This window comes from Anticarsia gemmatalis, chromosome 15 (genome assembly GCF_050436995.1).
Source record: "Anticarsia gemmatalis isolate Benzon Research Colony breed Stoneville strain chromosome 15, ilAntGemm2 primary, whole genome shotgun sequence".
Lineage (NCBI taxonomy): Eukaryota > Metazoa > Arthropoda > Insecta > Lepidoptera > Erebidae > Anticarsia > Anticarsia gemmatalis.
The window spans coordinates 3,086,626-3,158,714 of NC_134759.1; the positions used below are offsets into that span (position 1 = coordinate 3,086,626).

Genomic DNA, 72,089 nt, shown 5'->3' on the forward strand with positions numbered 1-72,089 from the left:
CACCTGCATTGCGACTCTTTTAAACCATTTTTGTGTGCATGTGTTTGTGCTATACGTCGAGTGAGAATATAAAAAAAGAAGATTTCACTGTTAGTGACGTTATCCCTATTAAGCTCTGTTTATAAATTCATACATCCTAAATCATATTATAAGTTTGATTGCTTATCTGACGCCTTAACGACTAAACCATTCAGTGATAATTATGAAATATATGAAGACATCGAAACAGACATATTTATCTTTTTCAGACACAACTCTTAAACGACTAAAAGAGCTATAAAACTTAGTAAATAAGCGGAGCCGTGCGATTACTAGTATCTAATAAACAAAACCTTTCTAAGATAAATAAATAATCAACTTAACAGCCTCACGTCTAGACTACTTCAATAACAGCTCAATATTTACACGTCTCCGAATAATCCTAAATTATTATAATCGACGTCTCATCGACAAAATCCCGCGTCATTTCCAATACCTGTGCCATCTGTCAGGAGCAAGATTGATGAAGTGCCCACGCAAACATGTCCCGCGCTCATACAATTAACGTTAAAGGTATTAGCAATGAAACGCACAGTCTACACAGTGATGTAATTCGTTGACTTACACTCTCAGTGGATTATTTTTTCTGATTTCCAATCAACAATCGCAAGCAATTACGATGCTTTACATCTTGATTTTATGGAGTGAAATTAATACGGCAGTGATAGGCAAGTGGTATAAGTTGGCACCTCCTAGCTAAGTGGTGAACTCAAAACCAATTACATTTGTAGGCTGTCCAGCCTGAGAAAGTAGGCAAATTAAAGAAGCTGGCCTATCGATGGGTGCCAGCCACTTTTTAAGTAAAGGTTAAGAAAGAAAGTACAAGAATAATTATATTATTAGCCATAGAGAACACAATAGAAAAACATACATTAAATCACATGGCATCTTAAAAGACCTAAAAGCCTGATAGTATATGTTTCAATATAGAATTTGTTCATCGTTACCACACTATGCTTCTGTTAACTGTGACATAGTGAGTTTACGTAACAAATGTACGAAGAAATTGAGCGATAGTCGGTTCCAAGTGATTTATGGAAACAATTTTTGTGGCTGATTGTACATTTTTGTGTAATTGCCGTCGTGATTCATGTGATATTGGGTATATGTAAAAAGCATTTTGCTTTTTAGCTGTCTCGGTGTTTGTAGTTTGTTTCTAAATGGCTGGTGACAAAAACTTGGTTTTAGAACAAAGAGTGAGCTTTTTCTGTTTAGCATTTTATAAGTAGTAGGTATATTTTTTTAATTTATTGCTAACGATAATAATAATATGTACCTAGTGTCAAAGTTGTTCGAGCCGCCCAAAGCCCCATGGCTTAAAGACTGTAATATAACCTTAATTAAAAAAAAAACCGTGTCTGACATTTCACATGCTTCCTCAGAGCACTACATTTACTTTTTTACTGCGTTTCATATTCCTGTGCACTTTTTGTGCTTTGCCTAGACCTTTTTTTGAATAGTTTATATCATACATTCACTAAAAAAACTCCAATAATATTTTTTTTTAACCCATCAACTTTAGCAACCATAAGTATCATAACCAGCCAGATTAACCAAAATGTAATTACAAATTGATATCAAAATAATAATACGAAAATTCATTTTTAATATTGAGTTTAGGGTTATACTAAGCTACCGGTTCTGCTATATAAATATAGAAATGATTGATTACAAAAATATTCACAGATATTTCAACCTCGCTATGATCCGTAGGGAATACTCTCTGAAATACTTTTTTTTGATGATATAAATTTGTTTCACTGTTATTTTTACTGAGCCTACGTAAATCTGAAATGGATTCGGTTCGTAGTTTTATTTTGGTGGTTTTGAAATTAGCTTCAATTTCTATAAATTGTACTCATCTATACTATGTACTATGTTTGTTTGTTTGAACGCGCTAATCTCCGGAACTACGGGTCCGATTTGAAAAATTCTTTCAGTGTTTGATAGTCTATTTATCGAGAAAGGCTATAGGCTATATATCATCTCGCTACAATTAATAGGAGCAGAGTAGCAATAAAAAATGTAAAAAAAACGGGTAAAATTTTGACTCATTCTCTCTTATGTGACGCAAGCGAAGTTGCGCGGGTCAGCTAGTTCAGTATAAAATGTAATTAGGCAGTTAAAATGTCTTTTCGCTTCCCTCAATATTTTACTTGGGTCTACTGATCTTAAATCAACGTATGACTGGTTAGGAGAGATATAAGGTAAGTAGATACTTTGGGAACACATTAACTGTTAATCAAGTAACTTGCATAAACTCTTATTGATACCGATCGTAGAGCTCTTCCATTAGCAATAACAAAAAAACTGATTTCATTTTACATAGCCTGAGAAAATAATTTTTGTCTCTAACTTCGCAGAGCACCAGACTATTGATATGATCACTAACAACAGTTTTAATTAAATCATTCAACAACACAATCTCACCACTACAATTTAAATCACCCTTACACTACTAGCAGATATTAATCACCCTACATCATTTGTACCTATGTATGTGTTATGTACGTGTAATAAACAAGTAATATTTCACTCGTAACCCATGGGAGCGTCTCGCGAATCGACGTGTGTCATACTGATTTACGTAATCGTTGTATTTGATACTGTTTTTTTTGTGCCTGTTTTACTGTCAAAGGGTTAATGACCTTTGTAATAAACAATGAATATTATATTATTTGTATTTATTGATTGTCACTTTAAACAAGGTACAATTTGGGAAAGGTCAAAAGATGTAATGAAAATTATTGTTGTTAAAATGTCAATTATCTTTTCCTATACGTGACACAAAGGATCAACAATGGTCGAAGTGATAGCCGGCTATTAGCTGGCACCCCCACCCCTAATATAAGATAAGATAGCCTCTAAATAAAATAATACTACTGTTTTTACATACATACATTCTTCTTTCTATAGGGGTAGGCAGAGACCATAGACTACTTTTTTTAAATTCTTTTTAAGCAATATTTTAACATAAACACAGAAGGTTCGAGCATTTGTAATATTTAAATACCACAAGTTTACTAATGGGTTTGTTTATTCACAACAAAAAAATAGTCGAAAAAAGAAGACTGTAATACATATATTTTGTCGAAACCCTACAATTTGCTTTGACGTAACATCAAATTACAAGCAATTGGATCTGTGTACAAAATGTCACGTTCAAGGTAGCCTTCGTGCATTATTTAACTCGTGACATTTGAAGCCGATGTTTTCTGATACGTTTAACAAACGGCGTTTAAATGCTAACTACCACAAAATAGTACAGAAAGAATGCCTGCTGTTTTGTAATTTTGGGACCGATAACTGCAAGGAACTAGGCAGGATTTACGAGTAAATCATACGTCTTATTACGTATTTACTCTTCCAGGAAACAAATACGGAATTTTTCTAATCGGAGTGACCTTATGGTAGATCTTATCATTATCGTTGTCAGTAACCTGTCGCCTATTTTATAAGCCTGTAAAAATATATGTATCTCTCTGCAGTCTACATCCCAATTGTAAGTGCGAAAATTTGTGAGCATGGGTGTATTGTTGTTGTGTACATTGTTACTCTTTCGCAAAATATTGATAAAATTTCGTACGCAAATAGTTTATAGCCTGGATAACACATAAGACACTTATTATCCTGTTAAATCTTCAGACGCGGCATAAGTATACAAATCGCATGTGTGTGTAAATACGTGCGTGTTTGCAGATGTGTGCGTGCCGTGACTCATCACTTTCATGTACCAACTTTACTCCGTGCAATTACCTCTAAATTGATTCATGTACGGTAAATATTTCCATAGGTCATGTCTATTATAGGTCAGGTATGTCTGCTACACTCATCCATTATTTATAGACAGTACTTCGATCAGTTGTTCGTCTATGAATGAATTACAGCTACTCTTGGTAGATTGATTGACCTACATAGATACCTGCGTTGATAGCTATAATGTTTATAATTGGGAAACAAATATTAGTATCGGATAAAACTCAATAAGTTCAATATTTCTTAGTTTCTAGTAAAAATTGTTTCGAGTTAAAATGTTTCATCGCAATCATTCCTACGATAAAGTACCCTATTCCGAGAGATGACTACCGTGGCATAGATTGTCATCATACCATTACTACTGAGCTGGAATTAGTAGGTTCGATCCCACACGGAGCAAATTTTTGTTTCACACGTTGTTTTCCACAAGTTGTTTTATATCTGGTGTTACTTTATTTGTTTAAGTCTCTGTGACACAAAATCAGCGCAGAATTTGTGTGTAAAAAAAAAGAGAATAGCGGCGACGTAACTGACATCCTTTTGAGAAAATATTAGCTGCGAAAATAAAATAATTTCATATTCAATATATCATAAATATAACAAAACTTTATTTGCCAAGATCTAAACAGACTACAATAACACAACGATGTACCATTTGCATAGAATTACAACGTAGAAACCTGAAACAAAACCGTGCAAGTGAATATTTTATCAAATAAACTGCGTTCGCCTTTCTGCATCGCCACTGTCTCTGTAACGGTAAAAAATTAAAATATGTATGCAATGTGTCCTGTTTTATTTGTTATTATGTTGTAAATGTGTCTTTTGCACATGTTGGACTGAAAATTGTGTGTTTGCTTGTTGTAGAATAGAATATTTTGCAGCAGAATAATGCCAATTGTAGAGAAAGGACTTGAGTAGATAAGCTTAGTTTTGTATACTTGTAATATTGTATTATACTTACATATACCTTTTACTAAGTATGTTATGTTGTTCTGTAGATTATCTTCTGAACATCGTTTTTCTTTCATTCTGATACTGTCTGTGTCTGTGTATTGAAAATAGTATAAATTGCGCTCAGACAAATCAATTACTTTACTCTTTATTCCTGGCTAACCGTCTCATATGCTGGTGGGGTCTCTCTCGCCACATCGCTATATCCTTAACATTGTCTTAGTCAACCTCATGACAAATGACAATAGGAACTGACAATCTTCTTGCTATCATTATATCGTCGTGGTGATCCATCATCATTGGCCTGTGTCCATCTATTGCAGATGATTAAGGTGGCGTCAGATAGAGGAATATTAGTAATGAGGGAACATCTTCGTTCGTGACTTAAAAGACCTATGCGGGAGTGACAACGGCGACCGCATTTTTGGCAGATGAAGAGCCCGAGGTCGAACTTAATGCATGGAAAAAGACACTAGCTGACGGCGTCGGACTCATGACAGCGCCTGGCTTAACAAGTTAGCACACAAACGGACACTACGACATTTACGTGCCTCCAACCCACCATCGTCGTACAACGGAGTCTGTCTATCCCGCTATACTTTTCCACTTCGCTCTTTCCAGGACGTGATCGAGCTCGCAGCGTTTCATATCACAGTTTACAACAAACCATCTAGAATAACATGTAAAAACAAAAATAACCGCACACGTTTCCTTAACGTGGTCACGTTCAAAAATTGTAAAGTATTTGAATATTTCTGCACGAAATATTGCGTCTCGTTTTAGTCGCACCGTTTGTCGTTTTATGTGTTTTAATGACGGTGCTTTGTCGTTCTGTGTGACTAAGACTTTATTTTCTTTAAGATTTTTCAGTTGTAACAGTACTGCTTTATGTTTTGGAAGTTTTGAATGGAAATCTTACAAAAGAGTGAGTGTTGCTTTAATGTTTCGTTATTTGTTAAGAAATGTTGAAGCTTTGTTGTAATGAAATAATTTACTGATTTTTGTGCTGTTAGATATTGCTGTCTTGCTTTAGACCTGGAAATTTTGATGTTTAGGAAAGAGATAAGTCCCAATTATGTTATTTCGGCTGTAGTTTCATACTTACTCGTAGTTTATTGTAATGTCGAGTTTGTTGACATAAAGTCCCTGAAGTTTTCTAGTGTCCAATGAGTTACTTATTTGATGTAACGGTTCTTACAACGTAAAGACATGTTCTGATAATACCAGCTCCTTGTGGACTAGAAACTTAAAAACTTAACGATCCTTTTGTAACGCAATTCAAGTTCTACTGCGGAAAAGATAGAAGTAACTCTACATTATATAGAGCTACTAGCAGACCCGACAGACGTTGTCCTGTATACACGTTACTAATAAATTAAAAATGTATTAAAAAAACATTGTCCAGCGGACAAAATTGTGAATCTAAACCATTCTCAGATCCCCGCGAACACACACAAAAAATTTCATCAAAATCACACTTACAAAAGAATTATATGTATATAAAGAATTATTTATGAACTACAGAATTAACCTCACTTTGGCAAGTCATAGTTTCATTGTCAAACAACAAAATAAGGTACAGTGGGTATATTTATACTTTATTAGAAATGTAATAATAATAAAAACAAACACCAATTTTAATACTTTTTATTTGTTGTAAACAGTCTTATAATCGAGCGACGACTTTACACATTATTTAGTAAACAATATTTCAATTTGGCTGGTTTTTTCTAAGCGAATACACGATCTAATCTCACAATAAATTTATCGTTGCCTTTATATTACATTACATCTTATTATTAATATTTACATGAATTGAAACAATGTAATTGAATTACGATTCGGGTTTACTTAAAGCGCTCGTTTTGGGTGTGGTGTAAGTATTTACGTAGAAATGTAGTATGAATAATAATTATTGATTTGGTGTATTTATAAGTAATAGTATTTATAAGTAGTAATATGTTAATTGTAATATGGTCTGAAAAACAAACTAGTACAAAATTAATTAACTCTAAAGAAGTAGCAACTCCTATGAGAAAAAAATAGCTAACGAAAATTATCTTCAAAATATTGTCAAAAAAGTAAAAATAGTCGTTATTGACTTCATTATCAGGTTTTACTCCTGTAGACAGTATCGTGATGGTACCCAAATCATTAAGAAAAATATTTATTTACTAGTATAAATGTATTACAATTTAAAAATAAAACTAATCACAAAAATTCTTGATTAGAGAGATTGAATTTTCACCAAACCTCATTTAAATCAACTCAAAAAAGTCTGCTATTTTAAAAACTTTCAGTATATTTATTAACAAAAAATGTCTAGATTTTTGTACTTTATTAGTCTAGACGTAAATACCACACAATTATAAGTCAGTTTATTACTTCAGACAGTGATTAGTCAAAGCAACGTCTCATTAGTACTGAAATTTTGATTTCATTTGACACTTCAAAGACAAGGTTAGTCTTTAATATGCTTTAATAGAGGTCATGTCGTAATTGTAAAATTACTGCTTTTATGTACAGTTTCATTTTAGTTCAGAATTTGAAAAAAATATTTTTAAGTTATTTTTTTATACTTAAGAATTTAGGTTTACATATTTGGTAGGGAAAAATACGTCGTGGGTTTAGTAATTTTTGAGAAATTGATCGGAAAAACAAACGTATGTTATAAAATCCCACAATATTTCAGTTAGGCTGCGTTCACACGGAGTCGTGTCTTACTCTGTCGGATCTGATTTTTTGCATCCTAAAACCGAATGTGTGTGTGAACTCTTCCATAGAAATACAATTGCCACTGAGCCCGATTCTGCAAAAAATCAGACCCGACGGTGTGAACGCAACCTTAGGTGAAGTAAGGCCTTAGATCCACCACGACGGCCAAGTGTGTTCAGGACATACAAAAAAAATAAGGTTTTTCAAATCTTGTCTTCCACCACACCACAAAACTTTACCTAACAATATGTACAATTACAATGACTACGTAAACAGGTATACATAAGTAACGCAACATAACAGCATACATAACAACTCCCTCTCGTGGTGACTCGAAGAACTACCCTTGGCTGCTTCCGTAAGACCTGGGAAAGAAAGTACATCATGAGCTTAAACGACAAAGGATTTTTTTTTACATAAATAAATTAATTTAACCCATTAATGTCCCACTGCTGGGCAAGGGTCTCTTCCCGTAATGAGGGAGGAGTTAAGCCTTAAGTCCACCACGCTGGCCACGTGCGGGATGGGGACTTTTTTTTACATAATATACGTAATTATACGCATTATAAGACAACGGGAGTAAGGCAGTGACCAACTGATGACCATGGAAGGGGTAAAAATTAAGAAGTGATCCGCCAGTTTAAAAATATAATGTCATCATCAACTATAAACCAAAAAAATTCAAAAAACAATCCGTATTTATTTTTGACTTCCGGTATAGAAGTCTCAATGACTGTGACAAATTTCTGGCGATTGTTATAACATCCAGGTCACTCAGAGCATTAGACCAGAAATAGGAGGTCCTATTTTTTATACTCTAATATATAATAGTATATAGTATAATATAGTATTGCATAATAAGATCTGCAATGGATGACACTTTGGTAGAAGACATAATTAATCTGCACCGTTATGGCTGTAATTTTAGTATAACACAAAAAAACGTGGCATAAAGAAGAAAAGCAAAGACAGTCCAATAAAGATCAAAGGAAGACACTGTTCGGCTTTGGCCATTGCAATTCAGTCTCATCTTCTATGCCTAAATTGCCAGTACATACGTCTTAATTAGTTGACCGAGACATGACGTTGCTAACGTAAACTAATTCTGGTCGGTAAATTATAATTGGTCTATTACTATAGATTGCCCTCTGCTATGTTTGATGCAATCCAATAATTGTTGGAATAAGGAGAATACGCAATGAAGGTGTCTGAAACGCAGGGGCAGAAACGACAAACATAAAAGACACCGTAACGTAGCGCGATTCTGTACAGTCGGTACCGTCGAGTATCGAAAGTTTGACATTTAGAATATACTGCCAAAATAGTTTCTACGATGCCCGCCAGAGGCGCTGATCAGATTTTCATACAACATTTCTCGATGACAGGTCGGTAGTCGAAAGTAGAAGAGAATCAAGCTACCGGTGACATTCTCCAAAAAATCAGGAATGTAAGTGGGTATGTATGATAAGATGTATTTCATACATGCATATTATCCCGCCTGTTATATCCGAAACTAGGCAGAGGTGTATGAAATTCACCCACGTTTCGCGATATTGGCATTTTACCAAACACCAGACTAGGTACAATTGAGTATAATCTAATGTAAATAAAAAAAGACAAAAGCACTTTGCTCGAATTTCTCGGGGAATTGAACCCTTTCACACTGATCAGCAGATTGATAATACAACCAATTGTGCTAAAGAGGCAGTAAGATGCATTAATGTGAATGAATCAAAATTAGTTTGCAGGGATCGTGTTCTTTGCGTACGTCAACGTCAATGGGAACGAAACTTGATTGCATCTAAGTCTTCATACATATAACCAAGTTACAGTATATGTTATGATATCAACAATCGGTGATTTAGTGTCGATACTGCATTGCGCTTAAACCTAGCGTGATAGCAGCGCCGCATCGCAAAGCTACTATTGCATTCAAAAAGTGAATACGAAATTTTAGATCTATAAAAAAGTGTTTGTATGTAGAATTCCTCTTCCTGTATCTCAATTGACAACTAGTGTACGTCAAATTGAAAGCCACTTTGTAATACATTGCCGCTTTGACGTAATGTGTTAATCACTATAATCTAAGGGAGAAAACAATGTAAAGCATAGTGGCTTTCAAATAGTTTTTAACTAAGATACGCGAATACCTTAAAAGAGGTTCACATTTAACTCAATATAAATACTGGTAATTGTGTTTGTAGAAAGGTAAAAAATATTTCAATGATTTCTTACCTCCAGCAACGCTCATCTGATTGCCAAAATCTTCTGAGTAAGAGTTGAGTTTTATTTCTGAAACAAAATAAAAAATCTTTATGTTGTTCCCAGGATACTTTTTTTCAGATTATTTTACTAATAACACTAAAACTACACACGAAAAACTACGATCAAGAAGGACTTTCCAAAAAAAAATAGCTGCTTATTAAATGAAGCGCCTTTCTTTCGTATAGGAATTTTGCAGCACAAATTGTTTTTAATACTCACCATAAAGTCTGAGTGTACCCTCACTCTTGCCGAGAGAGTTGGTACTGACGCAGTTGTAGGTGCCAATGTCGCTTCTTGAGAACTGCCTGATGGTGAGCCACATCGTGACCTGGTAGGATATCTTCTCTTCCGTTATTGTGTATTTTGGGCTGAAACAATAGTAACAGTTAAAATAATGTACACAAAATCAGAATCTATAACCCGCACTTGGCCAATTAAAGGTAGATTCAAGGTTCCTCACACTCTTGCCAAGCGGGAAGTTAGTTGCCTCGAGTTTGAACCGTATTATTTTTTGTGACAAAGATGTTTTCTTTACCTGAATGGTAGAATGAAGGCGACAAAACAAGCCTCAATTATCAATGCAAGTATAGATCAAAAGATACCTATAATATAATAGTTAAAGAAAAATATAAATACTGTTTTTTTTTATATTTATAATACCTACATATATTGCAGGTAATATTATCATATGCACTAACAAACTAAATAAGCTGCTGCAACAATCTACAAAAAAAGAAACATTTTATACTACTACATTTCCATGTATAAAAATGTTTTTCAACATTTTTTGTGAGGGCGAGTAAAATTTTAGTTTTACCCAGGGACCGGGGCGATATAAATTTCTAATAAAACGTAGTTGTATCTTTGTATTCGGAGATACAATTAATATTTTGTGAATTCTACAAACGTGAATTGGGTTTTAGTTGCCGAAAGGTGTTATTTAACCGTGCGATATATTCGACTACTATTTTTTGTTATTTTTTTGGAATTATCAGTGTTCTTCTAGTTTCCGGTCACGACTTGATTTCGATTTGAGGTTGATCAAGTATTGCATTTGACTTAAAACTTAGGTTTCAAACGATTTCAGTAAAGTTTTAAAAGGATCTCCTCTCGATACGAGGACGTATTTAAATAATAATATGGATAAAAGACATGATGGACTTCTCTCTATAATTTTTGTATCCAAATGGTTGATCGTTTTAGCAATAACATTTCTCCATACCTCAAACAATTCCCATCAATACCAATGTTTTGCTTTATAAATATTTGTATGATATAATTTGAAATACGGCCAGGTCGATACGTGGAACATAAAATACGAAAGGAGCGGGTTCCGTAAACATCCCGCGGGTGTATTTATATAAGAAAACAAGAAGAAATGAACAAATATCTCTCTCTGATGTAAAAGGAATGATAAACTTAATTTTTATGTTGATTTGTGAATGGGAAGTGTGTTTGTATGATGTACAAATGTTTGTTTTTGTGTTCGTATAGCTTCTTTTTCTTTATTATTGTTTTGTTTTCGTTCATTTATTTCTTTAGACAAATAATAACAATGAGCATCCATTATTTTGGCAATATTTTTGCTGATAAAAGGACACGGGACAAAAAGGTACTGACTGAAAAAAAAAGCCTCCGCAGTGAGAAAACAGCAAAAGAGCCATCTGCCTCTTGGCGTTATTTTTCTCAGACTTCGATAACTTGAAAAGGTACTAATGCTTATGTTCTTAAATATAAAATTATATTTTACCTATTACTGTCTCACTAAAAGAGTTTTTTTTTCAGAATGAGGAAGGAAGGAGGCTTCGAATTCTCGCTCATCAAATGTGGGAAGAGGACTAAACCTTTTTTTAAATAAGCGATAATTTTGATAAATATTAAGTATCTTAATTAACATAGTCAATTAGTCACTTTATTGTACTGCGGATATCTATATTCTTCACTAAAAATAAACTAATTTAACAAAATCCCTTATCAAATTAGTAACAAAAAAATGCGTCACTTTCCACTTCGTTGTTTTTCGTTAATTTAAGTAATTATTCACACTTAGTTAACTGTATTTATAAATAGTATCTCTTTTTTAGCCATAGACTTGTTTACAAAAAAGAAAATAGTTTTGCTTCGTGAATACAAAGTAGTAGTAGTAGAAGTAGTTTCCTGCGTGATTTACTATGATAGAGAATCTAGCCGTTAGTGTTAACTTAGTCACGTTAACGAACAATTACTATAAGTTAAATAATGATATCATGTAGATAAGATTGCAATCAGAAACCAAAGTTTATGCTATACTTTTTGTTCAACACATAGAAAAAGTATTACACTTGCATAACGAAGAGCAAAGTATATTTTTATTTTATCAAGTAACAAACTGGTGCCAGGGCTGGCCATCGCAGGCGCGAGAAATGGCGGAATAACCTGGAGGCATTTGAGAAGGACTGGTCTGATCTTGTCGCCGATAGGGGGATTTGGAAGGAAAGGAAAGGGACTCTTGCCCAGCGGTGGGAAACTCAATCAAGCTAAGGAACAAAAATACACTTAAACTACCTAATGTACCTAAAATTATGGTTAGTATTTTTGTTCTTACCCATCAAGTAACATTTCTCCTCTGTTCTTGATCCAATAGTTGATGGTATTCGGATGTGCTTCCACGTAGCATTTTAACTTGACGTCAGTGCCGAGCGGCGCGCCCAGCAACTGGTTTGGCACTTTCACTGTAGGTGCAACTGTTGACAAAAGATAATAAGTTAAAATACCTTTATACGAACAACACTTTATACGATTCCCGCAGCCAAAGGTGGTTAAGATTATTGAAAAGTTAATCAAATCTTACATCGTAGATCACGCTCGTATGTTTGTACCTCTAAATAAATCAATGACATTTATTTTAATGTCTGGTTATGAAACAGACTGTGGATAAGATATTTATTGCTATATTCTTCAGGGATGCAAGTTACGACAAGTACTATACAAGTATCAAAATACCTGCACGTTTAACCCATGCAAGATGTCCTGTGCCTGACCAATCCAATACTTTGAGTGATCAACACAATTATACAAAGACTGATTCTAATACAAATAAAAAAGTATCACAAAAATAATATTTCGTTGCTCGAACCTTATCAAAAGAAAACGTACGTAAACAAAATATAGCGAATATTTTCATAACACATCAAGAAAACACAAAACACGCCACAATAGACTTTATTGCTACTTGGAACCCACTCATCCCGAAAGAATAAAACAGACATCAAATATTTTTATCAGCACTCATCTATATGAACTTAACAACCAACAAATGTGTTTCATTTTCTTCTTATTCATGGCAACACCCACGTTTTGTCAATCTGCACTTTTTATGAACGGACAACGAGAAATTTATTGCGGTGACATCTGGCAACATCAAGACGTTTCGTTCTCAAAGCTTTCGTAGTCAATATTCTAGCCGTTTATTTGGGAATATTGTCTCGGTTATTGTTAATAGTTTTCCTCGTAAATTGTGATGGTAATTCTCATACATAATGTAGGATGTTTCTGTATATTTCTATTTCCGGATTGTTGTGTTTGGTATAGCTGAGGGGCGATTTCCTCAACTAACTTCAATACCGAGTAGTACAATGCCACTACCGGGTTCCATCGGAACTATTTTTTCAAGTAGAATTTAAATATATTGTTATTGATACCCGATAGTTTTAAAAAATATGCCACAAGAAATCATGCTTGATGAAATCATGATACATGTTTAAATAAGCGAACAATAAAACAAATTTATTATAATCATCTCCCAAGTTATTTAAAGTACCAAGGATTGTTTAATTAATAAAGCAAGGTTATCAAAACGATTTTATTTTTAGCTCTGATACCATATCCGCCGGAGCTAATTTAAGAACATTTATATTAAAATTAACTTTAGTATGTAATCAATAATTGGGAGAAGGCCTAATTTCTTAAATTCTTTTATATGAACAGTTTAATTTTGAAAACACTCACTTTACTTGCAATGGCTTTTCATTCTGTTAAATGTTTTTGATATATCCATAAATCATTTCTTTTTCCCATCGAGGCAGGCAAAGACCAATAACCACCACTAAGTACAATCACTACAACCTGTTTTAGTTGTTCATTCAATTCTATACATCTTGTCATATTGCCGGTTACGATTAAAATACGAGTTAAAACGTCATTCATCTTCCGCATTTCAGGATTTCAAAGAAAGATACGAACTAATTCTCAACTTTAAGACTTTATATAAGATAAAAGATGTCCAAATGAAGTCATGCGACAGTTTAACGCGATCAGAAAAAAGACCCACCGCCTTGAACGTCTGTAAGTAAAAGATAATTCCTTTAAATTCCTACCACTCTTCTATATTGCTCGTTAAAATTCATAGAATATGATTAAATCTTTAGTTTTTATAGTTCTTGAGAATTTTTACACTGACGCTTGGCAAGTAATGAGTGTTAAGTTTAATCGGTAAAGTTCTTTTGAGTAGTTTTTTTAAGCCTTGGTGGTGATAAGCTTGAAGTTTGTCGTAAAAATTTTGGTGAGTTAATATTTGGAAGTGATGAAAATGTAACGAAATTGAAAACAGTGACATTGGCTATAACAGCTAGAGTAAAACTAAAGCGTCAATATTTTTATTTATCCAGAAACGTGGCCATTTAAGATTTTTTCCTTCAAAAGACAAATCCCCACTAAGAATTGCTTTTGTGTCACGGTGACTTTTACAAACATAAAAACAACGGACAAAAAGTACAAATACAAACTACCTTATAAGTATAATAAAGTGATACGCAAAAAAAAAGAAAATCAACTACTAATTGTGTTGTATTAATTTGTGCCTACACGTCATTCTCTCAATTTTAACCGCCAACGCAAGTTCAAAGCACATTAAGATTCTCAGAGCTAGTCAGCACAACAGAAAATCAAGTCACACAACTCTTGTATTTTATTTAGGACTCGATCGTGACTGTGAAGCGTCTGCCTCGAGCCAAAACGTTTCACTCATGTAGCATAAACACCCAACAGCTCTAGAAAAAGCGCACACAAAAATCTCAAATAGAAAAATAAATCTTGCATCCAGCGATTGCGAAGTCACGTAACTTTGGTTACTCCTACATAAAGATGAACTTGTATCATTTTGGATACCATCCAAATTCGTGACGGTAGCCGCCCTGAACGGATTATATTATTCAAAGTGACAAACAAACGGATGGGGTGAATTTTATATTGTGTTTTTTCGCAGCGTTGATAGCCGAGATTTAGAATAACAGTAAATTTTGTACGAGCTCCGGTCAGAACGTCGGTAAAGTTTGCCGGGCTGACTGGCTGATGAGATCCCAGATAAAGATGGTAGAAAACTTTGTTGCATCCGAGCATGAGAGAAAATTAATTAATTAAAATGTTTTAGATACACGCTGAACGTAGAACATTATCTAGAAAATGAAGAAAATACTTCACGTTCAATTAACGGAAGTTAGATTAAAACCTAATTAGGATAGGACCTTCTACAAAATAACGACCAAGAGACTAGATAAAAGAATAAATCAACCAAATCAAAATAAGACGATTAAAATTGTAACGATTATATTATTCCATGATTTGATAAACTTGTACAAGAAATCTTTAAAATATCTATGAATGTAGCAAAAAACATTGAATATGATAATAATAATATTGTAATAGTACTTACAGTTAACATTAAGTATGATTCTCTTGCTGACGGCGGGCGGCACGTCGTTGGCGGCGATGCACAGGAACGCGCCCATCTGTCGCCGATCCACGCGCCACAGCGGCAGAGAACTGCCCGTGTAACTCTCCACTACACACAAGAAAACAAAAGTATTTAGCATCAACAATACTGTACCTCGATTCTCTACCACTATCGACTACCGACAACCGGCTAGCTATCGACATTTGACATTTAGAATGTACTGCCAAAATGTTTCCTACGACACCCGTCAGAGGCGCTGATCAGATTTTCATACAAAATTTCTCGATGACAGTTCGTTTGTCGGTAGTCGATAGTAGTAGAGAATCGAGGCACTGAGTGACAAATAAAAGAAAACAAAGAACTGTAACGCAATTCTCTACAATCGGTACTATCGAAAGCTCGACGTTGAAATTGCACTGCCAAAATAGTTCCCACGACGAACGTTAGAGGCGCTGATCAGATTTTCGTACAGTTTCTCGATAGCTAGGCGGTTGTAGCTAGTGCGATAGTGGTAGAGAATTGAGCAACTGGACTTGGCTTTTACTAAGCGACAGCTACCAATTATGAAGCAAAGTAATTCATCACCCACATAATAAAAAAGACAACAAAGCAACAAATAAAATCACATTTGATCAAATATGATTTGAAGGTTGATCATTGATCAAACATCCATTATCTACTAACGCTTCTATCACCATTAAATCCACACCAACAAATTGGTACATCCATTTTAATCACTCCAAGGTTATTCCTGATCAATATTACACCAATTATCAACGCCTATGTTATTTATATTAATTACTAATGTAGACACGCGATCGTACATTAATGGTAGAAGTCGTGTCTAGAATGTTTACTTTTGTTTAGTATGCTTGTTTTAGAGTTAAACTGACATGAGTTTCACAGCACGTAGTCTGTTATAATTCCTAACAAGGGACCGGACTAAAAATGGTGTATTTAGACAGATATTACATTCATAAAACAGTATCTTTATCACGGAATTACACATATTTGAAAGAACAAACTGTAGAGAATCGCAATACTGGTGCAAATTCGTTATAATACACATTTAATGCATTGCACAGCATACAATACAGAAACTGTAGAGTGCTATAATTATTATTAGTATCATTATACCAGTTATACCAAACTAGCTGACCCGCGCAACTTCGCTTCGTCACATAAGAATGTATCTAAATTTTCCCCGTTTTTGTAACATTTTTCGTTGCTACTCCGCTCCTATTGGTCGTAGCGTGATGAAATATTGCCTATAGCCTTTCTCGATAACTGGACTATCTAACACTGAAAGAAATTTTCAAATCAGACCAGTAGTTCCTGAGATTAGCGCGTTCAAACAAACAAACAAACAAACTCTTCAGCTTTATAATATTAGTATAGATGTTATGCCGATTTTTCCTGATTTTCGGGATGGAAAGATTTACAGTTGTTTTTAAATGTTAACAGGGTAAAAATAAGGTTGTGTTTTCGAATAAGCATTACTGAAAGTATAATCAATTTCACACTCCCACACACAACAGCGAAGAAAGTGGAATTTAAGCATCAAAAGCCGTAATTAAGGTTCAATAAACAACGTCTCAAGCCATTTCCAGCATTAATTAGTAAGCTAACCATCAAAGAACTCTTTTACCTAGTTTAGGCGCAGCTTGTAAGGCTAAGGAAATGGGTTAATACGTCTAAAGGCGGCTGGCGTGACCGAACTACATAATTTACGTAAATATACCGTTTCGTATCAAATGCTTATATAGTGGCTACAGTTTAAGGCAACATTCATTATAACCAATGAGTGATGGGCTGTCGTAGAGAAATAGGAATTTTATTTGGTGTGGTAATAGTAAATTGTTGGTTTTATATCGAACTTTTTTTGCCCGCGGCTTCTCTTACGTTTTTATTTTTCGAATCTGTTTTAATTTAATATAATAAAAAATAGTAGTATGCTGTCAAGTCCAAATTAATGCATAAAGATATATAAAGAAGGAATACCAGAATGTTCTTTTTTACTTTACCTACAGGAGGGCTTATAAAGAAAAGTTTTTATACTTTACGTATTAGTTCCACGCAATAGTGTTAGAAACTAACGCTAAACACAATTACTACGACTAAAGATATTATTGAGAACATCTTGGTAAATAGTAACAAACACTATACGCAGACTACAGCGGCATTTACAATACTAACTGCCAAAGTAAAATAACAATCAATATTCCTTCTAAAATATTGAAACTCCATCGACTTTCGACAGACATAAGTCTTCATGACAAACGGAATCTGGAGCGGCTTTATACGTTTCCTGAGATACAAAGAGACTGTTGAAATAACCGGCCAACTTCCCTGCAGCGACTTTGATAAATACACGATTCACCTTCGGAAGAATAAGAGCGTAAGTTGGAATGCAAATAAACGATCTTAAGTCTTTTTTCTATTTAACCGGTGTGTGAGTATGTTTGTCTTCTGATAAATAAGTCAAAATATAGTCGAACTCGTTTAGCGTGTTTTTTTTATTATAACCTATTTTTTTTAACCCATTATTGTCCCACTGTCGGGCAAGGGTAATGAGAAAGAGGTTAGGCATTTAGTCCACCACGCTGGCAAAGTGCGGGTTCGGAACATGTTACCTATATTTTATCAAAAAATCCTTATTCTACATCATATTGCCTAAAAATCATTTTAGCCGTGGAGGTATCACATACAGACAAACTCGTACTTATTCCGTGTAGGTACTGTAAGCTTAAATAATTACGGCAATGTTTCCAAGAACCAATAAACAATGTAAGAGAAAATGATTTATTACTTACTTATTTATTTTGACGTTCATATGCACATAAATGTGTTTGTCATAAGACTAGTTACCATAGCACAAACTCTACTTAGCATGGAATCAGATGATTGAGAGTGAGTCGTCATAAACTTATTTGTTTATTTTTTTCAGCCATTTACTAGTAATTCGTTTGAACGTTTCAATCCACAAATAAATCGCAAGCCAGAAATAATAAACTATTAGAGATTTTGATCACGGGTCTTGCAAATTGCGTAGTGTAAGTACCCATCCCTTGTTGAATAAAATATGAATAGCGCATAAATAAACCTTTATGTGTGTTTTATTTTGTATAGCTAAAAATAACTGGGCAGTACCTTTCGTGTCAACAAATTACTTGGACAAACACCTACGGATGTTATTTGACAAGACATAATGTTTTGCCAAAGAGTAACACGTGTCGACCGTTTTATTATAGACTCACTCCTTTATTCATAAACACATTATAAATCAACTTTAGTTAGAATACTGGTGAAATGAGTTTACTCTCAATAAATACGGGGAAAAAAACTAATAATATATGGTTACTGTTTTAAGTTTGTAAGTAATAGGTAGTAAAAAGATAAGTAACTATGTTCTCTTTGTCTGTCAGGATGTTTTTGTTAAAATACTGAACCGGAGAAAGCTTGGATGTTAAAGAATGTACAAGCAATGGATATAACATTCCACAAAGTATACATAAATCATACAAAATTTCAGACTGGGAATCAAACTCTGCTTGGTAGATTCACACCAATCTATCTATATTTATTAAAAACTCTTCCGTTTCTGAGCAAGTGACTCACAGATATACAATGCACAGCCGAAACTACTGAGCGTAGACACTCGAAATTTAGTATGAAGATTCCTCCCCAAAGGAGGTTTTTTTATAGTAGGGGAAAAACTAAAGACCACAGAAAGTCGCGAACATCTACTACTATAAGTATAAAGTACCAAAATATCATATTATTCTGTTTCTAAAATATAACAAGTCATATAATACATTTATTACGTATATATACGAACATATTAGTGCTTATAAACATGTCTGGTTAACCCACCTCGCTCATTTCCTGTCTGAAATTAAGGGCAAGGGCGACACAGACCTATGTTACGAACCTATGTGAATTTATTTGAAGAATATTATAAGCGTAGTGCTATAAATCGGCTCTATAGTATTGAGTTGACTTTTGATAATCTATTTCATTATTTATTTAAGCAAATTTATAAAGATACCTCTTATACATTACAATTTATATAGTTATTTATGTATAGTTTTGATTTAATTTAATAAAAGCAGAAAGCAAAAGAATTAGAATAGATTTTTAAATTCTAATCCTCGATATTCTACAAAAAAGAAAATTACAAGGTCTGCTACCAATTCTTGTATAAAATTTAAATCTAGATTAAACATTGATTAAACTGCCTGCCGAAATACTATTCACACGAAAACTACTACGAAATTAATTCACTAAAGACGTAACTTAAAAGAGAATTTTCTTATAAATTGGAATCAGCTGAAACTTTCATTTTCGCAAAAGCTAGCGAAAGAAATACACGCGAAATCTGAAATCTTTCTTCAGTTGACTAAACACAATCCGAAAAAGAAACTTAGATACAGTTCAAAAGAGAAACATCACCACAAAAAGTACTTAACTAACAAAAAAATAGGGTAAATGGTGATTTTACCGTATCTAGTATTTTAGGGAATCAACGGAGCGGGTAATAAGACCGCGCCTGCTCCCAATTTGTTGGCAACACCTGTGCCTGGTTATCCCACACATGTATAATCTTAAGATTAAACTTAAGATAAGTGTAAACAAAGGTTGTCTCGTGTGCAAATGTTTCCTGCGCTGAATTTGATTCGAAGTGTCCTGTGTTGTTTGGGTTTAAAACGTAGGAAAGAATTTTTGAGTGTGAATTTTCCTAAAGCTAGTTTTTTTGTAAATTTAATCAAGTAACTTTCCGCCTTATTTTTGAAATTTGAGCTATAAATAAATTAAATTGTAAATTAAAGTCCTTCGCAGATGATTATGCTGTTTATTTATAGTTGTATTTCGATCGAAATCAACAGAAAAATACCATAGTAATCATTTTTTCTTGTAAGAACACACCAACAACAAAAAACTAAACCTTTCAACCACATTCTAGTTTCCCCAGCCCTCTATTTCAAAGCTTTTGCATACCGAAAAAACATCTTAAGCCGAAACCAACGTTTGGTACGTAAACAGAAAACATCGACCGCTCTCGGACAGCTTGCAAAACCACTACCAAAACCGAACGGGATTTTTTCGTCCCAACAAACGCGATTTCGACAGTTTTCGGGCCGTGACGTAGACATCTGAAAGCCGTCGATCACGTGTAAACGCAGCAAAAAGACTCACGACATATGTCACGATGGCCAATCTCAGCATTCGATCAACGGCGATGGTTTCGTTTCAAAACATTCGGTGCAGATATGGGCTTGAATTTTTGGAATATATTTATTTGGAATAGAAGCAGACTACGTATCAGGCTTACTGGCAACTTGATCAACTGTGACTTGTTGACTGCTAACCAGTGTTGGGTCAATCAACTAATTTTTTCAATCAATTGATTAGTCATGACTAATTTAGTCATGAATTATTTAGTCATGATTGAATTAATCATGAGTAAAAATAATAATCATAATCATGATTAAATAAATTAGTCATCAATCATTTAATGATTAAATGACTGATGACTAATTTATTGTATTTTTGTATGATGATTAAACTAAAAAAAATAATTCAGGTGACATAATTTTAGTTTAATTGAACACATCTATAAAACTATAACTGATCACCACATTAAGTTGACTGAAAGAAGATAATTCCATTATTTATAAAAAATGATTTTCAAAACGCGTAGTTTTAAAAAGCAATTTAAATTATTTTAAACTAAATTAGCCCGAACTTATTTTTGCAAATGTGTACCTGTGTAAATTAAAAAAAAAAATAACTGATTCTGTTGTAAAACTAGCTTTAATTAAAAACCTGTGATTAACAAATCAACAGTCATGGAACGTAGACTTGAAAAGCTTAGTTTTATTTAACTATTATTTTTAGTCATTAAAATTTTAGTCATGATTGAATAACTAACACTAACACTAATTAATCATCAATCACGACTCATGATTGAATTTTTTTAGTCATTATTCATTAGTCATGACTAAATAATTTAATCTTAATCATCAATCATCAATCAAACTAAATTTTGCCCAACACTGCTGCTAACAATACCAATACAAGAAAAAAAAGTAGGTAGGCATTTTAAACAAATTATTATTTATTGCGGATGAATGTATGAGTGAGTATGATAACAGAATAAATCAAATATAAACAAAATAAATCATAATATTCGCAAATTATTACAAGATTAAAGTACACATTATTACTAATCCATCGATCCGTATTGACCCACAAATAATTAATAATCAAAATTATAAATAATATATTCCTAATATTATAGATAAAATAATCACAGAGCAACATTAAATCATATCGGCGGAAACAATTTAATTTTGAACACCGATTAATGCAGTCCATATTAATTAATTTACACATTATTATAATGACAGCTCAGTGCAGACCAATAGGCTAAACAAATTGGTGCCGCGTAAGGTACGGCTTCCAATCATTTGTTATAATTATTTTGTAGTAATGATCAGCTTTCGAATGTACATATGCATATTTAGTTATAGCCATTTACGTAAAGTTATTTAAAGAGATAATATTTGTGTATTCGTCAGTTTTATTCCTTATTCTGTGCACTTGTAAGTCTTGCCAGAATTTTCTACGCATTTTTCTTCGCGCATTTTTTCTTAGACATTAAGCTAGGTTGTAGCTCTAATTTACATTGCCGTTGTTATCTAACAATATATGTATATCAAAGTCTCATAACATTGTCCCATATGAGTAGTGATTTGGGTATATGAAGTGCAAAAGTTATTAATTGAATAATATCTACAACGTATTTTTATAAATTATTGAAATTGTGCAATAACTTCACGAAATATAAAAAGGAAAAATCTAGTTTTTTAACTCGCCATCCATCCATTTGAATAAACCGCTTCTATAACCATGTTGAATAATTTATTGCTTATCATCTTACCTTTGTCAAATTCTCTAGACTGTGGCTTCTTCAGCAGCACAGGTTCATGGTCTTCTCTTCTCCACGTGATCTTGGGAGGTGGATGACCTGTGGCTTTACACGTCAGGGTGGCGTTCTCCAACTCCTGCACTGACACATCGCCTGACGTTTCGTCACTTATGATGTCTGGAGGTACTGGGGACAAAGACAAAATTACATTATTTTTAGTCTAACAATATATTATGTGCTTGGCGATAATGTTGAGAATCCATTTTAATAGAATGCCAACCAGTCGTTAAGGTTTCTCGTTCGGGACATACAAATTGTTTAACTTCTTATATAAGTAGAATTATTTACGCTTTTGGCAGAGGTTTCCACAATCAAAATTTGAATTGATTGTGTGAATGTTTTAAGAAACTTCAGTGGTAAAAAGTAAAAAAAAAAACACGTTCAATAAGTAGCAAGACAACGCATTTGTTCGTAGCTCAAATTAACTTTCTGGCTACAGTCTCAACTCCACCTTGCCAAGATTCTTGTTCGGCAGTGTATTAAAGAAAAGATACACGTAAATAGATTAAATAGAAGTCTTTCTGAAAAAGTTATGTTTAAAAGTGTTTACCACTACCACGTTAGAACATAAACAACTCAATAAACATAACATAGTATTTACATATGAAATTTTAGAAAAGAAAACACCATCTGAATTTCAGATGAAAACTAAACGAATCACCGCAAGGGACTGCCAATTTTAAACGCGCCAACTTTTTGTACACCTTAAAGGGGGGAGGCGAGAGTGGGGGCTAGAAAAAAGGTATATTTCCACAATATTGTTATGATTTATCGTGGCCCGCACGGTTTAAAAACTTTTTGGGTACTTTAACCGTTTGACGCGGACATTTGCATTCGGGCAGACTTAAATTTTGTTAAGTTATGCCTTATTCATGGTTTGAATCTTTGTTGCCGTTTGTTTTCATAATGAATGTGGGTCCAACTCGTTTAGCGATGTTGTCTCTATTGTTTCTTTGTTGCCGGGTGCCAAGTTTGTAAGGTCAATAAGATATTATAATATTCTTTCTTGAGATTTTGTTGTAGCTATCATATGATTAAATTGAACAGGGTTTTGCACGAATTTAGACAATTGCAGCTTAAAAACATATTACAAATAATACGGGACATGTTCTGGATTTCGTTCTTTTGTGCTTATTGAACATATCAGAGAAAAGCAAAGTCCCCAACCCGCACTTGTTTAATCTCTCCCGTACTCTGAGAGTAGACACCTGCAGCATCAATGAGTTCAAAATGACATCATCTAACATTATTGTTTCGTCTCATTGCACCTCACAGATCAACTACTAATGACTAATATTTTATGTAAATTACTCTTAATCCCCTTAAACTCGACTTCAATTCCGCTTTACCGCGTCAAACTAACCGAACTTTTAACAACCCGTAAAAAACATTTGCACCTAAAACTAGAACGAACATATTATTATCTCGGAAATACGTTGCCAAAATTTAATATTAAAATTAAGACCGCTTTAAAACTGCGAACGAAATGAAAGGCTTTTAAAATCTAGATTTTATTTATAAAACGTTAATTGGAACCTGACATTTTTAAAGAGAACCACACTGTCAAGAAATGGTCACGCTAACATAAATAGGTCAGATTGATTAATGAAATACTCTACCTCTTTAATAAAAATATGAATTTTGTGAAAGCTAATTAATGAAGGCAATGAATTTTTCATGTTATCTCTGAAGCAATCAGAATTGATTTACTTATCAAAGAGTCTTCCTGGTGAATTAATTTGACTGGAAATAAATTTTGTTTTGAGCTACAGTGAAATTTTGAATAAGTTATTCAGACGAAAATAGCCACGACTTAAAATAAATAGATTGCCATTATAGATTATTTAACCACAGTCATATAAACAAGTTACCTAAGCCGAAAATAATAGTGACTCAGTAGTCCGATTCTCTATTACTATCGAATTCATCGAGAAATTTTGTATGAGAATCTGATCAGCGCCTCTAACGGGCGTCGTAGTAATTATTTTGACACTACATTCTTAATGTCAAAATTTTGATATTCAATGGTACCGACTGTATAGTAGCTCGATTCTCTACTGCCAGCAACCGGCTGGTCATCGAGAAATTTTGTATGAAAATCTGCTCAGCGCCTTTAGCGGGTGTCGTAGGAACTATTTTGGCAGTACACCTTAAATATCACTTTGGGAGTAGAATTGATCATAATCCTTTCTTAACGGATGCCTACGTTATAGATGTTATAACGTAGGCATCCGTTAAGAAAGGACCTGCATGCCAAATTTCAGCCCGATCCGGCCAGTGGCCGTGCGTTGATAGATCACTATATCAGTCAGTCACCTTTGAATTGTATATATTTAGTTGGATGTCCAGTTCAATGCCCTATATATTATTAATATCCTATTAAATATTGTAAAATCAAACGGGCACTTGATGTGGTGACAGTATTGTGAACATATTCCACATTGTTACCGCAATTGTCGGATTAAAAACCATTAGTTGTGGCTTCATAATAATTATGTTTGATCCCCATAAATGTATTTATTTTACTGAATGGAATAAAGAGGCGATATAAATAGTTTGAAGTTAAAAAGCTTGCATTTTTTACTACCTGCTGTTGTTAGCGAAATGTCAATCATTTTAAATTGCACTAAATTAGACAAAGAATAGAATTATAAACTGTTTCAAAATAGTATTGCTTCTTTTCAAATAATTATATCCCATAAATGTGCTGATAGATTTTACAACGAGCTAAGCCGAATTGCAAAATATAGTTTTGTAAAACGCTCTATTTAATAACATATTAAGAAGCTTTCATTATCTAAATACGTATTTAGACGCTATGTCGTAATTTATATTCCACTCTATTTCATATAATTTTCGACACCAAAAACCACAACGTCTTTACCTCAAACACTGACCTACATAATCAAAAACATTTTTGTAAGAAGATCCAAGCCCACATACGTTCCAAACCGCCCACTTAAGTAATTCTCATTTATTTCAGCAGAAATAAGAAAATTAAATTCAAGAAACAATCAGACCGCAAAATTTTCCCCAACGCAATATGAAGAGGGGACGTGTTAAAACAACCGCGGCGAATGAGTACGACGAATTTTTCTACAAAAATATTTGCTGGCGACGAAAATATTTATTCGTTAGTGCTCGTCATAATTTAGAGGTTTTGTGGTTTTATTGCTTGAAAGAGAGGATTTTTGGGTAGAATAACTCTCTTAACATAGAACTGCCATTTGATTAGGTACCTGGCTTTATACAGGAACATTACCGCGTGTGAAATAATACATATGACCACGCGTTTGGCGGACATCGTTTTGTACGGTCTTTTTGCGCAATTCTAAAAACAGTATTTAAAGTGTGTATAAGAGAGAAATAGTGGTTAATTACTGTTCCTACAGAGTATTTTATATTACAAAACATACTTTCCAACACATGATTTCGTAACGAAGAAATTTACAATACAAAAAAAATTGTTTATCACAAACAAGTCTTCGATTTATATAAAAGCCCAGCCAAGGCAAGGTTAGCTCTTGACTAGTCTCTATAAAAAGACACAAGAAAAAAGGCCTACAAACTACTAAGCGTTTTAAGTCTACAATAAAACGGATTTCCAAATTAGTTTTAGAAACACGCCAAAAGTTATATTTTACTTCTAAATTGTCGCTTAAAATACTTTCGAAAACTACAGCCTATCGCGTGTCGCAGGCAAAATTAAATATCTACGACAAACCCTTGGGTAGTTGAAACTTTTCAAATGTCTTTTATTTATTAGCTAGCATTATACCGTTTGGGCTCAGCAATTAATTTCGCTTATTACCTTAGAATTAATTAAAATAATCAATAACATAAAAAAAAATAACAGGAGCCAATTACTCATTTCTTCAACTTTCCTTAAAAAAAAATAAGTCAATACTCTACGATATTGTGACATATGCACTACAAATCTTAGAGTAAACATATTTACTGTGTAAATTATTATTATAATACTGTATTTTTAACTGGGCTGATAACTTTTGACACATATCTTTAATCAAGCATAAAATATTGTTACGTTTAGTGACGTTTTCCGATCACAATATCTATTTATTAAGCAAAAATAATTGTAAATTATTATTATAATACTATCTTCCTATTATATAAATTGGCGATTAGGGCTGCTCGTTCTAGTACAAAAAAGCTCTAGTTTACAGTAAATTTTAAGTATAAAATAAATATCTACGACAAATCCTTAGGTAGTTGAAACTTTTCAAATGTCTCTTATTTATTAGCTAGCGTTATACCGTTTGGGCTCAGCAATTAATTTCGCTCATTACCTTTGAATTAATTAAAATAATTGATAACAAAAAAAATAACAGTAGTTAATGACTCATTTCTTCAACTTTCATAAATATTATTTCAGTCAATACTCTACTATATTGTGACATATGCATTACAAAATTTTGAGTAAACACATTTACTATGTAAATAATTATTATAGTACTATATTTCTAACTGGGCAGATAACCTGTGACACATTTTTATAATCAAGCATAAAATATTGTTACGTGTAGTGACGTTTTCTTATCATAATATTTATTTATTAAGCAAGAATAATTATAAATTATTGTTATAATTCTATCGTTCTAATGTATAAATTGGCGATTAAGTCTGCCCATTCTAGTACAAAAAAGTTCTAGCTTACAGTAATTTTAAAGTATAAATTAAATATCTACGACAAACCCTTAGGTAGTTGAAACTTTTCAAATGTCTTTTATTTATTAGCTAGCATTATACCGTTTGGGCTCAGCAATTAATTTCGCTCATTACCTTAGAATTAATTAGTTGAAACGTAAAGAGCTTTAATTGAGTGAATAAATAAAATGCGTGTAATTATGTTTTAGGTAATGTAGTAATATGAATTGATAAATATTGTACTTAATTATAATGGCAATTGTGTTAATATTTGTTTAAAGTAATCGTTCAGTGCTGAGAGAATTTGGATTTTGTTTCAACGTGGTTTTATGACAAAATTCTAGCTCAATATTTAACGTGTTCAATTATACAAGAAAAGTAAAGTGCGATTGGTTTATGAATATTATGATAAATATTTATAGACCACTAAATGGCTGAGTTTCAAACTTTCATGTATTTGTACTATACTGTGTTTGTTCACAGATTTTCTCTATAAAACATTTACACCTGAAAATCAGTAGTCTGAAAAACTAACAAATTTATTTCATCATACAAATTACATACACACAATTACGCAATCAATGAACTATAGCTATAAAAAGCTACGAACGTAGAATCAATGGATATTAATTTCCCCGTTGATTAGTCCTCTAGGGAACAAAAATAATAAAACTATAAAACTTCACATACGCTTACAATTCCGGTACTGTTTGAACAGGCCACACTTCGAGCCGCCAATCAAAAACCACCAGGATCGATCACCGAGCGATCAATGATCCGTGCTCCGATGTTTTATTTTTTTATCACCAACCACTAGTGTAGCCAATTGAGCTTAGTTTTATAGGATATTCCTAAGCTTTGAAAGTCTAGTTTATAGCTAGGGACTTCGGGCCATGAAATAAAAAAAAAATGTCTTTTTTATAAAACGCTCTTTCGCGGCCTATTGGCAATTAAGACCCCAAACCGGTGATCGAATAATTTCTGAGACATAGGAAACAGCAACTAGTTTGTTACGTATAGCAGCACTTTGTGATTGATAAAAAAAACAGGCTACCTATTTGGTAACACGGTTGACAATTACTTTCTAATATTGAGTATTAATTGCTTGGCTAGAGATATAGTTCCAGGTATTACCAGAAGTCTCTAAGCCACGAAATTCCCTCTACTTTCACTTCTCCACATAATAATACTTCATAAAGCCTAAAATAACATAATATAGTTGGTAAACACTAGTCTCTACGTAGCGTTTCAAGGAAATTCAGACGGCGGTTTCAGTCGAGTCGCATACGCTCGGCTTTAAAAATAATATATCTAACGTTCACGTTTTCGTACCGTGTGAAGCTTCAATTTCTAGGATGTCTTTTATGTATTATTTTTATAAAAATGTAGAACACTCGGTTGGATAAAGTTAAGATACAATTTTGGTTGGTACATGTTTTGAATAGCAAGCTTGATACACAAAAACAGCGAGTAATGTTCTCAAAAATGTACTGTAAGAGCTGCTGATATAATATAAATATGGAACTTTATGTCTACGAACTTGTAAGATTTTTTTTAGGTCTGGTTTTTCTCGGTAGACAGATTATCTATTATATATTACAAGCTGTCCACATCTTTTTAGTCATAATTCCGTAAAAAAATTGTAGACTTAAAATCCCTTTAAACTACTATCCAACCAAAGCTTGAATTACGAACAAACTACGGTTAAAAAACCTTTATATCGAAACACAAAAATATCTAAACCCAAAACTGTAACAAAATCCTTTTTCAAACACACGACGTCGGACATATCCCATCATCGTGTTATCGTGGCCACACTACATTCACACGAAAAATTTTTGCATCCCTGAGTGCAAAAACGCGTCGATCAATCATTACGGATTTAACCGTACCTATGGAATTAAACCTTTATTGACAACAGACGGCCCAGGACAGTCTTTTAGAGCGAATTTATTTAAAAGTTTCGTCTATTTTGAGGTCAGAATAAATATGTAATGCGTCGGGTTAAGCGATACCTGACGGGATTCGGTGTCTATTAATAAATTTTGTAATAAATGTGATTGGATTTTTCTGACGGGTTTATTTTGTAATGGCAATACAGATCAATCGAGATTGGTTTTGAGTTGATCTGTGGTTTAAATTAAACTGATTTTAAAATAAAGTTGTATGTTTATGTTTGTTTCAATAAGTGATGTCATATAAAGATCAATTAACAAAACAAGACAGCTTTTCATCTGATGGCAAATCTAAGAAACGAGGGTAAAATATTCTCAGAAATCTAAAAAACTCAAACGTAAAAATAACATAAAACAAACGTCGACCATAACTCAAACAAAATCAGCACAGAACTAAGGATATTACAAATAAAAAAGGGCCCCAAAAGAAACTAATCGAACAAACCGAAGTGCCTTCAATATGGTACAAGTTGGAAATTGGAAAGCGACGTTTCCTTTTGAGTCATGCAAAGCGGAGGCGCGAATAAAAGTAAATTGCTAAACTTAAAGTATACTGCGGTCAGGGCGTAGTGTTGTACCGAGACCTCTCCGACTATTCGAGTTCACTCGAGTTTTATGACCGACTAACTCGACTGTTTGTTGTTTGATAGAATTTTGCGGTGTCTAAGTTGTGATTGGGTAGGGATTTTGGCGGTTTTCAATGTAGTTCGGATGGTATAACTTTGTTTATACATATACAATAAGGACGTGTTAAATTGAATTTTGGTCGGCGTAAAATTGATATTCTTATATGCTTTGTAACGCTTTTGAATAAAAACGAAATACCTAATACTCATATTTTATAAGCGAAACTATTAAAATGTCGTAAAAATTATCTAGTTAAAGTATTTTTGTTAGCCTTTTGTGTCGTCTGCTTTGCAAAGGCCTCCTCTCTTTCGTTCAAAATCTGTCTGTCCTGTGCCATACCTCGACAAGATGGAGCCAAAATCTATTTTTTTAGTCGAATATAAAAGTCAACACCGTTATTATCATTAGTTTAGATGCCATTATAAATTAACAACGAAACATTTGACCTAAATTTCAGTCTTGAACAAAAACGTAACAACTACAACAAAATATTGTACCATTACAAAAAGAACAAAGAACACTTAAGATAAATAAGTTTATTAAGCTAACAACTCGGCAACTCGAGTGTTACAAATAGTCCCATCACTAGCACGTCAGGAAACTTTCTGTACGGACAGTTTTCTTTTGTGGGTACGTGTTAACACGGTGACTAGAATATTTTCTTTTTTGACGTATTTTATTAATAAAATTATAATACATTTCCCGGATGTCCTTTGGAAGTAGGACGCGGTTTGTGTTTAATAAAAGAATTTGTTAAGGAAATGGTGTTTTGTGGTATTCAAATCTTGTTGGGATTCCGGAATAGATGTATTTTAAATAATTATTTGTCATTACTTCAGAAATTAATATCTAGATTTGAGGCTCAGAATGGCGACTTTTTTTTATAAACTTTTCTTGACTTTTCTTTCTGTTTTTAAACTACAAAAGTTGGAATTCTTTGGTCTCTGTGAAAAAGGCATGATTTTTTGTATGTTTGTCGATATTTTTAATAGATTAATCATATCATTTATTACGTTGATACATGTTGTTTCTTTTTTTATTAAACCTCATAAACAAGAACCACTTTTTATAGGGAAAGTTACCTTTTAACTTTTCAAACAAAAAAAAAAATCTAAATTCATATTATGTATGCATGTCGTTAATTAATTCACATGCACTTATCTACTATTAGTTAATACTTTTTACTCAGTAACTGCCTCAATGCAAATGCAATTAAACTACAAAGTTTAATACAGCCTTTCCAATATAAGTTGAATGTTCGTATAAATATTTTACATGTTCCCACTCCTAGTCCCTTGAGTACACTTTGTCACAGCTGAAATTACAAATGCATAGTGTTGCAAGTAACGAGAAAAATGTATGAACATACAGAATTAAATGCAGTCTGTTTAAAAAATATGAGTTAATGTCAGTGTTGTGCTTTGTCCAGCAACTGGTCATTTTGGGTTGCTCGATTATTATTTGATATATTATGTGTATGCAGATAACGACTGTGCCGAAATGTCTAGAAAACCAATAAAAAAATCCAGTTGATTCCAGTATAATTATAAAATAGTAAGTAAGTTGCTGAAAAAATATGTAAAAAATAGCATCTAAAAATGCTTTATTATAAAAGTATTCTTGCCAAAATAAAATGTGTAACTTTTGCAGTAGTTTGCCATACAATCCTTCCCTTACTACTATTCTACTACGCCCTACATGATTTAAAATGCTGATTCGCTATATTGCTTACATTTATTTGCTTTAAAATGAGACAGTTAAAAAGACATAAGAACTTAATCACTTGATACAAGTATTGATAAAAGCACTTGACAAGTAAACAGACAATAACCTGAGCTTACAAACCGTATCTCGATTCAACGAAGTTTCCGTCTATCAAACACAGTCCATTCGATTCTCATCGTACTCCGGTTCAAAGCAAAAGCAATCTTAAAGTTTTCACACTATTATGTTTCTATATATCTGAGTTACGTCTGTCCCCCACTTCAAGTGCACAGATGGAGTTCTACACAAACTTTATTTATACCAGTCTTGCTAGGAAATGTTTAATGTTGAATTTTTATTCCCCTCCCTTTGAGACGCGTCGTGTGCCGCTTTACTTAAGAATTTTTCATTTTAAAATGCAATATGTGTGCCAGTGTTTGATGTGCCATTTACTTTTATAAATATATAGGAATTTAAACTTCAATCTTAGTTTACTTGTTAAATGAAAGGTTAGAAGGTAATATTTTAGAATCTTGTGCAGTTTTAAGCAGTGTTCAAGTAAGTTACGTTGGTAGAGAATATTTTACAGGCGAGCACCGCTCTGGTATTCGACAAAATTGTTGAATTATTTAGGTCTAACCTTGTGGTTGAAAAAGCTACTAGTTTAAAATGTTTAGCAACAGTCATTGTTCTCTTGTAGAGAGATCTGTATCGCAATTCTATACAGTCGGTTCTATGGAGTATCGAGAGTTTGTCATGTTAGAATGTTTTGCAAAAATAGTTCCTACGGCGCCCACCAGAGGAGCCGATCCGATTTTTTTTACATTTGTCGACAACTAGCCGGTATTAGAGTGGTAAGAAATTGTCTCTTTGGTCTCAAGACCAGTGATATTAGGTCTTAATCCACTAGCCAAACGCGTCTTATCATTTTTGTATTATATCAAGCAATTTTCAAAAGAAATATATCTTAAGTCCTAAAACTAATGGAATAGTTTCAGCTAAGTAGGTGTTCGCAAACACTTCAACAAAACCTCAGTCGGTTTTGTTGTAAATTTGTTCCGATCCCCGATCAGCTTGCGACATTTAAGTTTAAAGATTGCGTTCTAAACTTAGTTTAATAAGTTTTAAACTAACTCAAACCCATTGCCTTGGATTCGCTGTTTCTAGAAAATACTGTTTCAAGTTTATATTTTTATTGTTTTCGGAAGACTTCGCTATGACATCTAAAAGCAAAGGCTCTTTAGAAAGTTAGATCAAAACTGCTAACATTCATTTTTATTTAAGTTTATGCCACTTCATTGTCATAAATATTATAAATAACTAGCTGACCCGCGCAACTTAGCTTGCGTCACAATAGAGAATGGGTCAAAATTTTCCCCATTTTGTAACATTTTTTACTGATACTCTGCTCCCATTGGTCGTAGCGTAATGATATATAGCCTATAGCCTTCCTCGATAAATGGGCTAATCTAGCACTGAAAGAATTTTTCAAATCGGACCAGTGGTTCCTGAGATTAGCGCGTTCAAACAAACAAACAAACAATCAAACAAACAAACACTTCAGCTTTATAATATTAGTATAGATTAGTATAGATAACAACGCACGCTATGTAGATGATCGCGACATAGTCGTAGCTTCGATTCGTACAGGTTAAAAATTACATGTTCATCTGCTTGGTATGTTTATAAAATTTTAGAGTTTTATAAACAGTTAAGCAGTTCAAAAGGTAGAAACCGAATTTTAAGCAGAATATGGCTAGATATGTTTGTCCTTATAGTTTTTGCCGTATAACCGCCAATGCAGTTGCCTCTAGTCTTTGTCTACCTCTTACCCGCTCACTTGCTTTTGGCAACGATTGTTTCCAAAAGTGAACATCCCTTGATTGCTTCTGGCAACAATAGTTTCCAATAACCTTGTTTTACTAAACGACTCTAAACTTTATGTTGTAGTGCAAAAAGTCCTTGTGAAACGTTTTTAAACCATAGACTAATATATTATCCAACCTGCAAATACAAATTGCCAACATTATAAATCTAATTCATAATCCATAATACGAAGTGAAGTTGGACATCGCCATTTTGCCAGCGCATTGTGCGCTAGGTTTCTGTAGGTTTTAGGTGTTAAAAATATTTTATTCCACATATAATATATTCGTATGTCATTAAATGAGTCAAGTAATTAACTAATTTTATAAATAAAATAAAACACTATGCCCTTGTGGATCTAAGTTCTTAGTAAAACGCATTAATTTCCATACAAGTAGGTAATATTTTGGGTTATCAAAGTTTCAACTTTTCAAGGTACATTGCAAAATACGAAAACAAGATCTATTAAAAAAACAGACACTATGTTTAAGCTAGTTTCATTGGCTATTCAGAACAGTCAAAATCTTGGAAATGCACCTCTTGTGTGGGTTATAAATATTTTTTTTATTACGGCGCGTCGAACGCTCTGGTGCAGTCAAAAATCACTGGCAAGCGACCCGCTTTTTCGTTTTGCGCCGGGCAACCGAGCGGTTACGGAAAAATAGAAAGAAATTGCCTATCAAAATTTTTGATCTGCAATAATTTTACCAGTGGTTAAAAGAATTCGTCTTTTCTCTAAAAAAACGTACATCGCTTCTTATCTCTCGCTATTGACATAAAACGCGGGCAAAGTTGTTTCATTTTACAAAGAAAAACTTCTCCTGTGTCTCAAAGATTACAGTAAAAACGTTTTCACTGCTCGTTTTATTAAATTGTAAGAAACAGTTTCCTAACGAGGCATGCGATAGTGTGAAAAAGTGTAACGTTCGTTCCTTTGTTGGTACAACACTAGGTTTGTAGCGAGTTCTCTATCTTTTGTGCTTTGTCCAGTAACTTGTGTGGAGAGAGTATATGAGCGCTTAGATTTATAGTTTTTTCATATTTGAACCGCTTTTTAACACTTGAACTAAGGAATCTTGTTTTTAAAGGAGAGTTTTTTAACCCATAAAATGGTATCGTAAAACACTATAATAACTACTAACATATGAAGAAGTTGCAATTGTCTAGATTGGGATTATAATTGTATAACTTTTCTCTTTATGGTTCGCGATTTTAAAAGATCTTCTATTAACCTACATATGTTGTAGGTATGGTTTTTGTATTTGAATTAACTTCCCTATTTCAGAAAGATACCCGTGGCAAAATATCAGTCCGAAGTAGATTTTTACTTATTTACTTTATTTGGAAACTACTAAGTTATCTGTAATCAATTTGATCACGATAACACAAAACCAATCAAAACACTTAAAACACCAATCACTAAACCAAACAGTCAAAACTATTCGATAACAAAACATCCACAAACCAATTTCCACGCACACGACCGTAAAATCGAAGGCTAAACTTAATCAAACAATAATCCACGGAGCGATTACCATACGTTACCAGGCTTGTCGACCCAAGTGACACCGAGGACCAATAAAGCTCGAAAAAGTGCGAAATTGAAAAAGAAAGAGAGAAGAAATCCGGTCATGCAAATACCGAACGAACACAAAATTGCTAAACTCTTCGTACACTTTGAAATTCCTTCATAAATTAGCCAGAGTTGGGAATGAAATACGATTTCAATAAGCTCGTTGAGAAAGACAAGGTTTTTTTGAATTGTGGATCGGTAACTGGGTGAAACAGGGTTTGTGGGAAGTTTTCTCGTGTGTTTTGTTCTGTAGCACGATTGTGGGACGTAAACGTTGTTGAAACAGTATTATATAAAGTAAAAAGTTTGAAAAATTGGTGTCAGCGTATTGCTAGCACTCTAAATGGGGCTATGCTAACAAAACTTTGTATTTTTGAATATTTTCGGTAGGATTTTCGAATCACTGTTGTAGTTATTCAATGAATAAAGTGACAAATGTAGGAAAACGTGTCATTCTCTAAATTATCTTGTAGTTAGATACATATCAGGAGGTATGATAATATTTTATAGTCACTGGTATCTTTAAATAGGAAATACCGACATATTAAAACCTAGTTTTTAATTATAACACTTAATTTTTCCGCGTTTTGTTTGGGTTCCTTCATTTAGAATTTTAATTTGCAGCGCTGTAGGCGTGATATTAAATATAACTTGTATTTATTAAGATCATGTCAAAGTAATATAAAGATACTTATTTATAGCATATTCTAATTAAGGAAAGTAATTTTGTACTTTTTACGACAGACGATTCCGATACAGACTGAATGTAATCTCCTAACAAAGACGACTTTTAATATTATTACTTTCATAATATTTGACAGTATTTATGGTGTGGGTGGTTAGTATATGCAAATGCTGATCTTGAGGTTCCGGGTTCTGTTCTCGGGTTGAGGTAAGTTAGTAAGAGGAAAGTTTGACATTTAAATGTACTGCCAAAATAGTTCCTACGACGCCCGACACAGGCGCTGATCAGATTTTCATACAAAATTTTTCGATAGCCAGCCGGTTGTCGAGAGAGGTATGGATAGTGTTATCAAAATTGCCAATCTGAAACCTAGAAACCACAGATATAAATTGCCTAGAAGTCCGATTACCGGCATTCCTTATTCATACAAGCCTCTCATTCCCAACATGTCACCGTGCCCATTTTATTTCTATTCCAGTTTCTGGGGCATGTAAGTCAGTAATCGATCGCGTCGAAGGGCGGACCACACGGGTGGAATCCGATTTTCGCACTCTATTATAATTTTAATATATCTCTTGACCCCAGCTTTGAAAAAGGTCGGATGTAATATTTTTGGTTTTCGATTTTTTTGTTGTGGTGAAAGGCAAATTGGTGTTTTGAAATAGTAGTTCATATGTATCGGTTACAGTACATTATTTATTAAAGCGAAATAAGTAACGGTAGAAAAAAGAATATGAAAGAAATTAAGATCAAAGGTTTCTTAGGAAACAACCATTAGATATGATCTACTAATTTTGCTGTGATGTTAAATTCGTTACATTTAACCAGTACCTTATTCACAACAAATGATAAGAAAGTTACACATAATAAATTGAGTTTAAGTAAAGTATTAATATTTAAAAGTTTAAGGACATAGAGTTAACCTTATTTAACACAAGAGCTCATATTTCAAAATATAACTCAATTAACCTTTAAATCACCTTAAAAATACCTAAGCAGACAAAACGCTCCGTATATGCACACGCGATCCGAGAAGCCACACCTATCACTTAAACTAAGTGACCCATATCTTGAAGAAGTTTCGTCTAATCTATTCCAAGTCGGATTAACTTGGCTTAGTCACGACGGTGGACAGCATACCCTCGTGTACGGTGGATAAGCCCCCCTATCTGTCACTTAGAATAGATAAAAATACGTTTAAGTAGCTGCCCTTGCCCTAATTGCTTGATCTATGGCGAGGAATTCTAATTTCGGAGACGGTTACGCTTTTGATTAAAGTCTGGAACACACGGAATGGTTGCGGGTCCGGACTATTCCATCACGAGTGAGGTGACTTCAGAAGCAATCACTAAATTTTTTTTTACCCATTACTGTCCCACTGCTGGGGAAGGGTCTCCTCCCAAACGAGGGAAGGGTTAGGCCTTGAGTCCACCACACTGGCCAAATGCGGGTAGGGGACTTTGCAAATTTTAGGCATGCAAGGTTTACTACTAATTGCCTGAAGCAAAATTAAAGCGCATCACACACAGTGGTGGCCCTTTGCGGGTCGGGTGCATAAATATTCAGTACTATTAAAATGATGGACACGTATCTGTGTTTGGATACCAACTATGTGTGTATAACGGTGCAACACGTGCACACGACCTTAGGTGCAAATCCCGCGCGTCACTAGACCTCGTCCTCTACACAACTGTTTCAAATTACACATGCTTTAACCCGTTTTGACCCACACCTGACTCGCAAGCGCACTGTGTGTACTACGCTTAAGTTTCACTTCAAGCAAAATAGAAATAGATTTAGTGATTGCTTTCAAGTGTTTTTCTTTGCTAGATTTCGTTTCAACTGTTCGAAAATAGTATAAGTGTAGGTGGAAAAGCTGATTCATATAATTACGTACTGTTTGTTCGACGTGATTAGTTTTCTTTGTAAGGAAAATGAGTTTTGTAATCAACGCATTGATTTATTTGATGTTTCTATTTTTGTTTTGAGCTGAGTCATTTTATAGACTGTGTATCTGTTAATGTGATGTATAAAGTAATGTACTAGTATTATAATAAAAATGGAATGTTCAGCTCCCAAAAAAACATAGACCCCTTTAAAAAAATGCAGAACCAAAGACCTAGAGTTCTGTGCTCTCTTAACCTTATCGTGGAACAGTTCCTGGGGAGCTGCAAACTCACAAAAGTAGCATTTATTGAACTTCCTTTAAACTTCTTCGTCTTTGCAGAAGTACATACAGAGTAGTCGGAAGGTATAATATTTTACCTTATAGTATATCAGATAAGTCTATACCGTTCCACTGCTGGCAAAGGCTTACAGTGGAAAATAAATAAGCAAAAAACAACTCACCATAAACATCAATACAACCAATCTGCCACTTCATATTGGGCTGCGTGTTGATCTGACACATGTAACAGCCGCGGTCTTCAGCTCGCAGGGGCCTGATCCTCAACTGCCAAGTCCTTGGCGCGTCCAGGTGCACTGAGTATCGAGCACCGAGGACCGCTCGCTCGTGCATTGTGAGGACTGTCTGGTCTTCTGCTCTTAGCCAACCGAGCTGTGGAAGAAAGACTATAGTTAGATTGGGTGTCACAGTTTGTTAAGTTATTGAGGACGTATTTTTTTTTTTGTATCGTTTGCCTGTAATATGAGAAAAAGCCTTGCTTTTTGTTTACATGTAAACGGCGGGTTAATATGTTCTTGTAGTAAAATAATTATTGCACTAAATCAAATTAACTCAACTCGCGAATCCTTGTAAACTGCAATCGCACACTCTGTCTGTTTTTAATATTGTATTAAGGAGATACTGTAAAAAGATTTAAGCATTTTTACTCCGTCGATTTTTTGATGGACAAATAGTACTGCTAAAACAAGCAATGTAGCAGTCACGCACTGTTTTATAATACTCTCGCTAAAATAAATGTTCTCAAAAAACACATCGTATTTTTTACTGCTTGTGTGAAATAACAGATTTTTACGGCAGCTAGTGACTGCGTTGAGGGATTTTTAGAGAATCCTCTTAGAAAAGGTGAAGTTCGCTATTGTTTGCGAAACCTTTTAAACAACGCCCCTTATCATTCCCTCCCAGGTGGCAGATTAGTTCTAGTTTTTACTCCATCGTAGCTAATTTTAATCGTTAAATATTATGCTGGAAAATATTCACCAAATATATTTTACACGAATATTTTAAGGTTTCATCTCGTCACCGCAAAATAGTTGGATTTTCAAGCGAATATCAGGAATTCGCTGACAAAATTATGAATATTTTATTTAATTTTCCATTAAATCTGACTTTAAAATTTCAGGAAAGTAGGTTGTGGTTTTTAAAAGTTACTCTAGGAAAATTGTGCTATTATATTAAAATATACGAGTAACTTAACATTCATAAAAAAATATAATATAATGTTTTTGTTTTATTCTATTTGAACTAGGAGTAAGGAAAGGATTTACCGGTGTTAGAGGGTTTCTCGTGATCAAGTAATTTCCGACATAAAAAGTAGTTTATGTTAATCAGGGATAATGAACCTATTAACTTGAGAATTGTACGAAGCTGTACTTTAAGCAAAGGCGGTAACATAAATTACAAGGGAACTACTATCATGATCATCTTTATAAAAGCCAAAATACAAAGGTTGAAGGCCTTTTTAAAAACATAAATTCTTTGGAATTATTGCCAGCCAAATTTCATCTAAATTCGACGGTCAGACAGACTTGTATGCGTGTTTATATATGAGAATATAAACTGTGAATAAATGAAAAGAACACAATAGTTTTAATAGAGATTTAAAAAACGAATATGAATAAATCAATTAGTAGTATTTTTATATCAGGTTTTTTATCCACCCGTCCTTTAAGAACCTGTGCCATAATCTGAAAAGTTACCTGCTAAAGTAATATTTTTGAGCTTCAACGACGTTACCTTTGTACGCCTGTAGATAAATTAACGAAAACCATGATGATTATTTTATTTATTAAGTAATATTCTGGCGACTATTAGTTTAATTGATGCTCAATTTTACCATACAAACAATACATAATAATATAGCAAAATTGTGCGTAAAATTATGATATTAATATATCAACTGTTCCTTATAAAGCTTATAAAAAACCGGAATCAAAATGTCGGATTGTATGACGGTCCTTTCTAGGTCAGACGCACTGGCAAGTCTGCGACCCTTCCAATCCTTTACGTTTAGCCCTTATCTTTCATTGTGATACATTTCTTCGCTGTCAAAATCCTTCTGAAGGACTTATCGGAAATATATCTTCACGGCTTGATTTGTTCTACGAGAATATTGGAGATATATTTTTGGTCCAATTTATTTTTTGGAGAAATATGATGCAATATGCAATCGTAGACATTGTTATAGAACTATATTATCTTTGTAATTTATTCTTTGTTTCTGTAGCTAAAAACTGCGTTAGTATTTTTTCAAAACAAAGTACATTATTCCCAAAATTACTTTTGGACACAAAAACACAAGATTTTATTTCCAACTGCACAATACTGTTAGAACAAAGCACGTTAAACAATCCGAACAAACACATTCATCATCAAAGCATTAGATTTTATTACGAAACAAGATAAAATCACGCCACAGACAAAAGGAACACAGCGGCAAAAGAAACAAAGACTAGAGGTGGCATTCATTCGACGTGTGTACTGGTATTAAAATTCACATCGCGGAAGGCGCACTACTATTTTCGTGCATTGTTATTCTTGGCATAGAGCAAAGGTATCTAACAACTCTTAATGAAGGATAATCGGTAAATTTTTGCGGCTCTAATTGCTACAGACAAAGGCAGAATGATTTTGTTTCCAATGCCCGTTTTCCGTAAAAGGGCGCGGTGATTATCGTGTTGTTTTTTTTTTCGTTTGGCGGAATCGTTGCGTTTAAAGTTGTGTCGGATTTACAACAGGCTTGTTATAAACGCAATTGTTTTCGGTGAGAAGGTGTGATTCAATTATTTCATCATTACCTAAACATTATCCTATAACCAGTTTACCGTTTATGATTTATAACTTACCTTACCCGCATACAAGGTTTGTTCTCAAAATGATAGCCTTGACTCCACTCAGCCCTGCGTAGGTTAGTTCTTGAATTAATTTACCATGAATGGAAATCTTTAAAAAAATACGTTGCATTCAACGTTAACACCAGTATACAATCAATGAAAACACGAGATTTATTTTCATTGGAAATTAAGAGTATGTTATTGTGTTGTGTGTTAACCCTAGTTCGTAAAACTATCTTTAAGTAACACTACATAACATTATTTTGCAAGCAAATGCATTTTATTTTATATTCTAACAGACGCCCTAATTGTAACATAAAGTTCAGAATAATTTATGGCTTTCTTTCACTAACTTTTGTTAAAATAAGCGTAAAAAACACAGCCATTATCGCTATTCTTTTTGTAGGGGCTTCAAAAAATATATTTGCCTGTTAACACTGTGAATTATGAATTGCTACTTTAATTTTATAATACCACCTCCGAGGTCCTTTGAAGTAATTAAAAGAAGTGTCTCATTTTAGTAATAGTTTGTTCGAAGGCGTTATAATTTACGTTTATGGAACTGAAAATTGGAAGTCTTTATGTTTACTATTGTAAATGACACTAAAAATCTCAAGGTATGATAAAAATTAGGATATTTTTCTCCTTTAACAATGTGTGTACTATACCTATGTGAACACAATACTAATTTAAAAATTGTCCCCTTAACAATCAAAAGCTTAAAATATAAGGTGGCCACGCCACTACCATTGCATTGGGAGGTCGTGGGTTCGATTCCCACGCGGAACAAGAATTTGTTCCATTCACAAATTGTTGTTTCGGGTCTGGTACCTACTTTGTGACCGTTGTTTTTCTGTTTGTATATAAGACCTCGCGAGACAAGAGCAATACTTAGTGAAGGAATTGTCTTGAAAAATATTATACCTATGTACAAAAGTAGGTAATAACAATCACTGTATTTTTATTCATAGACACATATGAAACTGCTGACCAACTGGTCCAGTATATTTATATTAGGGAAAGTAGGCCTTCACCGTGTAACTTAGAAGTTGGGCAAGGCTTAGAAGTTAAAGTAAGCTTAAGTATTGCTCGGTTAGTACGTGGCGCTATACTTGGGAGAATGTTCGTGTCGATACACTTGAGTCCGTGTGGTATGTTAGAAATACTCTGATGAGACTTCTTCTAATACTTATAAGAATAGTTTTAGACATATTTTCATAGATACCATTAGCCTTGCTGGTCGTTGCGTTATCATTAATGTCGAGTGTCCATTTTGATAACAACGCAAACATGAATTTTTAAGATAACTATAATGTTGCATATTTGTTACATATATTTTACAAGTCCCTAAAAATTTGACCTGCGATTGGCCCTTAAGTAATGTGACAATATCTACATAATATAAACAAATTGTCATCCAAAGTTAAGTTTCAATAAATTGTAGGCATTAATAGCAGAATATTGGCCACCGAGTTAAGTACAACTTATAAAGGCTACTTTATTTTCCAAATCTAGGCTCAAAGCGGTGTAAGGTTTGCTTTTTAGCCAGTAAAATAAAAACTTAAGCTACCATGAAATAAATAAATACTTGCATAATAATAAACTTCACGGTTCCAACGGTAAAGAAAACATCGTGATGCATCCTTGCATGCCCGAGACTTCTTTAGAATAGTTCTTAAGGTAAGCAGAGTCCCCAACCCGCCCTTGGCCAGCGCGGTAGAATCATGGCCCAACTCCTCCCCCTCATTACAGGAGGAGACCCTTGCCCAGCAGTGGGACGATAATGGTAGTAAAGATACAAAAAATATACAGGGTGTAAATGACAGCTAACCGAAAACTTTACTGGTAAGTTTGTGACACTGTATGCGCGAAATTTACTCCAACGATATTTCTCGGAAATGATTGGTTCCCGAGTTAGTCATTTTTGAGCGTTCAATGTATAGTGAACAACGCGATGTATCTCCGCGCATGCCTACGAGATTTCTGGCGGCGGCGGCGCGCTGATCGACGACATGTCGCGACGCGTCGTAGGTACATACGCGTACCACCACGTCTATGCGCTCACTAGTATGCAACGCTATCATTAGATAACAATCTTATGTATCGTTTATGGTATCGTAAGTAGGCCCGTATGTTACAATAGCTCATAGTAAAATTGTAAGTAGGTAGGTACCTACTTGGCTTACGTGAAATCAAACAATAATAGCAAAACGTAACCAATAATAACGAAGTGCTAAAACAAATTGTTATCAATGTCTATCAACACGCAAATACCTGGTGTATGGCGAGAGTTTGAGTACCTTTGGATCCGGACGTACAGGTGCAGAGCACGCCGTGCACTTCCACGTGCTTCACCATACATAACACATCAACATTTCTTCCTATTTACGAACACAACTGCACTTTGAAAACAATAACAACAAAAATAATAACAATAAAAACACTAACAACTCAAAACCGGAACAATAACAAGTAATAATAAACAGCAGTTCACACACGACACGACAAATAGGACATAACGAACGACACCGGTGAAGAGCTTCCGTCTTCCGCGAGCGAATTGCTCGAACTATCGACCAAAGAGAGCCGCCGGCGCGGGCGCCGCGAGCGACGAGTTAGGATCCCAGCGAGAGATTAGATTCAATAAAATATTGATGTGGCATTACTATTTTTACTTGTCACAGTTGTTACTCGTTGCATTGTAGTTTTATTCAAATACCAAATAACATTACAAACATTATTGATGTAAGTTTAAAAAACTTTGATATTTATAACATAAAATCAGCTTAAAGTAAATAAAATAAACACGAAACGTTTATTTAATTAAACCATAAAAAATGTAGGTACATAACAATGATAACAATCAATATCCATTAATATTCTTATCAGAGAAACTAACTTATCATAATTCATAATCCCCGGAGAATTACTTAGCATCCATTTTGTCGCATCCCATCTATGTAACATCCACGCGCGGTCGCGGCGTCACGCGTCACTACGGCCATCTACTTTTCGAGTCGCACCGCGCTTGTATGAAGTATGAATGAGCGTGTAAATATCGAATAGAAATTTGCAAGAACAAATGGAACAAAGCGACAATACATGTTAAATTGTTTATTAGAGATTTTTATAGCGCTAAAGAATATCAATAGGATTTTTTGTTGTTCTGTATGTATTTGTACGTGTAATAATAAGATATCACACATTTTAAATCTTATGAATTTACCTTTTATCGGAGAGCGGGATAATTATGTAATTTTCATTTTTAACATAGAACAAATACTAAGTAACGCTGCATACTAGTGAGTGTGAGGTTGACAGCTGTGTGCGTAATCGTGTCTGTGTGGCGCGCGTAGGTACGCGGCGTGACGTCGACCGTCGCGGCCGGCCGCCGCCGGCGCGGTGTCGTTGGCCGAACAGCTGATAGCGAATTTATACGTTGTTTTAATCCATTGCTGTTTTTTGTGAAAAACAGTAATATGACGGTTTTTTTTTCATATTCATGTTGCATTGTGTAGTATTAACGAAATAATACCAGAAAAAATAAAAAAAAACGCATAAAAAATCGGAAAAATCAAGAAAAAACCGATAAAAATTTTCAACGCCATAAGCACCAGAATCGTGTCTAAAGTCATTTTTTTTCGTTTTCGGTAGGCTGTCGTTTACACCCTGTATATAAACTTACTTTATGTTTCCCAAGATTAGTGACAGCACAACCGAGTACCGCTTCTCTGCCTAGAAAAAACGTGTGGTTGCCGATCGGCCGCTCAAACTCGGGCTCCTCGGAGAATTTCTTTGTCGTCATTTGAGAGTCTGAAACAATAAAGCAATATACTTTTAGCGAAGTTTTACTCACACTACTTACAGTTCTAGTAATATATCAATGTTTTGTACGCTATTGTAGCTGTCGTATTGTGCGTGTGTGAGTGAAGCTCTGGTGACTTTTAGGTTAGAAAAAATACGTTTGAAAATCAACACAAAAATAGAGAAAATGTTACTTATATTATTAAATAAACATCCTTAATGATACGAAACAATGATTTAAAAAATATACGACAAGATGAACAGAATGAAATAAGAGAAGTTCTTAGAGATCGTATCAGATGGCGTTCTTTACGTGCTCGTCAGGTGTGATTTTAGGAACAATACAAAAAAATAATTTACGGACTTACCGGTGAATAATTAGTACTTAACGTAATGAAATGTCTTTATAGTTACAACGCCACCATCGGTTTTCTTTCACGTAGAAATGAATTAGAATAAGAATTGTTCGCTCTCTTATTACGCAACTATTTTCATACTTTTGTGTCATAAATCTAAAGGTTTCTCTACATTTGAAAGTCTGAGTTTAAGAAAATGTTTTCAAGGAATTAGGTTTTTGTAAGGTTGCTTGTAAAAGTATGTATTCGCAGTGTTTTTAGTGCATAAAGATTACTACGTTCCCTTTCAGGGTTGATATTTAGAAGAAAGTATAGAGTCTATGTTTAATTGCGGGTCATCATAAATTCCCATACTAAGTTTTATTAAAATTCGTATCGTGATTTGGCTGTCAAAGAGGAGCTCGTGGCTTAGTTAACAACAGCCGCGCAGATCGATCTCTGAGGTTAAGCCATGCTTGCCGAGGTTGATTTGTGGATGGGTGACCATCTTATACACATCGAGTTCCTCCGTGTTTCGGAAGGCACGTTAAATTGTGGGTCCCGGCTGGCATTTTCGAAGATCTTTAACAGTCGTTAACAGTAGTCAGAAGCTTGAAAGTCTGACAACCAGTCTTACCGAGGGGTATCGTGTTATCCCAGGTAACTGGGTTGCGGAGGTCAGATAGGCAGTAGGCAGTCGCTCCACGTAAAACACTGGTATTCAGCTGCATCCGGTGAGACTGGAAGCCGACTCCAACATAGCTCGGAAGAAAGGCTAAGCTGATATATATATTTGGCTGTCAAAGCGTTACAGACAGTCGGAATTTCGTATAAATTAATACAACAAATTAAAAAGCAAAGATACCCCGCCGTGTCTGTCGGTCTATTTGCAAAAAACCTCAAAATTTGCAATACTGGTGTTCATACGGTTTCCTCCAATAGACAGAGTGATTCATGAGGAAGGTATTTTTGTATTATTTATTAAACATTTGTTTTAATTATTTAAATCTTAATGATGATTGTTCGACGTGTCTCTAGATCGGTTGGAGAGAATAATAATTACTGCTGGGCACTAGTAACCTATGAATTCCGGATTCGTCTCTGTACCACTATGCAGAAATAAGGCCTATAATACATCTGCATATTAATAGCTCTTTATCGGATGAAGGTTCAAAATAATTTCCATATTCAATACAAATACGATATTATTTTTAACTAACCCTCTAACGTTTAGCAAACAGCCGACGATAGAAAACTAATTATTTTTTTATCAAACACAAACTAGTTAACACTTCAAAGTTGCATCAGGTCTCACAGACCCAATCAACCTAGATTTATTTTACTTTTTGCAACGTTGTGACGTCACTACAGGTGTTGTACTTAAAAAGTCTATGGAATTCAATTGGTTTTAGACCAACATTTTGATATTCAAAATGTTTTGGGACCTAAAATATTGGTTGTTGAAATAATGATGATTTTGTCGTAAAATGACTAAAAATAAAAAGGTTTATCAAATTATCATCATTGGTTGTGACTATCTATTGGAGATAATTCACGGGGCAGAGGTACATCAGCAACGAAGAAACATCTTCGTTTGTAACTCGTTGTTCGTAGTAAATGGAAAAAAAAATATTAACGCACTTTTAAATTGTGATTTCCGTAGAAGTAGAGTTTGGAAATATACACCTACTAAATATCATGCCAGTAAAAATAACTGCATTTAAAAGGCGTTAAGTTACCCATCTCTGTGCGCATCAACGCCAATTTGATTAGGAGTCACAGTGGTTGCCATGGCCGAAATCAGAAAGATAGATAGAAAGGCCGAGAGAGAGAGAGACAGAGAAAGAGAGAGAGAGAGAGAGACAGAGAAAGAGAGAGAGAGAGAGAGAGAGAAGTTAACCATGGCGATGATATAAGTAAGAATATAAGTAGCACATCTAAAACACTGCACAAACATAACATACTCATTAGTATTCTGCGAACACAAGTGATTCAGTGTTCACTATTTTGACAGCAACCGCAGAGTATTTGCATAGATCACTTGAAAGTTTCTCACTTGCTTTAGTTTTCACGTTTCTAGGTCTTCCTACTATGTTTCTTAGGAGTTGTAGAGCGGCAGTATTTTGATTTCAGTTTCATGTAGTACAATTCAGTTTTGTGAAGGAATAACTGTAAAAGTATTCTTTACATTCTCTCTTTCTTAGTTTATATTTTAACCCTACAAAATGTTGTCTGACTTTTTTCATTTAATATTAAAAGTACCTAATATTACCAAGTATGTGCTTTCTTTTCAATAGCAACGCGATTTTATGCATTCGGTATTAACGACTATCGAGAGTTTGACATTTAAAAGGCACTGCAAAAATAGATAGACACGCTGATCAGATTTTCATACAAAATTTTTAGATAGTTAGCCAGTTGTCGATAGTAGACGTAAATGGCCTTTTGAAACATTACATCTCTTGCTCTTTTAAAAAGGCAACACCCACACAAAGAATTGCTCTTGTGTCGCGGGGACTTTTACAAACATACAAACAACGGACACAAAGTACAACCAGACCCGAAACAACTATATGTCGACAGCACAAATAATTGTTCCGTGTGAGAATCGAACCCACGACCTCCTGATGGAATGGTAGCAGTCAAAATCTCTTTTAACAGTGACTATCATAAGTTTCAGTATTTCGTCTAAATTGATAAATAATTTGATTTAGATTTTTCATCATAAAACAGCCCTATATAATGACTATTTTACGTAGTATATTTTATAATCATATTTACCACACATAACATTTATTGTGTTGCGGTTAGTTAACAATCATTGGTCAATCCGTGAACGATAATACAAAACTACGTATTATGGTAACTATGTATGTTGTGCTAAATATTTGTGAATTGCTCTAATATAATTAAGTGGCTGTATTTATGAACGCAAAACTGGAGTATTTGTTTATTATAAATTATAATATATTTTAGCCGTATTTTAGTAAACACAAATTTTTACTTCGGTACTTGTTGTTTTGTTAAAAATAGCTGGTTTGAAATCTATACAAATGTGTTTGTTTTGTTGTTTCAAAGGAAAATATCTGAGTCAGGTTGGATAGAATTAGCAAGATACCTTAATAAATACGATAGTATTTATAAAGGTATCAAAAAAGGACAAAAGCAAAGGAGACATTTTCAACAATTATATCCACGACTGAAAGTTAATTACAAACAAAACTGGATAAAATATCTAAACGGAGCTTAATTTCAATAAAGACTTAGATTACACGGAATCCAGTCCATAAATCACTGAGGCATCAAAACTTTCGTTTTTCTAACCCTGAACAAGATATTCCACTCAGATAATTATAAAACATTTTAATTACAAAATGTGTCCCAAATTCTTAGACGGAGTTGAGAGCACTAAGGACCCACTCATACAGTCTCCTGCCATTATTATTCGCAACTTGAAAGGCATCAAGTAATCAATTCCATTCAATAATGAACTCCAAAATAACCTGTAAGCGATTCCTAACTCTAACTAGTTTGAAACAAAGTTGAATATCGGCCGCCGATTACCCATCGTTGATGAGGCGAATTAATGCTTTCGTTATTACTAACCCAATTTTGAAGTCGGTATTTTACAGGTAGTTAGCAAATAGATTATCTTTATTTTTTGTATAAATTTCTATTTTATGTTGTAATTTTGTTTTAGATAAAAAATAAACTGTTTCATAATTTTCCGAGTCTATTATGAGACGTTAACGGATTATTACGTCCGTCTCCATTTAATTTAAGTGAATAATTTATTAGTTAAAAAGGTTTTTACTTTTACTCTATTGTAAGCTTTCTTGGGTAAAATTACGTTATCTATAAATAATACTACTTCGTTCACAATAGTCTTATGTTAATACTTATCGCAGTTATACCATGATTGAACGGGCAGGTATCTTTAGATCACTACATTCAATTATTACCGATTCACAATTAACATATTGTATTATTTTTTACCCTAAAATGACAACACATTTCTTCTCACAAATTAAAAATATGTTTAACACTACAGTAGGTTTCTCTCTGCCCAACTTTACCTCCTATGTAACTCACAATTCACAGAACCATAGTACCATATTGAGTATCTTATTAAGCTTCAAAACCATAACTTTGAGTATTCCTAGAACGATTAGTTGTTGAAACCAGTACCTCGATAATCTACCACTATCGACTACCGACAACCGGCTAGCTATCGAATTTTGACATTTAGAATATTCTGCCAAAATATTTCCAACGACACCCGTCAGAGGCGCTGATCAGTGCCTCGATTCTGTATTACTATCGACTACCGACAACCGAACTGTCATCGAGAAATTTTGTATGAAAATCTGATCAGCGCCTCTGGCGGCTGTCGTAGGAAACATTTTGGCAGTACATTCTAAATGTCAAATTTCGATAGCTAGCTGGTTGTCGGTACTCGATAGTGGTACAGAATCGAGGTACAGATTTTCATACAAAATTTCTCGATGACAGTTCGGTTGTCGGTAGTCGATAATAGAAGAAAATCGAGGCACAGAATCGGTTGGAAACTGCAACAGTATTACCGTTTTGTGCTATTATTGTCCCGATCTTTGCGATAAGACTCTGACGTCAGTGCACTATTGGTTTTTCCACACGAAGCTTGGGACCGTTCAGTTCCGATGACTATTCTATTTTTATTTACGTCATTATTTGTTAAAGTTGTTTGTGTACCTATAGTTGTCACAAAAAGATATAATAAAAAAAAATGCAACTTTCGAAGCTACAACATTCACGTTGTTACTGTATTGCTTTAATTTTTCTTTGCGTAAAACCAGATTTGCTAATATAATAGCAAAATAATACATGAAAAGATTAATACGAATTTTAGGCTTCTCAATTTACAGCAGTTCCCGATGTACTGTTCAAATAACAATGGGAATATTTTATAAAATCTAATTGTTACGGGTGTAATTAGCTCAGTCGGACAGCCAGGCTGCGACTTCAGCCAGTGTAACCTGTGCCTAATCGTCAGATGTACTTAGACTTAAAGAATAGGTTGTGGACATTTTAGTAACTAAATTTAACATCACATTAAACATTTTAAAGACCATTAAACAAAAATTTCTAGACACAGACGAAACAACGTAACCCCATCATAAAGGTATTCTACCCTTATAAATCTGGGCAATAAAAGAAAAAGCTTTAAAACAACAATAAAATAAGTTATATAAAAAATGGTGGTGTGACGCGGCACCTGTCACCAAATGCTAATGCATGGGATTCACACAAAAACGCCCGCGGTGATCTTAGGGAGTGTGCAGATTTGATGACGAAATCCGCTGTTCGGATTTGACAAGGAAAGGGCAAAATCTGGTTTACGTTGTGGAGGTTTTATTTTGTTTTCTTTGGGTTTTCTTTGTGTAAGTGACGGTTGGTGTTGAACATTTCTCGTGTAGAATAATGTTAAAATATATTCAAGTGTATTAAAGAGATTGCTATCACATCTTTTTCTAATTCAATATATTTATTTATTATTAAACTTTTATGAGAACTAGATCTATATAACGCTTTTAACTTAACCTCCCTAGACATCAATGCATTCATTCGCACACGTATTATACAAAATTGATATAACAAATTACAGACTTTTGTAATCGCTTAAATTCCGTAATCTTTACTAATCTTCATGCAGTGTAAACTCTCTACAATCGGCGTAACATTTTGCTATGGTTTGCACGATTTATTCGTACGTACTATTTGCTCGCTCGATTCCGTCAGGCGTTTCGCCGTCTACGAGAATTGAACCATTTGTTGTTTGTGTCACGTGCTTTTAAGGTTTATTGAGTAAACAGAACACGTTAGAAATATTTATTGCGAGGAAATATATTCAATTTCAAATAATATAAGTTTTGGAGTAGCTTGGAAAGTACCTAGTTTAATAGTGAACATAAATATCTTTCTACGTGCAGAATTTAAGCTATTAAACTCTAGCTTTTCACTGTAGCTTTATTCGTTTATTTTATTTTGAAACCAGTCCGTAATAAATTAATAATCATTTGTATCTTTTTGTGTTGTAAGTCTCTTGTAAATGCACAGTATATGTCAGTGATTATAGTCGTTGTCGCAAGGTGACTGTCTCTGCAATAACAACGACTTGCACGTATGTTTGTCCATCGTGTGGCAATAAGAATCAATACTACTAGTGCCGGAACTTCAAGAAACATCACAGTATACAATACTAATATGGCATATATCGTGCAGCCGCGTAATATGGATCATCTGTAGTTCGATTCTCTATAACTAAATTTTAAACGTAAATAAAAAAATAAAACCGCCTCTACCGGGGTCCGTTAGAACTATTTTGCCAGTACATTTTAAATGTCAAACTCTCGATACTCGACAGTACAGACTATACAGAATTTCGCTACCATAATATACATTTTCTGTACAAACCGTTTTCCTACTAACTAGTCGTGTGTGGTACAAACTCTATGCTAAAATATTCCTTGTCAAATAAAGTGTCTATCGATTAGCACCGTGCGTGCCGCCATGCCCATTTTACATAGCCCAGTTACATGTCGTAAACTGCACACCTGCGGGCATTTAAATATATTGAAACAAGCATCTGTAAGTGACTTTACACACGTTTAATGACGTCACGATAATCTGTGGAGTTTCAGAAGAAATATTTTATGTTAATTGTCAATAGTGTAGTTGTTTATGAAGTGTAATAATCTTTGATGCAGTTGTTTTCATAAGCTATAATTGTGTGTACTGAAAGTTCTGATTGTTTAATAGAATTTCCATATAAAACCATAAGCTATAGAAAAATAAACGAATTGTGTGTATGTGGCTATTTGTAAATTGAGTTTTTAACAATTTAACACATAGGTACATTTTATCACAAGCTATTCAGCCGCTTTCATTCCACTGAGTATGACATCCAAATGTGAATAAAGACAAAACATTTTCATTATAATATTAGGTACAATAATAAAAATAACAGACTTAACAATTATCTAAAAGTTAATCCATTTAAATAAAAATTAACAACGTAATTTACAAAAATAATAATCTTAAGCCGACATTAAAATTCCAAAATGATTATCCATTAACAAACCTAGTGGTTTATCTCCTAATTTAACTTAACTAAGTTAAAAGTAAGTTTGTAAGTGGTGCTTAGCTAAGTTAATAAGATATGAATTTTAACTGCCCACCCAAAAAGCTTCACGCTAATGAATAAGTTTACTTGAAGCTTATTCGGAGCTTTTCTTGCGGCTTCCGTGACGTTGTACTGCGAATTTCAGTTTCAAATGGAGCTTTTGCACTGACGTAATGCTTTAGGTTGTAAGTTTCATAATTTTATTTTACAAAAGGTTGGTATGGTTTTTTAGACGGCTGTGTCTAATATAGAGTAATGTGGTAATTACTACTAGCTCTTACAAGTAAATATTTAGTACTAGGCCTTGTTGTCTAAATGACATAATATGTTTTGTTTGTTCGTACAATTAAGTACATTATTGCAAGTAAAGTTCTAACAAAATACAAGAGTTTTTCTATTCAGATTGCTCAATCACAGAAGCTTTTAGTCAGCTATTATTACATCTTAAATGATTCCTCTCTAAAATTACTAAAAGTACTGAAATTAATTGTTTAAAAACCTTACACTAAATGAAAACTAAAAAAAGGTCTTCATTTCCAACACTCTAAAATGTAAAGTATCACAAAAAACAATGAATTTTAAATCAAAGGAGATTACATTTCAAACAGAAACTAGAAACTGATTACATTGAGTAAAAAGGTTTCAAAATGTTTGTCCAAAAGGTTGGTCTCAAATAGGCCAGTCTTTTGTCAAACATTGGTAACATAGCTCTCATCAATCCACCTTCCAAGTACACCGATTTGTCAATCACGTCCCTTGGTCATTACGACTCCTATGGGAGGGAAGAGAGGTCTATCTATAATAGACCCTTGAGGGACTCATTACAGACCTCGAATTGATGAGATACAATAGATGAAATGTTATGACTGACAAAAATATGTTTACAATATCGTAATTTTTTTTTATTCTGAGTTAATTATATCGATGTTACTTTCATATATATTTTACGTTTGCTTCAGACAGTTTCACAAATTCTGCTGATTCTTGTTATCAAAACAGGTAGTAAAAATATGGATGAAAAAAAAACAAAAAACTTTTGGTAATAAGTAGCTTTTTGTAAGGGAACAATTTATCGGCTTAACATATCTATTGGTTCAGTAGTTTTAGACGGTTAAACATAGCAGACAAACCAATGCAGTTAACATCGCATTTGAGAAATGTGAATTATTCAAATACAAAAACAAAAATCACTGGCAGACATGAACTGTTTGTCACTATTGACCATTGTAAAAGGAAGAAAAAAAAGAAAAGTCGAGACTACAGCCTACGATAGTAATAAAGGCTTACCTTTGAGCGCCATAGTCGGTAACAAAGCCAGAGCCTGCAGCATCGACCAAAAATAAGTCTTTCCGTTCCTCATTCCGTCTTCATAAAGCATTCACACGTTTTTCACCCGAAACAGTACATTTTCAACGTTACGTCACTGTTATGCGTGTTCATTTAAATGTTCATTTATTTTGGTCAGGGTTCATTTAATCCGCACTCGTTCATTTATTTTCGACGTAGCGTGTGTTTACACGGTGAGTATTTTTGTAAATTTATTTATTGTTTTTAGAAATTATTAGGTTTTATTGTGCTATTGTTAGTACTGGAAATAAAAATAAAGATTAGAACTTTGTAGCAGACAAAGTAACATTTTCAAAATAATAATTCTTGTCCAGATAATACTAGTACCGACAATGGGTATTCCGAACAACTTTAAATTTGTTATTCATAATACAACAACATTTTTTCTTAAACAATAGAAATTTACTTTAACCGTAAATACTGAATTGCTCTACAAAATAATCCAGCTTTTGATTAACGAAAGCTTTGTACTGTGTTTGACATTAATTGTATCAAACATTTTCTTAGAAAAGAAAAATAAATATAATTTTCTTGATTCAATATAAAGTTCTCAAGATTGCACTTAAAGTGATGGCCAAGAATAAACTGTGGACAATATAAGGAAAGTTCTTGAGTCCCAAAAAGTTAAATTGTGTCGGTACCCGCTCCAACTTAATCGGAAAATAAGACCCATAATACAGTTTTCAACTATCGTCTCGAGTAAAGCGGTTTTCCTACTTACTTCTCCGAGACGTTTTGTTGCGAAGATATATTTTACTTAGACGTCTATTTGTGTATTATACTCTTATTTGTAATAAAACAAAACCTTTGTAATTACTCACTTAAAAATGAACAGAAAAGGACAATGAAATTAAATATACAACACCACTAATCACTGTGCACTGTATGTCCAGTCCGGTCATTTAAAACGACAGACGCGTTCATTTAAATATTCATTCATTTAAAAACGGAAAAACGCAAGTTCGTAGACGCGGACATCGCAAAGTATCGGCTACGAATCAGAGCGCGGAACGTCCTCGCCGTAGCGGGTCTCGTAGCAAACTGGAGCGTAGCGCTACGGCGCGGCGTAGACTCGACGTCATGAAAAGGTTATCGTTCAAACCCTTATACATTGCGCCTTTTGCATGAATAGGAATACGAATGTGTCATTTTTTGCTTCTGCTCCGTTTTATGTTACAAAGAATGTTTGGATTTCTTGCGTAAAGCCTGAATGCCTGGTGCAGTAAAAGTGTCTCGCACAAAGGAATACGGTTGTGAATGCGAGTACAAGGATTTTGTTCTGTTTATTTTTTCAGACGGATAGTTAGTAGACTTGTTGGTAATAAGAGTGGATTTTACTCGGCGAAACCATTTGTTTGAGATGAAGAGAATATTTTTACATCTATTCATATGAAAATGAGATTTTGAATGAATTAAATTATTTGTATTCGGGTGCTTCAAATATCTTGGGTATACCAATCGACATTCCGAAATTAGAATAGGATCGTTTCGCCTTAAATTCATTTAAAAATCTTTTGCGTTTGTATAAGTAAGTGTATTTACAGGCTTCGTAATACACGTTTGTTGAATGAAAACTAGGTAAATTAAACGGCAATTTATTGAAAGAGTGGAAATACTGCTGTCAAAACATTACTACAACCGTTGTTACTTGCATTTTTGATTTTTTTTTGGTAATATGCTTATTCACCAAAAATATTTCGAGTTTGCTCAATGAAATATTATTGTATAGCGTGAATGCGCTATTTAGAGTTGTTAAGATTTAAAATTAGAAGTTTCACAATTTTTTTCAAGCAGTGGATTAAATGCCTAGCTATTTTTATATTCTTGGAGCTAATACCGCAAGAACGTTTGTTAGATGTAAAATCTCTCTTTTCAAATAAACAATATAACAATTTAACCTTAAAAAGCAGGCATACATTCAAAATTCAGTATGTGGCTACCCATCTATAGAATGTCCGCCATAAGGTTGCTCAACCTGCCGATCGTTTATCGACCGGTGAGCGCAACGAGTTATGACCGCCTCATATTAGCACGAGCTGATAAATAATGTAATGTATGTATTATTTACATCATTAATTCTATTATTTTTAATTGAAACTAACATAAGTGACTTACTTTCTTTAGAAAAAGAAAGTTAATTCCAATAATTTCTTGAATTTGTTTTACCAACACTTTGACATTTTGATTATCGACGCACGAATATTTCAGCACGTAAGGACATTAAATATAGGCTCTCTACAATACACCAATTTCAACTCTATATACAAGACGATAAGATTGAAATTCGTGTGAAGGATAATATGATTAGTTTAGACCGTTTTATCGCCTATAAAGGCATACGTTGAACTATTTGGTATGAATTTTTAATAAGAGTATAGTATCAAAGGTTTTTAAACTTTGCCAAAAGGTCTAAGGTCAACTCAGTGATCATTATTCGGAATATGAAAGGTCAACTTCCTTATACCTTTTGTACCTAAATAATACAGCTATGTAAAGATAATTATACTGTTCGTTATTTTTTGTTGCTAGCTTTTTTATATAAAACTAGGTACCTGATGTCTACTAGTATTTTAATATAATTGTGCTGTAACATTTAATTTTCCGATATCCACAGCACACTAGCTGTGATAATGTTTAATTAAATATACCAAGTTTGACCTTTTGGACTACTATCTCCATATCAAATAATATCATCAAAGTTGGTTCAGCTATTTAGCTAGGAAAGATAAACGTTACATCAATTCGTTGTTTTCCTCAAAAAAGCTAACGCGCCCTGAAAATTCTAAGTGAGTAGCTTAGATAACTTTTACAAACATACAAACATCGGATACAAAGTACAACCAACATCAAAATATTTTTTCCGTGTGGGAATGGAACCTACGACCCACCGAGGCGCTGGTCGTGGCTTGACGACTACCTTAAGCGTTGCGCCACGGAGACCGTCAAAAATCGGTTCAGCCGTGCAGGCTATGCATAAGATGGTCATCTATCCACAGACCAATCTCGGCAAGCGTAACTTAACCTCAGAGATCGATCCGTATAGCTGTTGTTACTTAGCCACGAGCTCCTCTCTATAGTATAACATACTACTTATAAATGAAACATGAATAAAGCATGACAAATGAAAGGCTTACGGCCATGTAATTATAATACTAGTCGTAATTATAATAATTAGTGACGTCAATTATGTTTGTTTCGTAATGTTTCCGCCATGCTGTGATGGACGCATGACATTTGAATTAATTATTGTTTTGGTAATACGTTTTTGTGTTATTCGTTCTCTAACTGTTGCCTAAAATGAGTGTGTTTATTTGAATTAGTGCGTTATGGAACTTGACCTTTAAATGGTTAAACACGAACAGTTACTTTAGCATACATACATACGTACATAAGGAGTATGCAAAAGTGTATGAAATACACTCGCGGTTGATCAATGTAGCCTAGAGCCGCATAACAGGTATGTGCATTACCAAACTCTAGGCCACTGATAATATTTTACTAAAGTATAAAAATTCATTAACAGTGCGAATTCCAAAAGCACTTTATTCACTCACATAAATAAAATAACGCCTTTTGCAACGAAAAAAGCAAAAAAGAGTACTATACTCATATATTATACATACCTTCATACATCCATACTTCCATACTTTAATATTATACATGTGAAAGTAACCCTGTCTGTCTGTCTGTTAGTCAATCACTCCTAAACTACTTAACCAATTTGCATGAAATTTGGTATGGCGATATTTTGATATCCGTGAAAGGACATAGGCAACTTTTTACCCCAAGAAAATGACGCATTCCCATGGCAAAATTCAGATGGCGGACTGAGCCGCGGGTAAAAGCTAGTGTTTTTATATTTAAACTCTTTTCCAGGGCTAGGCAGAGACGAAAACACCACAATACTATACTTATACACAACACAAAAACCCAAAACATTATTAAGAAAAGATCACAAACAAATAAAAACTATTTGTAAGGTAATACATCCGTTTCGTTTACTATTACATCGAGTTTGTAAACAAGAGCTAATATGGCGCCCAGAGTCAATATTATGTTGTTTGAACAAACCATTTCATCCATCAATGTATTGGAAATCTTCAGGTATATGGAGAAAACAATATTGTAATGTAAAAATATTATGTTATCTTTAATATTGTTTCTTTTTCTTGTGATTTAGATAGTTTTTGACGATAATAAATTAAAACCAAAGGAGTGCGATTCCTTTCTGCTATCAACTATCGAGAACGACTAGGTATAAATATTTTATTTATTAAATTTGTATGAAACACTGATCAGCGCCCCTAGTGGGTGACCTGGGAACTAATTGTTCAGTACATTTTAAATATCAAAATCTCGATACTCGAAAGTATCGACTGTAAAGTATTGCGCTACTGAAGCGTGACTACCTACCGAAAATCAAATGTTTTTCATTTAAATTGTTTTGGTCAAATAGTTTCTACAGAGCCCGCTAGATGAGAGATGAGAGACGCATGATCTTACGCATGTTTCTGTCGCGGCGCGAGCCGCGTGCAAGAGCGAGATGGCGAAGTCGAACATTCTTCACCAGTTTGACATTAGGTTATGTTTGTTTACTGTTTACATCTTTCGCGCGCTCTATAACAAATTAGAATATTTGTGTTTATTACAACATTATTCCTTAGTAAATGTGTTTGTGCATAACTAACTGTGAACGTATCAGTGTACAGTAATTGTTTTGCATGTTTCTATTCGAGTAAATTTTCATTTTGTCAGATTTATAGGTTAAACTCATTTCTATTAAAGTGTTATCCATAATGTGTTTGATATTTTATTGTTGATGAATACATTCTAAATTGCTTGTATAATATGTTATTAAACAACCAGTGCGAGACAATCATCAATCGTTCGATATACGTTATCTTAAATATGTGCTGTTGTGTTACCTACGTGTTACTACTGAAGACAGAGTAACTAAATACAAAACAAGCATGATTAGGTAGCATGGTAAGTACTATGTATTATTAGACTGTAGAGAGAGAAATAAGAGACTGTAGTCGAATGTAGATAATACTCTCATATTGTTATTATGCAGTAATACGCTACTTTTACGTCGATATTCTTACGATGTAGGTACATAATATGTAGGTACTATACCTAGACAATGACTTATAGCTCCGGCTTACCTTTTGTAAAAACTGACCCTTCGCCACTGATATGTATAACTATACCCTAGCTTTAATACTCTTAATAACACAGTAAGTAACTAATTAGAAGCAGATAATAGCAAGTCAAACGATAGATTCACGTGAACACCGTAGTTCAGGAAGCAAGTAAGCCGATAGTTAATAAGACGAGTACACATTAGACCGGGGCACGACTAATGAGCAGGATTTACCCGAGTTGTGGTGCGTTTGAGTTATAGCTCGCCAGTGTGGATCAGTCCTAAGAACCGTAATGACGTCACTTTGATTAAATGTGAGACGTTTTGTCTTTGGCTTAAGATGTGCACGTGACTATGTGTGTGTGAGAGAGTATGTGTGTGTGAGTAATGCTGATTTGCGTTCTCTGCTTGTATACATTCCGTCTCTCTGTGTATGTATATGTATGTGTGTGTTTGTGTATATGTGTGTGTGTGTGTGTGTATTTGTGTGTGTGTTTGTGTGTATGTGTGTGTGGGTGCGTGGGTGTTTGTGTGATCTTTGAAGTGGTGATTATGGTTTTGGTTTGGTATAACAGGTTTAACAAACAATGCATTGTGATTAAATGGTATAGTAAATTCTCAATTACACATATAGTAATATGACTGTGGTTGCTTACAAAAGCAGAAACACTCTTCCGTTACTGAGTGAGTGAGTGACTGACTGATGGACAACGCATTGCGACATTACAGAGTGTAGGAATAAATTTGGATTAAATGAATTTCCTTAAGAACTGTAGAGGAGCACTATGAGAGCATATTTGAGAATTCCCGCCGAAGGAAGGAAAACTAACGTCGACGCGGACAAAGTCACGGGCGGTCACTAGAATGTAAAAAGAGTTCATACTGCAAATAAAATTTCTTCGTAAAATCTCATTCAAATACGTCATGACTTTTGTTTGCTTAGCTTCCCAAAAGAGGTACTTATAAACTTTCAGCACTTACTTGAAAACTATCAATATTTTAGTAAAAAAGAAGACTTTTCACTTGATTTTGCAAGCAGCAAATATATAAACAAAATAAAATTCTTTAGTTTAGAATTAGTGCGACAGTAGTAAAAGTCAAATGTTTACTCTAGCTCGTAAACTATGAACTAGCGAATACCGTCACTTTATGAGCTTTAAACCTTACACTTACTGCCACCTAACTGTCTTACTATTTTGTATATAAGACCCTTTGTTTACCGTTAAAAGATGGCACTAGCTGCCTAAAATACGGAAAAGAATCCATTGCGAAAAGAAATCGTCTACTCAATCACCAATTACTAAAATGAAACGAAACGTAGATATTAGTAGTCTATTTGCTACCAAACTTTGAAAATCTTTTACAATTACAGAAAGCCTAAATCTATGCCCAATCTTAATTTTAATTTAATAGCTTGGAAAATTTCGAATACCAATAATATAGTTATATTTTTGGTATTATATGATAAGATCGTACAAAAGACCTTCCTGCACTTTTTCAAAAATTTCAGACACATAGATTTGTCTTCAATGAATACAGCTACTTCTAATCTTACTAGAGTTATCAACGCACTAAAGACACTTTATATTTTACTTTACATCTTTATCTTTAATAAATTTCGTACCCACCTAATTAAACAAACAAAATACCTTTCAAAAGTCAACTGTAAACCAACAATGTAAGCCACTAACCGTCTACAACCCACTTAGCAACATTGAAACTTTGTAACCATTTACAAACATTCTAAATCAAAACTCGAGATCTCAAAACGGTGATCAACTGAACCGATAAGAGCGCTTTACTCGAATAATCGTTGCCGAAACAACGTAATGCGAGCAAAAAGCCAATTTGATACTAATATGCTTTTATCCAGGCACCATTAAACCACGATGTTATAGGTATGGTAATTCTGTATATATTAAGTTGGTACGGTGAAAACTTTGGTCATTAGAACAAGGCCAGTATGTAAGTGCTTCGAGACTGTTATATGTACATACAACGCGGCCAGGTGGGACCGCAAATTGTGGACCGAGTTATAAAAGATAGCGAGTGTCACAAAGTCATAGTACCTATGTAATGAAGTGTGTTATAAAATCTCTTTCTTGTGCGTGATACAGGTCAATTGGCGTGTCTACTTTTTACGGTGATAATATAAATGCTCTACATAATGAAGAATAAAACAAAGAAGAATAATAAGAAAGTCGTATAATAATATGTATACAAATGCATTTTGTTTAGATTTTACTTCACTAGACAATTATATGTACCTACATATATACCTTTTCATTTAACTATATTATCGAACAAATATATTCAATAACTACTAACTGGTCTATTCTGACATTAACATACACAAAATTTAAAAATAACGAGAAATAAACCAAATAGTAAGAAAGTATTTTGAAGTAAAAACATCTGGCTGGGTCTCGTGCGAAAAACAAAGGAATTAAATTAGTTCAATAATTATAATTTTACGTTTAAATTGACACATAAAATGTGCAAGGCTTCAATTTACTATACACTTGTAACTTGCGCCATACAAAAACGTCTAGGCGCGCTAACTACCAAACTTTCGGCTATTATATGTCAAAACAAGTTTCATTGAAGCCTTTTGTATCATGTATGCGTTGTCTTTGTCAACAGTGTTGCGATGTATTGTTAAATACTATGTAATGTAATACATTGTTATAAGTACCTTTGTTTCTTGATAGAAGTATCTATTATCTTTAGTTTGGGATGTTATAACGATTTCTACCGAATAAAAGTAAAGGTAATTTTGACTTAGATACCCTGCCTTTGTGGCACGGTCGGTAGTATATCCGACTGCTGATTATGATGTTTCGGGTTCGATTGTGTATAAAAGGTGTGATTTTAAGAATATGTTATTATATGTATGTCTATAACTAGAATGTAACAAATAAAATTGTTATTCTTTCAGTAAGATATTTTCTGTAATTTCTGTATATATAACGAGGAGTTAAGATTTAAGTGCAAGATTAACAGTTTACATTCTCTCGTCTGTTCCTAACTTCTGCATTCTGAGCAAACATCGAATTCAAATTGGGCTCAATAAATTTGCTGCTAGCTTCGGCACGACTCGGGAATCTAACCTGAGACCTTTACACTAACATCATGGAACCCCTTTAGCATGAGAGATTTTCGTCATGAAAATACCCACAAAACATGATTATTATTGTTTTGACGTACATTTGCAATATTATCTATTTGCGATAGTGCAGTCTTATCATACAATGACACTTGAAAGAGAGCGGATGCACCGGATTAAGATACTAAGGTTTTAAAAAACAAATTATTTTGCGGTAAAATTAAATAAAAGCTTTAACTTGATCTTGTGTGGTTCAGAAGGCCAATATTTATATTTAAGAAATAACTAAATTAAAAACCGTTTGACGGAGGCATTTGACAGCTTTTGCGAACTTAAAGTTGCAGAGAACTCAACACGGCATTAGTACACGAGACCGAAAACCAAACCATAGTAGAATTCTTTAAAGGGCCACTAAAAGAGTTGTATGTTCCTGTAAAACTTATTTAATTTGCGTCTTTATATTTACGATCACAAGCTTGTTTAATGTTCGAATCAGCTTAATACAGCCTTTATACAAGGCTTATAAAAACTTTCTACGTAACCAAACTTGAGAACCTACTAATCTTTTATACTATCTGATTAATACTTGTGCAATTAATGTTATTATTTACAGATGTTGTTCTTATTAAACAAATGTTTATGTAGACAAACATTCATTCTTATAGAGAAAAATAAAATACCAGTCCTTAAGCCATTTCAAAGGTCTTCATGCGATTTAAACATCTTTGACACTATAGTTCGCCAACTTAGTAGAGAGTCTTGTATGCAAGATTCGTGGGTTGTGGACCTCCACTAAAGACAAACCTTGATTTTGTATACCTATACAAAATTAAGAATTTAGAAAGTCATGAAGGAAGACGAAAATAGAAGAAAGGCATGTTTGCACAGACTACATATTGGCATAGGTACATCAAAAATCAATTATATTTTAGGTTAATCATGTTTTCCAAGGCTCTACTAAGGTGTTAGACTATAGGTTCACCACTATCCGTACGATGAATAGCGACCATCACGACTACTGAAACTGGAAACACGAGCTTCTTCACAGAATATCAAATTCTCATACGCAAATAGTTCAAAGGTCTCATGTTTCTCAACCCGATAACTACCTATTGGAAACATATACCATGATTGACAATAACCTTATTCCGTCAAATGGTTGATACAGAAAGGGGAAGATATTTTTCAAAGAGGCGTACATCTAAAAATACCACCACATTTTTATTTGATCAATTTTTGCAGCTACCAATTGATGGAGGGTGGAATTTCGGAGGGAAACGATCTCATTTGTACGCGTTCTTTGATGAGACTGACTCAGTATCGATGTATAAGAGTATCGCGGACTTATTCTGACGATGTGTTAATAAAAAGATGGCTTGGTTGGTGTTTTTTGTACCTTTGGTTTATCCTTTTTTTGCAGTTGACTGCAAAGCAAAGATATCTCATATACGTTTAATAAATATTTAATCCCCGTTTCAATAAGCGGCATTTTTCTCAGTATTTTTAAGTTATTTTTGGTTATAAATTAAAATAATTGATAGCCATATTATAATCGAACTATATTTTATCACAAGAAATCTGTTTGAAAGAAAGTCACAGGCAGGACCTAAAATGTGACTCACAAGAATTTAAACAACAACAACAAAATGAAATGACGCAAAACAGCTACTAGGTACTTTTCTGTGCCATTCCCGGGGAATAACCGAAATTCGTGGTGTTTGCGATTTTTATAATGTACCTATGTCGTTTTTATCTTATTGATAAAACAATTTTATCTCTCAAGTTAAAAATACAAAACAAGGTATTAACCATTTTAAGTTTACAGTCAGTACTAACACCTAACGAAAGTTTGTCATTTAAAATGTACTGCTTAAATAGTTCGTTCAACGCCCGCTAGAGGCGCTAGTCATATTTTTGTAAAAAATTTGTCGATTGTCGGCTGTTGGCAGTGACGAGAATTATGTTACCTACAAATATCTTTTACTTATCCAGTAGTGATCTTTCTCTCTCATCGTATGGTTACTGGTCAACCTAGTGTCAAAGTTGTTCAAGCCGCCCGAAGGCTTCTGACGTGGCTTAACGACTGTTATATTAATTGACTACTACTGCACGACTTTTTACGTGCCCTCCAAAGCACGGAGACGCCCAACTCAAATACCATGGAATGATGGCGTCAATTTTTGCTTAACCCACAGAACGTTTACCGAACAGTCCAGTAGTGATGAAAAACGGTTTTATAATAAATGTGAGGTATCAGAATAAGGCCGTGATCTTACATCATAACATCGATGGAATCTTTCATTAGGCCGTTGTAAAACTTATTTATAAAAGACGAGGCTTATCTTTATACGATCGCGGATTACTATGTTGATCCGACGCTGAAGTATGTACTCTTGAGATGATACATTACATGTTCTATATTATGTACTCTGTACAGTTATCTTTCATTTCGTATACGGATGATTCGTTTGGCGATAGATACAGATCACTGGGTTTTGAATATAAGACGAAATGTAGGTAATTTAAAATATTAAGCATTGCGAATAAATTTTATAATTTTGTCGCGGGTTTCTCTGCTTAAAACTTATTAACACATAACTACCTCTGTGACGCAGTCAGTAGTGTGTCCCACTGCCGCACAAGAGGTCTCGGGTTTGAATCCTGGGTCGGGCCAAAAAGTATTTCCTGAGATTTTTTCTGTTTAGAATTTCTTAGAAATTACCCGGACTTAGGAAGTTGAGGTCGTAGACCTTCGTGCCTCGGAGAGCACGTAAAGCCGTCGGTCCCGCGCCTGGCCTCTCACTGGTCGTGTCAGTTATCCGTCCTACAGGGTTATGAGAGTAAGGGAATAGAGAGCGTACCTGTGCGTACAGGACAGACCTAACTGACGTTGCAGTAACTATTTTGGCAGTACATTTTAAATGTCAAACTTTTAATACTCGACAGTGCGGACTGTAGAGAATCACGCTACAGTTAAAAACGCGGGCGGCAAAATGCGGGTGATCGCCGAAATGTGATGCAATAATGCGATCTAAATCATCCAGTGATAAAAGTTGCTAGTATGGGAGTCCCTTGTAACTAAGTAGGTTGATTGCATTGTTGTGAAACAGAACACGTCATCTTTTGCGAGTGAATGTTATCTTATCTCTAACACAGACGTGTATCGACGTGGTGGCTACGTGTGATTTATCTATACTTATGTTATAAAGCCGAAGAGTTTTTTTTGTTTGTTTGTTTGTTTAAACGCGCTAATCTCAAGAACTACTGGTGCAAAGGAAGGATTATTTTATTGTTGGATAGTATTTTTATTGAGGAAGGCTATAGGCTATATATCATCACGCTACGACCAATAGGAGCAGAGTACAGTGAAAAAAATTACAGAAACGGGGAAAATTATGACCTATTCTCTCTAATGTAACGCAAGCGAAGTTGCACGGGTCTGCTAGTCTACTAATATAATATCATCGTTTTTATTTGCGGAACAAAGCGATCGCGAAGAATTTTTTGAAACATTTTGATTTTGCTTTGAAGAACTTGATAAGAAAATAATAATAGCTTATTTTAGATTGTCCTTACAATGGTTATAAAGGATAAAAAACAACATGTGTAAATTACAGATAGGATGATAACTATATAAAAAAATCTTAATCTTTTACCCAACTGAGTAGTTTTCGGTACATTTTGAACGTGAACGTTTTCGTGATAATCATCGCTCAACCTTGCCGCATTTGTGTCCATTGTTTGAATGCTTGTAAAAATCTCCGTGAGACAAGATTAGATAAGATCTTTTGCATAAATTTATTTCATACTTGCATTCAGTTGACTACAATATAGAAAGTAAAATTTCAATACAACACTAGCACTCTTTTGAACAATGCACGCAGTCGATAGAAGAGCCCTGATTAGATAAACAATCAAGTTTATCCTTTCTCTATCACTTTACACGTTTTATCGGGTAATTACATTTAATATCGGACAAAGAGAGGCATATTTTAAAGTTTTAAACACATCCTGAAAGCAACACACATAAAAAACTGCTAGTTCTTTCAGATATGGTTGAGTCGGTCTTCAGTCTCACCGGATGCAGCTGAATTACAGTATTTTACATAGAGCTGAGACCTGCTTTAGCTGGGTAATTAAACCATACATAACACAGGTCGTCAGATTTTCATAAAATAATTGAAATTAATAGCCAGGACCTACAATATTAAATTACAAACACATTTTTATTGTTATTTTATAAAGAATGATGTATATTCTTAAGCCTATGATTGGCTTTACGGTCTGAGTAACAAACGATTGCTAATCAAGCGATCGTTTGATTCCCTGCTAGGGCAAAAAACATATCTACTGTTAAAGATGTGCCCGGTATCTTTATATATATAATTCTTCTGTAATTGTGTATGTCACTGAACTTCTCTTAAACGACTGGACCGTATTTGATGAAATTTTTTGTGTGTGTTCAAGGGGATCTGAGAATGAAGATTATTTAAAATGTTTAAAATTTTCAAATTAAAGACGTGTTGACAGGACAACGTCTGTCGGGTCCGCTAGTATACATATATAGCAACAAAAGCGCCGTAAGTTTAAAAACTTTTAGAGAACATATTTATGTGATTAAGATCACACTGATAAAAGAAATAATTTGTATTTTATGCATGAAAGTCTCGGCCTCTTTTGGCATGTAAAACACAAAAACAATATTTACTAGATAACGAACCGTTGTAAGCGTTCTTATCACATTGTTTTTAAAAATATTTGTTTCAACAACATCCGCTTAGATAGGCAAATTGAATTAATTTAATTCTTACAAGTGTAGTTTTACTAATTGGTTTCTTTAGAATAATATTTAGTAGTTTATTTCTTAAGATATATCCGTAACGTAATTCTATATCGAATGGATTGTTAAATCTTATAAATCATAAAAAAGACTTTTCTTAATATGAAGTAAAGTTTCAGAAACATTTGCTGTGGAACATTTTAAGAAACATTATTTAAGCAGGAAGACTTTCTGACATCAAAACTGCAAAGAAACTAAAAACAAATAAGTTATTCAACAAAATTGTTTCTCCAATCACCCTATTATTTACAGCACACACATCAATGAACTTTACCGCAACAAAAATACTAGTATATTCGGACGAGAGCACTCACGTGCATTTAAACCTATATTCCCAAAGGAAATATAAATACTGAATTGAAATATCGTATAATGTGTATCGGAATCCCTTCCCTCGGTGAAACTCAGATGACCAGGTACCAAGAGCTCTCTAGCTCTCGTACAGAGAAGGATCTTGGAACTGATAGGGAATGTTGTATCGATGTTTAGAGGTCATCTTAAATTGGTTTATAGTAAACGTTCGATAGGTTGGAAGCTACTTATGACTATGAATATTTATAACGTATTAGCCGAACGTCGCTCCTGTTCCTACCGGTGGGTATTAAGGCAAGGTTTCCAGTAAAAATCCTTTATTTATTATATTTATTTATTTACGTAAAAAGGAGATTTTTAAATGAATTATATATAGAAATCTCAATCGGTTTTTCATTGGGTTTTATTGGGGTAAGCTTGAGATACTGATAAATTACGGGTTTAATGTGGAAAGCTTGTTGCAGACATCCGAATGTTATGGTGCCTAATATTTCTTCTCCCTTAAGTAAAAATCTATGGTAAGAAATTGCTGTTCGTGTAGTCTCCTCAAATATAAAAATGCATATAAATTTATACATAAACACTATCACGCCCTTTTCCTACGGTGGTAGTTGTTGTTTCCCATTAAATTAATGTCAAAGGAATTGAAAATGAAATTTGATTAAATTTCTTAGGAATTTAATCCAATCATTTGACATCAGCATAGCTTATATTCACATAATATTTACAATATAATGAACTCATAAAAATACATTGTAATAATCCAAGCATCGCCTTAAATGCAAATTATAAATGTTTATATAAAGAGTTCAATTTATATTCTAATTCGATGGCTTCCCGCTAGAGGGCGAGGTGTCGCCGATGACGGCTCTTCTTTAACTAAATAAAGCCTTCACGGTAAAACTGCGGCTTAAACTGCACTATAAGAGATTTTATCTTAAGATCTTTTAAAAGATACACGGCTTTTTCGTAAATATTATAAAGAAAGTTTCGAGTGGGTAACTTGTATTAACTGGGGTTGGATAAAAGCGTCTTCGAAAATAACGCCGAAGTCATTGACCTCAGAAAATAGTCACTATTTCGTCTCTAAAATTATGTTTACACTGCTACTTTTTTAATCGTACTTTTTAGTACGTAAATGTCAATTTTCAATAGAGGCTCGGTTGCCGACATTTGACAGCACAGTACAATCAATACCATCAAGTATCGAGAGTTTAACATTTAAAATGTACTGCAGAAGTAGTTCTTAAGACGCCCGCTAGACGCGATGATCAGTTTTTAGGGTTCCGTCCCCAAAGGGTTAAACGGACACTATTATATCAAATAAACGTGATATATCGATACTTTTTTCCTACGAAACCCTTCGTCCACAAGCCCACCTCGCACATGGCCGGTTTTTTCAAACAGAATCGATAGCTAGCCGGTAGTTTGTCGATATTAGTAGGAAATTGCCCATCTGTTCAAGCATTTATCACACTAAACCAAGTCGCATTTACAAACACATCTAAAAATACAGATATTACATTGATAACAACGTTACACGAATGAGATTATAGAGATAAATTAAATATTTCGATAAATAAAACGTGGCCCGAACTATTAATTAATTGATTCCTGATATAGCTTTAAAAGATCGCAATTAGATAAAAACGCTTTAAAACTATTCTACCATAAATACCGCATTGAGGCCTGCGTATGTCTAAGTTGATAGGTCACGAAACTTATTTTTAAAATACATTAAATACCAATTTTTATAAAATTTTATTGAGTAGTTTTAGAAATGGAAGCAAACTTTCACACGTCAACTAACTAACTACATGTAATAAAACTAGCGTAGTTACGTTATTAGAATTCTCTTTTTATAATACAAATATGATTACTGTACCTCGATTCTGTACCACTATCGAGTACCGACAACCAGCTAGCTATCGAAATTTGACATTTAGAATGTACTGCCAAAATGTTTCCTACGACAGCCGCCAGAGGCGCTGATCAGATTTTCATACAAAATTTCTCGATGACAGTTCGGTTGTCGGTAGTCGATAGTAATACAGAATCGAGGCACTGGTCAAGACTTGTTGAACGTGGCTACAATGACGCATTACTGATAAGGTAATACCGTCTATAAACAAACGAGTTGATACTTGAAATACTGTAGGTACCTCGATTCTCTACCATTATCGACTACCGACAACCGGCTAGCTATCGACATTTGACATTTAGAATGTACTGCCAAAATGTTTCCTGCGACACCCGTCAGAAGCGCTGATCAGATTTTCATACAAAATTTCTCGATGACAGGTCGGTTGTCGGTAGTCGATAGTAATAGGTAAAGAATTGAGCTACTGACACAAGACCGTAGTGGTATACACATATCGATCGATCTTCAGTTGATCGACATTATAGTCCAACAACTTTGCAAAGAGACTGTCCCCCTTATTCATAAAAAATATATGAAGTTATGAAAGTCTTATAAAGAGCTTCGTTTCTTTCACTTTGCGAAATGAAAAAGAGAAAATATAATATAGTAGTTTCTTACCTAAAATAGGTTTATAGTGTGTTTATGAATATGAGGGTGTGCACACGGACGGCCACCGTGGCACAGTGGTTAAGGTCGCCACGCTGCGACCAGTGCGGCTTGAGGTTATGGGCTCGATTCTCACACGGAATTTATTATTTGTGCGATCTACAGATAGTTGTTCTCGATCTGTGTTTGTATCATGTATCTCAATCGACAACTTGCGTGCGTCATAATGATGGTCACTATTCAGTACATTGCAGCTTTGACGTAGCGTGTAAGGCACTTGTCCCACCGCCGACGAGAAAACGACAAACTATCGGCTATTTTCTCGTTCAAGAAACGTATAGTAGATATGTATTCCATGTAAACAAAAGAGACACATATTTATACAAATAGTTGATCGCTGACTTTTCACACTGACGGCGAGCACTCGCTTCACTAGTCTGTTGCTAAGCGACCAAAACCATGAAAGATAACAATCGCTCAGCGATACCCGCGCGATTAGAACACACGTCGAGAGAGCAACCACCTGTCATTTCTCTACGATGATGACAGTGATGCGAGTAAGGCAAATCGCTCGCCTCACTCGCACACTCGTTTGTAGCAGAGCTACACAACTACCGCAACTACGCACTCGCTCCCCGCGACTCGCCAACTCGTTTCCAATTCTAGCTCTACTCGTTACTCGTTCATCGTTGGCGGTGGGACAAGTGCCTAAGGCACTTGTCCCACCGCCACTATAATCAAAAGGAGAAAACAATATACAGCATAGTGGCTTTCATATAATGGTCAACTGAGATACATGATCGTCCCCGGGTTCTATTTTGTATCCGTTGTTTGTATGTTTGTTGAAGTTCTTGCTACAGAAGAGCAAATCTTAGTGTAGAAGACTTACCCCCGGTTTCTGAGTACATTTAGCGGTAGTTTATCTAATCAATAGCATTAAAACTCATATAAAACCGGGGGTTGGTCCGTAGACTTATACGATAGACGGTGACCTAATTCAAAATCTGAGTGCGGTAGTAATTTTCATTCGAAAAATAGCAAATCAGTCTGACCAATGCCTATAAGTTGTTGTAAAAATTTTCTCCGCATTCCAGTAGATTAATTAAATAGAGTTTTAATTGTAATAATGTTATCTAATACTGTACAAGGAGCTTCTAATTTCTAAGTGTTCAGATAATTGTCTTCAAGCATACTTTTCACCAGACTTTCGATTTCATTGATTGTAATACAATAATATAATGATGTAATATCACTTATGATAGTAGCTAAGGGAAACGTTAGTAAGTTGTTTGATAAATGGCTGAGAAATACACGCATATATAGCGTGACTTAAGACACAAAAAAATTTTAGGTTAATATTGCATCACTTTTTTGAATATATATATTTTTGTATTAGCCCTTTATGTGTCCCACTGCTGGGCAAAGGCCTCCCCTCTTTCCTTCCATAACTGTCTGTCTTGCGCCATATTCCGCCAATTACTGTCCCACTGCAGGGCAAGGGTCTCCACCTAAACGAGGGAGAGCATAGGCCTAGAGTCCACCACGCTGGCCAAGTGTGGTTGGGGGCGTAGCATGCCCACAACAAATGTATTGAACAAATTTTAGACATGATAGCCCACGATGTTTTCCTTTACCGTTAAAGCAAGTGATAATTTTTTTTTCTCCAATGCATACTAAAATCCAGAAGCTGCATCTGGCTACCGTGGTGATCTCAAGGCCTCTTAACTCTGTCTCGTTCCTAGGAAGGTCCAAAAGTGGGGCTGTTATAGGCTAAAAACGTAAAATGAGTTGCAGAAAGAGTAACAAAAAATACCTTTTATTTATTTATATTGCAGTCATCTTTAACTAAATATACTTACCAAAATTTTCGTGGTTTAGTTCATAAAATTATAGCTGGAGTAACTATTTCGCAACACTAAATAATTGTGACATATTATACTGTAACCCCAATAGATGCATACATAGTTATTTTGTCTTGTTCAAAGAAAGATGTTATTACGATTGGACCATTTTTTAAATGATTCTAATAAAAAAATATTTATTAATACTCACAAAGTCACAACTCATTTTTTTATCAATTACTTATTTGTAATATCCCAAGGACAAAACATGGTGGTGTACTCATAACCAATGTACCACAATTTTTTACCTATGTCTAACAAATATATGATTCTGATAGGCTAGTAAAAGACAGAGTAAAATAATATGTATTTAATATATTAAACTCACACATTGTCAAATTCAATCATACATTACTTATAATATACACGGTATCTTCACAAATCTTTTCCTGTTCATAAAAATTATCGATGATAAAAAATGTTGCTATATAAAATTGTGGCGCAATTGACAGAAAGAGACGGCATTACCAGTAGTTCGGCAATCCATCCTATATCAAATAATTAACATACATTAATAATATATTACAATAGTTAGCGAAAAAATAAAACATGTCACTTTTTGCTAACCCATATTGCCACTTCACTTCACACTGTGTTTTTAACTTAAATGGATTATTGGTCTGGTTTTTCTGTTGGCGCCGGTGTTGGCTCTTCTGGCGCCGGTGTTGGTTCTGTTGGCGCCGGTGTTGGCTCTGTTGGCTCTGTTGGTGCCGCTGTTGGCGCTTCCGTTGGCGCGGTCGGTGCTAATGTTGTCTGACTCTTCAATTCTTCCAATTCAGCCACTGCTCTATTCTTCTGCCCCGCCATTGCCAACGTCGAGACGAACAAACAGAATGAAAGTACTGATAGAAAGACTATCACTTTGTTGTTCATCATCCATCCTAAAGTCCTCTCAGTGTAATATTTGCAGGCCGTGTTGCTCATTTTACTTTGTTCTTTTTTTATTTTACTTTAAACACAAGTATCACTATCCGTCCAGTTATAACGAATACTTCACTCTCGATATTGCATTTTATCGAAATCAACAGAATTATCAATAATGGTTATCAATTGATAAACTTTTATCTATCTCCGTTCACGCTGTGTTGGAT

General features: G+C 34.2%; 2 protein-coding genes across 3 annotated transcripts; both read right to left on the reverse strand.

The window, feature by feature from the left end:
• Positions 1-6,398: 6,398 nt before the first annotated feature.
• LOC142978812 (limbic system-associated membrane protein-like) lies at positions 6,399-54,191 on the reverse strand. 2 transcript variants are annotated; one of them, XM_076123395.1, is made up of 10 exons: positions 54,035-54,191; positions 53,110-53,410; positions 44,207-44,334; positions 37,855-38,062; positions 22,383-22,556; positions 15,419-15,547; positions 12,314-12,452; positions 9,949-10,097; positions 9,700-9,756; positions 6,399-7,829 (listed from the first exon to the last, which is right to left on the reverse strand). In XM_076123395.1, exons 2-10 carry the CDS (start codon positions 53,198-53,200, stop codon positions 7,729-7,731), a joined length of 1,176 nt encoding a protein of 391 aa, XP_075979510.1. In that variant the 5' UTR covers positions 53,201-53,410; positions 54,035-54,191; the 3' UTR covers positions 6,399-7,728. The 2 variants fall into 2 exon arrangements, with proteins under 2 accessions (XP_075979510.1, XP_075979509.1); XM_076123394.1 differs by having other exon boundaries at positions 53,991-54,191.
• A 17,102-nt stretch (positions 54,192-71,293) lies between these two features.
• LOC142978765 (uncharacterized) lies at positions 71,294-72,001 on the reverse strand. The gene has a single exon (XM_076123322.1). It carries the CDS (start codon positions 71,920-71,922, stop codon positions 71,611-71,613), a length of 312 nt encoding a protein of 103 aa, XP_075979437.1. The 5' UTR covers positions 71,923-72,001; the 3' UTR covers positions 71,294-71,610.
• Positions 72,002-72,089: the final 88 nt, after the last annotated feature.

Bases quoted from the DNA above. Each gene is read 5' to 3' on its own strand.
- LOC142978812 (XM_076123395.1), bottom strand. From the start codon at position 53,200: ATGCTTTATGAAGACGGAATGAGGAACGGAAAGACTTATTTTTGGTCG. The intron at 10,098-12,313 runs GTAAGAACAAAA...CTATTGTTTCAG, and splicing joins GGAGAAATGTTACTTGATGG to CCCAAAATACACAATAACGG. The intron at 7,830-9,699 runs GTAAGAAATCAT...TTTCTTTCCCAG, and splicing joins TCAGATGAGCGTTGCTGGAG to GTCTTACGGAAGCAGCCAAG.
- LOC142978765 (XM_076123322.1), bottom strand. From the start codon at position 71,922: ATGAGCAACACGGCCTGCAAATATTACACTGAGAGGACTTTAGGATGG.